The sequence below is a fragment of the Equus caballus genome, chromosome 25 (genome assembly GCF_041296265.1).
Source record: "Equus caballus isolate H_3958 breed thoroughbred chromosome 25, TB-T2T, whole genome shotgun sequence".
Classification (NCBI taxonomy): domain Eukaryota; kingdom Metazoa; phylum Chordata; class Mammalia; order Perissodactyla; family Equidae; genus Equus; species Equus caballus.
This window is the reverse complement of record NC_091708.1, coordinates 18,251,645-18,323,733: the sequence shown is the minus strand read 5'-3', so window position 1 is coordinate 18,323,733 and position 72,089 is coordinate 18,251,645. Positions and strand designations below refer to the sequence as shown.

Genomic DNA, 72,089 nt, shown 5'->3' with positions numbered 1-72,089 from the left:
AGGCTGGCCCCTCCAAGTTACCATTTTAATTCTTTTTCTTTGTCCTTTTTTCTGTAACTGAAAGAGTACTTTACATTTGTTTTCCATATTATTGATTTGATTTTTCAGACTGACCGTAACTGCTTCTAATGTAAATTTTAGTTCTACTTCTTAGCATCATCATAAATTTTCTTATCTTACGCAGTTTCTCTTAATTTTTCTGCCTCTGAGCACTATTTTATTTCAGACTCTTGTTTTATTTAATCATACCATATTTTTCTTATTTCATAAATCTTGTCTTGTTTCACAAATATTGAGAGAAAAGGAAGGATCTAATTTCTTTTTTTGTGTGTATTTGGTTTTTTAAAAGTTTTACATTTTCTCTGCATTTTAAGTACTTTATTCTTTGTATTTTATATTGCAGGATCATGTCATACACAAATTCCTGTCAAGTAATTTTTTCAGGGTTAATTTATTTAACTTAACTACTGGAAGCATCTTGTCAGTGTCACAATCCAATGCACACATCAGGATAGATGCAGAGAGGGCTGATGGCCACTCTGAGTTTATTATACCAGTGTTTCAATATATACATAGCTTACATCTGTTAAACATACACAGGTGTTCTGGATGAAGTAATTAGCAACTGCCAAGAATTCTTAGTGATTTCTCAAGGAGCCCTCGCTCGGCCTCTGTTTTGATATTATCATGTTATTGCTGTGCTCATATATTTTTATCTCGGAGCAGGCAAGGTCTCCTAGGCAACGGCCCCTCCTGCTCCAGATATCGATACCGTGTCTCCATCTGTGCCCCCAGGCGACCAGCCTGGCTTAGGTTGCCTCCCCCTGGAGGTCTTACCCATCATTGGCTGACCTGCCTTCTCACCTCTGGGTCACAGTTTGTTGGTAAGCCTTTTCCAGTGATTATTAACCCTTCCTGGTTCAGGGGTGGCTACACATCTGACAGCCCTGTGCTTACTCATATGAAGGTGATTTATTTCTTGGACACCCTCACTAACCACTTTCATTGCTGTTCAGGTTTCTTTTCTTAGATGGATGGCTAATAAACTGACATAAATGTGTATGGCCCGCTCAGACTAGGCTGATTTGGAAACAAAACAGAGTCAAGGATAGTTCAAGCAGGAAAGCTCCTATTAGTCGCTAGCCTTCTTCTAAGCGGAATCAGTTTTCTTTATGTAACTTCCTTTGTGTCCCAGCCTCCAGTTTAGATACAAACTATGGTTGTTCCTAGACTTCTTAACAATGTTATCCTCAAAACCATTATTTTAAAAACATGAAATATGCTAGTATAACAATAATATGGATGAATTATTTAAATATAAAAACTCACAATACCACTATCCTATAAGAGATTTCACATTTTTGCATCCTATTTTCCAAACCTTTTATGTAGTCTTTCAAAACTTTACATAATAAGAAAAAAAGTAAACATTTGTAGTATTTTCCTAAAAGCAATCATAAATAAAGCAAAGTGCACACTCATATTTTGACCAAGGAAACCTTTACAAGATGGATGAGATCTAGAGTTTGTTTCTCCCTCAGGATATAATGTTCTCTCTTTCTACCCAGAGGGGAGTGAGGTAGGTCAGTGGGCCATGGCAAAATTAATTCAACATTGTCTGAACACAGTTCAAACAATATCAAAATTATGCCATTCACTGTTGGAACTTAAATAACTAGACATGTGAGAAGCAGCAGAAAACTTGACACGAAATGTTGCCTTAAATTCTTTTGTAAAAATAAGTGAACGGCATCCAAGACAAACTAATGGTCTATATCACGATAAGAGAGAGTGACATAAAAGAACATCACCAAGGAGGGAAAAATGAGTGTGAGCCAATGTTATATCCTTCAAATCTGAGTCTTCTTCTAGGCCAAAGTCGACTTGGCATGTCTAGCTTGTGAGAAGTCTGCTTCACAACAAGGAGTAGGCTGATTACAATATTTAATTCAGAATGCACGATGGAATTTCTGCCAAAGCCAATTAAATAGGAAGATCACTTTCATATCTCCTAGATCAAAAAGAAGCGCGCTCAAATAAAATCTTGGAACTGTATGATACTGACACAATGGAAACGAAATGGTTAATATTAACTGGGAAACAAAGACTAAAACAGAAAGTTTTTCTAAAGGAGTTACTCTGGAAATAGGAATGTGGGTAGAGAGGGGGAGGGATAATTTATTTTCTTTTGCTTTCAGCATCATTTAATTTATAGATATAAAATATAAATTCTGAGTATCTTTTGCCAGGCACATGCATTTTTCTTATATCTTAGAATGGTTAAAATAATTTTAATACCGCAGTTTACAGTTTGAAAAGGAAAAGAATATCTTGGTATAATTCTTAAGATCTAGCACTATTAGTACTTTCTAATTTTGTCTCATGTGCATATAGAATGGACAAGGTATATGTTGTTTGGGCATTTTTGCTTTCTTAGGAAATGGCAAATAGAAGTTTTCAACATACAGCTTGCCCCCATATTTTCTAACACAAGTGATCTACAAAATGATGCCACTCCCCCCCGAAATAATTGCTGCCTGCTTATTTTATATTTTGAATCATACCAATCAAAAAGGTGTGGATTTTAATAAGAAAAGCTCATTTTGAAACCCTTTAACATTGAATAATATATACATGCTGTTATACCAAGTGAAATGGTGTTTTCAAGTACAAACAGGAGTTTGGAATAAGAATGATAATTTGGGTGAGAAGGTAAAAACTAGAACTGAAAACCTATGAGCATGTGTTCTCAGGAAAAAATGTAAAAACACCAAGACTGCTAACGGCAGTTTCAGTAGAATCTGTCACAAACAGGTCTTGTACCAACACATTAATCTGCCGGTTTTCACCCTGAAAGATTCAATGCTAAGAAATTCTTCCATTTGTGGCAGTTGCTACATTTAGAAACTTAACGTGCAACACGGCTTTTTATCTGGATTCTTTGATAATGTTCCCTGTGATATGTCGGGCAGCATAAGTGATTGAAGGGACTCTGCAATAATTAAGTTTACTCAGATTAGCTGGCATTACTCTTCCAAACTTCTGATGTTCCTTTAGAGAAAGAAAAAAATTTATGAGTCAAATTGCTTGTTGGAATATTTTTAGCTAAAAATATTATAAGGGTCCAAATTTCCTTCCCAGACAAGCAGGAGATCCAAGACTTAACCTGGGCTATAGTTCTAGAAACCACGGCTGGACCTGGGAGTGGAGTAGGAAGAGGGATTTGGAAAAAAAATTGTGGTTTGAGGGGAAGAAATGTTCTGCAGAAATACTGGCAAAGAACAAGAGCAAGCCAATTATTAAAGATCAAAAACAAGGCCAGGGTGAAAATGTGAGAATCAGGTTTGTGACCAAGACTTGAATCGGGTAGGTGCAGGAGGAACGAAGGGAGGAGGAGAGTGTCTGAGGCTGGTGAAGGATGAGAGGTGCCTTAAAGGTGCCTTGTTGATTCTGAAACTGTTACCCAGACTCTAAGGGTCAAGTACCTAATGTTGGCCCAACTTCATTCCCATCTGGGGTTACTGACTTAGGTCTGTTGTGTCTGTAGTTACACAAAGCAGGAGGCACCAAAAAGTGCAGTAAATTTTCCGAGTGTGCTTGGAATTGAAAAGCTAGCGAAAAGACAAATTTCACACCATGCATTTGACTTTGAATAAATCAAAGTTCCAATTTAGTAAGGATGGTGCCTTTGTAAGCAAATCAGCAGAAAAAAAAAAAAGCGCAAATCAGAAGGCCTAGATAGTTTCAGGTGTGGTTTCTTTTCCACTGGTTTTTGCCTAAAAATGCAGGAACGTTTAACTATTTCTCTCCTCGTTCAGGAACATTTTAATTGTGTCTCTGGTTACTGCTATAGTTAGAGTTGTGCTAAATTTTCAAGTTTGGATCCTGGTCCATGTTCACATTTTAATAATTTTTGTCACATCATTTTTCTCCTGTTTGATCATTTTCCTTTTGTATTTTAGGAGAGAGTTTCAATTTTAGTCTCCTAATTTCTGATTAGACTTTCTAGCATCAATTTTCCATTCAAATCAGATTTGTTAAGAGGACAGTTTAAAGTCTCATAGACTTTTCTCAGTCCAGTCCTCGACTGCCTTTCCAGCTTCACTTTTTTTATTGAGGTATAACTGACATATAACATTAGTTTCAAGTATGTAACATAAAGATTCAATATATGTAAATATTACAAAATGATCATAAGTCTAGTTAACATCTGTCATCATAGATACAAATTTTTTTCTTGTGATGAGAACTTTTAAGATCTCTCTCAGCCACTTTCAAATACGCAATACAGTATTACTAACTATAGTCACTATGCTATACGTTACATCCTTACAACGTATTTAAAATTATTTTAAAACTGTGAGTTTGTACCTTTTGACCCTTCACCCATTATGTCCAACCCACTATCCCCAACCTCTGGCAACCACCAATCTGTTCTCTGTGTCTATGAGCCTGAGGTCTTTTGTTTCTTTTAGATTCTACATATAAGTGAGATCATATGGTATTTGTCATTCTCTGTCTGACTTATTTCATTTAGCATAATACCTGCAAAATCCATCCATGTTGTCACAAATGGTACGATTTCCTTCTTTTTTATGGCTACATAATATTCCACTGTGTATGTGTATGGATGTGTGTGCGTGTGTATATGTATATACACACACACACACACACATGCATATACCACATCTTCTTTATCCATTCATCCATTGATGGACACTTAGGTTGTTTCCATATCTTGTCTATTGTAAATAACGCTGCAATGAACATGGGGTGCATCTGTCTTTTCGAGTTAGTGTTTTTGTTTTCTTCTGATAAATATCCAGAAGTAGAGTTGCTGGTTCATTTAGTATTTTTAATTTTCCAAGGAAACTCTAAACTATGTTTTCCATAGTGAGTGTACCAATTTACATTCCCACCAATAGTGTACAAAGGTTCCCTTTTCTCCACATCCTCCAGCTTCAATTCTTGATTCCATTTACATGATCTATAACCTAGTTATATAGAAATATTTTCAGTTCCCCAACATGCCATGTTCTTTCATGTTTTCATGCCGTATGCATGCTCTTCCCTGGAATGCCATTGCCTTTTGCTTCCAGTAACAGTTCATTCAGTCTCCACTCATATAGAAGTAATCAGAGGCTCCATGCCTATAGCTCTGTCTTACAAACAGATCACTTGTGGTTTGGTTACACGTACCATAATGAACCTACAAAAGCATATGCTCTACCTCTCATCCTAGTACTTGAGATTTCCTCAATTATAAATTCATTAATCTTTCTCTTGAAAAACTCTTTAACAACTGTAATACTTTCCATTTACAGAACACTTGTTGATCTCTGTTGTCAGGTGTGCCAGAGATTAAGGATAAAGAGATGCATCAAACCTTGTCCTTGCCCTCCTGCTCTAAAGAGGGTTAACACAGAAACACTATGGCAAGTGCTCCAAGAGAGGTCTTGAAAGTACTGAGGAAGTTTAGAAGGGGCAATAACTCACTCTACCTGGGCAAAGCTTCGACAGATATGCCATTAAATCTGAGACTTGAACCATGTAGAGAAAATGTCTAGGTGGAGATTGAAATAAAGGGCTTCCAGGCAGAAGAAACAAGAAATAAAGTAGCATGGAAAGTTTGAGTAATCGCAAGAGGAAAAGAAGTAACAGGGACATAGAGTAGGGGTAGTAGTCAGGCAGCTCATGCAATGCAGAAAGTATTGGGCTGGGCAGAAAGACAGCTTGAAGAAGTCCCATAACCTCTGTAGGCCTAAATTGCCTCAATGAGGAAAAAAATGGGGCTGGATTGGGTGAGCTCTTTAGATGCGTACGTACGTAGGTTGGGTGGGGGTGGAATTTGATTTATACAATCTTTCCTACTATGTCCCAGGCACTGTGTTGGGTAGAAGTAAGGGAATTCAAAAAGGGTAGAAAGGAGACATCTAAATAACATTTTGGGTACTACAGTATTAAACAGCAAGGCAATGTACATCACATGTGAAATGGCCTTAGCTAGAATTCAATGATTCAGCACTTCCCCATTGTTTGAACAACTGAGTGCTAGACACTGTGGTAGGCACTTAAAATGCTAGAATAAGCCTAGGCCCTAAGACCAAAGTGTTTGAAGTTCCGTTGGGGTGACAAACTAAGCCGTAGGACAACATGACATATACTACAATTGGAAATGCACCTTTGGAATATTACAGAATAATTTTTATTTATGTTAGTGGGGATAGGGTTGAACATGTTTTTTCAGTACCTCGTATCTGTAAAGAAAGTAAAAACATGTACCATGTTCTAATTTAATTTTTCCAGCAATCTATCAATTTGATATTATCAATATTATCGATTTCACATTATGAGAGGCACAGTAAATAGGTTACATTACAATTTACATTTTCAAGACTTTGAGAAACTAATTAGACCCAAAATGGGAGAGCTATTCCAGATAGATTTCCTTAGTCCCAAAATAAGTCAGGAAGGGTGTTTTGAAGCTGTCACTTTTCAGGGATATGGAAAAGCTTTACTCCAAACAAAGTACAGTGGAACAGAGATGAGAAACACTAGTAAAAATGCTACTGTGTAAGGAACCTTGCCTTGTCAGAAAATAATGCTCCTCTACACAAACTGTATAAGTGTATCTCCAATAAGCTATAGTGTAGTCTTTTTCATTGAAGATTTCTGGGGAAGAATCTTAGGATACATTCTCAGAGTCTGTAGCATCTTCTATTTTATTTTTTAATTTTTTTTTAAGAGTAGTCCTGAGTTATCATCTGTTGCCAATCTTCCTCATTTTTCGCTTGAGGAAGATTAGCCCTGAGCTAACATCTGTGCCAATCTTCCTCTCCTTTATATGTGGGTCACTGGCACAGCATGGCTGACGAGAGGTGTAGGTCTGCACCCAGGATGCGAACCCCCGAAACCAGGCCGCTGAAGTGGAACGTGCCAAACATAACCACTACGCCACAAGGCCAGCCCCCCTTCTCAGTATTTTAAATTCTGTGCTTTTATTCTGGTAAGTTGAAAAATGAACACATACATACTTGGGGCTCATCTCAATGACTTGCATCTTAAGTACTGCATGGTGATTTCAATGCCAGCATTTATACTTGTCTAAAATCTCTTCAGCGTGAAGTAGAGGTATTTTAATGCAATGGGCTATGAAATAAAAGAACAGAGGTGTTTTAAATGTGTGGATGGTATATTCCTAGTCGGTGATGACCAAATGACATTACAGCATGCTGCACAAGGTTTTACAGTGGTGTAGAGTGAGGAACGTGGTGGGGAAAATGACTCAAAGCATGGTTCACATTAACTTGCTAAAATTGGAAGAACCTGCTCTGCGGCAGATCCTATCATGGTCTCACTCTAAACAACAACTGTATTTCACCCTTTATCTGCATAATTAGATACGTTATTGGGCTAAACTCTGTTTCTGTGATTGTACTTATTTTTTGTTATTTTACAGTTTTATGAGAATGAAAGCCGAAAGGAGTTCATTTCAAAGTTTATGCTCATACATATTTAAATAAATCTTGTATGGAAAGTTTTTTTCCTTTAGTTTTTACATTATTAAACAATGTTTTAGAAACAGTTGTGTAGTTGAAAGAGCACGAACCTTGGAATTAAACAGACATATTCTGATGCTGCTGACCTTAACTGAGGAAGTAAATTAGCTTCTCAGAACCTGTGTTTTCTCATCTATGAGAATAACAGCAATTTTGTTGCTAAAATCAAGTACTAGATGAAATTATGTGCCTTCAATGTATGCTTGTTTTCTTCCTTTCTTTTCTCTCTTTATCCTGGGACCACATTTTGCCATTTAAATTTCTCAGTAGCAACCCACAGATGAACAGCACAAACCATGGATTAGCAGCACAGTGCGTTTTTGGTCCATTTAGCCCTGATGGAAATTATGTGAGAGAGGGAGTGGGAGATATAGCTTCAAGAATTGGAATTATTTATAAAAGTAAATTACTCATGCTCTTTCTGGTCCCAAAAAGCAGAGATTATCAGGATGTGTTTAACACCTGTTTCCTTACGCTGAGCTAGAAGCAATTTCAGGATAAAAATCTTTTATAGATTTTGTTTTTTCTTTTTCTTCAAATTAACATCTACCTTAAATTTTTAATCCTAAATAATTAGCAATAAAGCAAACATCTAAATTACTAATGGATTTAAAATTTTGTCTTTGATTAAAGTTGACAGATGTGAAATAAAAACCTTTCAACTTTGGAACACAATAGTTTAAAAAATTTATATACTTTTCACACCTACAAAAATAGAATGAGAAGTAATAGATACAATATATAAAAGGGCTGATACTACCGATTATTTTCATTCTTGGGAGGAAAAGTGTCCAGCATGAAATCTTTGCTTATAAAATCTTACTGTGAGACTTCATTACAAGCATGGTTGTTATGACAAAATCTTAACAGTAACTTTCTAAAGTGAATACGGGTCAAACAACCTCATTCTAGTCTGTTTGCTAATCCACGCAGTGTGGTGCATAAGCTAAATATCATGATCTATTCCATCTTTAACTTTTATGATCTTTATACTTATTTATTAAGTGAATAATTCTTGAGATTAGGCATTAATACGTCTTGGACTCTAAAGAGATGCACTCAGCAGTTTACAACCTACGAGAAAAACTAAGATGTATTCAGCTACTATTATTATGAACTATTTTTTGATGCCTTATGAAAGGGGGATAGGAGAAAAGGATCCATAGAGGTAGACTTTTGAGTAGAACCCTGAAAGATGGGTACACTGTTGGTAGGAATGAAATAGAGTGACTGTTCCACAACGACAAGAGAGCTGAGCAAAAACACAAAGAAGAAAGCTGTGTTCAGGAGAGGCAACTGCTGCACATTGGGTGGAATGTAGCATTTATAAAGGCATTAGTTTAAGACAGTCTGGAACTTCACAAAGCTGGCAACTAGAGGGCTTAGAATGCAAAATCGTTTAAATAGGGTAGTCATGTGCACTAGGATCAATACACAGAATGGAGCAAGAATGAGCCTTGAGCTTTAAGAGAACTTTAGAAGATGCTTAATCACCATCAAGTAACAAAGTTCATCCTATAAACCACATAAGAAAAGCCGTCTTGTAAAGGAAAACATGTAAATCCTCAACCCAATGAAGAAAACTCTGGTCCTTAACCGGTGGTAAGAAAAGGAACAGCTTATGCCTACCATTGTCATACATTTAGGGATTAGTAACCATACTATCTCACTAGATTGTTAGAGATGAGCTCTAGGAGTAACCCTTAATCTTTGTTCTGTACTAGGGATTTAAATTTCTCTCTCCTTGCTCCTACCCATGCATGACAAGCATGGAGAGAATCTTGTCCAAGCAAGGCAGAAAGTGAGTATTATCTCAGCTCCAGGTACAAATCCAGGAGTATACCTAATTCAGTCGGTTACATTACAATGGCTAAGAGTATGGGTTCTTTAGCTAGACAGTCCTGAGTTTAAATCCTGCCCCTCACCCCCACTTTCTAGCCGTATTATTCAAGTTTCCCACCTAGAGTTGAGAATAAATACGTAGTTTGAAAACGGAGTAGCATTAGATAATGTGGATATTCTTTCTTGATACTAACAACAAAATGTGACAAGTGATAGCTTTGTAAAAGTTAGCTGCAATGTGGAATCTGAAACCCTATCAAAGTTCTTGTCCTCTGTAACATTAAAATCCAATGGTCTTGGGGCTGGCCCCGTGGCCGAGTGGTTAAGTTTGCGCGCTCCGCTGCAGGCGGCCCAGTGTTTCATTGGTTCGAATCCTGGGTGCGGACATGGCACTGCTCATCAAACCATGCTGAGGCAGCGTCCCACATGCCACAACTAGAAGAACCCACAACGAGAAATACACAACTATGTACTGGGGGGCTTTGGGGAGAAAAAGGAAAAAATAAAAATCTTTAAAAAAAAAAAAAAATCCAATGGTCTTTTCCGTACTTAGAATGGCTATTTTACCCATGTGTGATCTTGTAACATCACACATTGGTCACTGGAAAATACCACCCACTGAGTTATGGAGATCTTCAAAATGTTAACATATTTCATAATATCAAAAAAAATCCCATTTGTTAATATTACTACCAATGTTATCAGAAAAGTCTTTAAGTACTGAGAGGATGTCAAGTTCACAATGACAAATGTAAGCTTGCAAAAACTCCAGTTTTCATTTGAAAGCTACAATTTTATTATTTGCAACAAATATGTCAGGTTCACATGACAGGCTCACTTTGTTCATTTTTGAGAAATGTCTACCAAATACCATAAACTTAATAACTATAGTTTGTCTTAGTCATCTGTTTAGGTACAAATGGTATTCCATGAAAAAAGCAGTTACTTCAGACTCCAACTGAAATAACTGCATTTCTGCAAAATAAACATCATGTTTTGGTATGTAGCAAAACTGCTTCATACATAATTCCAATTTTAACATTAAGAATATTAAAGACATACTCAGGAGGTTGATATACAAAAAATCTAATTTTTACAGCTTCATCAGACATTCTTAAATGAAACTGCCATTTAAGAAAAATTCAAATGCATGGCAGTGACAAATGCAATCAGCACTCAGTACAATGTTGCACTGCCTTGATTTATGCTAAGGTGACAGCAGTTTTACCGCTCATTGCTTTTGCACCATTCATGCAAATATCAACATGTGAGTTACAAGTTCTTTATATATATTTTGCATGCAATTGTTAGCCCTTGCAAATAATTTCTCCTAATCTGTGGTTTGTCTTTTCACTTTCTTAACAGTGTCTTTTGAAGAGATGTTTTCAATTTAATTTTAATGTTCCATTTATCCTTTTTTTTCATTTATGGTTTGTATTTTTTGCATCCAAGGAAATCTTAGCCTAACCTAAGGTCACAAAGATTTTTCTCCTGTTTTCTTCTATAAGTGTTATAACTATTACTTTTAGGTCTATGACTTATTTTAGTTATTTTTTATGTATATTATGAATATACACAAAATATCTAGCTGTCAGAACCATCTGTTGAAAAAACAACTCAAAAATGGATTATTTTTTATAGATGCTAGATTCAATTTGCTAAGATTTTCAGGACTTTTGTTACTATGTTCATGAGGACTACTGTCCAGTAATTTTCACGTTTTGCAATATCTTTGTCAAGTTAGTATTACAACACTGGCCTCATTAAACAAGTTGGAAGTGTTCCCTCCCCCTTGAGTTCCTGGAAGACTTTGTGTAAGACTTGTGTTATTTCTTCCTTGAATGGTAAAATTTACAAGTGAAGCCATGTGGGATTGGAGTTTTCTTTGTGGGCAGATATTTAATAATAACTTTAATTGCATTAATAGATGTGAGGCTATCTAGTTTTTGTCTATTCCTGTGTCCATTTTGGTGAGTTTTATTTTTCTAATAATTTTTCCACTTTGTCTAAGTTGTCTAACTTATTGGCATAAAAAGTCATAATTTTGTATCCTTTTAATTTAGGTAAAATCCATAGTAGTAACTTTCATTCCTGATATTATTGATCTGTAATTTCTCTGGTCTATTTGATTGGTCTAATTAGAGATAAAATGATTTTGTTGCTGTTTTGAGAACCAGGTGCTGGTTTCATTGATTTTCTCCGTTGTTTTTCTGTCTTATAAATTGGTGATTTCCACTCTTTATTATTTCCATCTTTCTATTTAATTTGGGTTTACTTTGTTCTCATTTATCTAGAATATAGATTAAAGTAGAACCTTACACCATTGAATTACTATCTGTTTATGTTTTCTAATAGAAGTGTTTAAATCTATCATTTTCTTCCTAACAATTGCTAAAAAACTGAAATGATACAAAGTATGACCCCTGACCATAAAAGAATTAAACTAGAACACAGTAAGATAAAGCTACCTGGAAAATCCCCAAGTATTTGGAAATTAAAAAATACACTCCAAAAACATCCATTGGTGAAAGAAGAAATGTCAAGATAAATTAGAACATAGTTTGAACTTAAAGAAGATGAAAACACAACATATCAAAATCTGTGACAGGAAGCTAAAAGATTACTTCAGAGGGACATTTATAGTTAGTTGCTCATTAGAAAAAAACCCAGAGGTCTCAAATCAATAATCTAAACTTCTACCATAAAACTAAAAAAGAGCAAAGTAATCCCAAAGCAAGCAGAAAAAAGGAAATAAACTAAGAGCAGAAATCAATGAATTGAAGCCAGAAAGACAAGAGGGAAAGTCAATGAAACATAAAGCTGGTTCTTTGAAAAGGCAAACCTCCAGCAAGACTGACAAAAATAAAAAGAGAAAAAGACACAAATTGCTAATATCAGGAATAAAACAAGGGATAGCACTTCAGAACCTGAAGACATCAAAAGGATAAGGAGGAAACACCATGACCTCTACACACAAATTTGACAATTTAGATGAAATGGAACAATTCCTCAAAAAAGCACAAACTATCACAAGTCACCCAAAATGAAACAGATAATTTAAACAGCCCTGTAACTATTGAAGTAATTGTATCCATTTTACCACCCCCCAAAATCTCCAGGCCCAGAGTGTTTCATAGGAGAATTCTACCGGCTATTTAAAGGACTAACACCAATTCTATACAATCCTCCAGAAAATAGAAGAGGAAACATTCCCCAATTCATTTTATAAAGCTAGTATTACCCTGAAACCAAAGATAGTATGGTAAAAAAACAAAAGAAAGAAACTAACAGGCCATGAATATACACAGAAATCGTGACCAAACTATTAGCAAACAGACTCTAGCAACATGTAAAAAAAGTTATACACCATGACCAAGTGAAGTTTATTCCAGAGATAACAAGGTTGGTTTAATATTTAAAAATTAAGCAACATAATTATATTAACAGGATAAGGAAAGTTACAGGATCATGATCATATCAATCAATGCAGAAAACAGCATTTGACAAAATTCAACTCCTATCCACGATAAAGTTATGATCAAACCAGGAATAGAAGGGAACTTCTTTAATTTGATAAAGAACATCTACTCAAAGTCTATAGCTAACATTATACTTAGGGGTGAAAGACTAAATGCTTTCCTCCTAATTTTGGGAAAAAAGGCAATATGCCAGCTCTCATCACTCTTATACAACATAGTGCTAGAAGTTCAAGCCAGTGCAATAAGGCAATCAAAGGCATACAGATTAAACAGGAAGAAACAAAACTGCCCTGATTTACAGATGACATAATTGTGGGAGTGCTGGCTTGCTAGATTACTCTACCATATTGGAAGAAGGATTTTCAAGTCTTTGCTTTTGCATTTGCAGTTAGCATACCTGAAATGCTAAAACAAAAAACAAAGGAAAACACAAGGAATCCTCTCTTCAAACATTTGAGGTCCTTCCTAAAGATAATTTTCACATGTTGTGCGTACTGCTCATCCATGTATCTCTTAAATTTATTATATACAATAGATGCAAATGTTCAAGCTGTCAGAGAGGTGGTGTCATCATGGGGTCTGGAGACCAACTGCCAAGATTTGTACCTTGGCTCCACCCCTCACTAACTGCATTATCACTGTGGGCAAGTTTCTTAACTTCTCGCTCAATTCAATTTCCTCAATTACATAATGCTGATAACAGCAGTTCTTACCTCACTGGATTATTATTAGGACTAAATGTGAAAACATGTGCAAATGAAAACAGTGTCTGATGGATAGAAAGAGCTCAATGAATGTTACTCAAATTAGTGCAGATGTGTGAAATAAATGTCCCCATTCCCCTGAATGTGTTCCCTCTAATCAAATAATGATTACTCACAAAAATTTGATATGTTTGAGGATTTTCATCAAATAGAAAGATTACATGTAAGATAAAAATTAGGAAAATAGAAAATTTGTAGTAGAGGAAAAAAATTAGTACATATGGCAAAATATTCAACCTCATAAGTTATTTATAAAAGGCTGTTAAAACAGCAATGAAGTACTGCTATATAACTAGTAAATCAGAAGTATTAAAATTAACAGCCAGTGCTGGCTAGGTTGTGATCAACAGGTATACTATATTGATGACAGTGTAATTTGCAATACACTTGGAAGGAAATAAACTTATGTCTGTTATATGTGATATTGGACTTCCTGTAACTGAGCATTTACAGCTTTGTCTCTCTCTCCTTCCACAGTGGACAAAACTAATTCCAGATTCAATCCTTTCCAATGTATCCCAAAATATCAGTTACTTGAGTGTTCTCTGACATCCTCAGATATGCATGAGAGTGAAGGATGAGTAATGTTAAACCTAGGGCCAGGAAGTATGAACATGTGTCAGGGAAAGGATAACACAAAGACTAAACAAGTAGCAACAAGGGATGTGGGGCCAAAATAACATACCCAAGATCAGATTAGATCATGTCAGAGCTTTCAAGATTCAGTTTGGAGACACTGCTCTGGTGAAGCACTTCGGATACTAAGAACTATATATAGAGTATTCTTAACAGAGTTTGTTAGCATCATCTTTTGAGTTCTTAAAGGAATTTCCTCCTTTTGAACTGGAAAGCAGAAGACACTAAGCAATATAAAAATCATCAAATTTTGAGTCCTTTTGGTAAAACAGATGGCTCTATTTATTTACATATGAATCGGACTGAAGGAAGAAGAAAAATTTGGTTAGTCTGCTGGCTCCTACAGTCTCATTCACCAACAGATTGCTATTGATTGCATTATGAAAAGGCTGACAAAAATCTTTGAAAATATTAGGAGATTTTAGATAAATTTGCAGCAGAGAAGAGCATGCAACACACCTTTTCCCAAGCTTCTATTAAAATATTCATAGACTTTTAAAAAAATTGGGATTGCAGAGACGAATTACTATGCATACAGAAACATGATATTGAAGCATCATTAAAATGAGAGAAATCTTTCAAGATCTGTTTCCCATCTGAGTTTTACTCAGGGATCTGGCACTGTGTCCTCAAGGAGCTAACTACAAATAGCTCCATGCACGCCTAACAGATTTCTTGGTGTTCCCTTTGTTGGTCCAGCGACTTGCTTTATAATTCTTCCTGACCGAATGACTTTATTAGCAATAGAAAATACACTAATATTACGTTAGGAATTAAGCTTAGTATTTAAAACTATCAGCTATATTTATCCTATAATTTAATTTAATTGGTTTCTTTGTATTTTTTCCTTTACAAACAGAATTTACCACCAACCAGGTATCTCAGTCTCCCTAATATATAAAGACTTGTGTAAGAACATCTGATGACATGCATAAAATCACAATCACAGTAATTGGACCATAGTTAATATGAAGAAAAGAGGAATCTATGCTCATTTATAAGTGATTATATAAAGGAAGAGAAAGTATGCGTTAAGTAACAAAATAACATTACCTTTTTATATAAACAAGTTAGATAAACCCCGAGTTCTTAAAAAGTTTGTTTAAAAAACAGGTCAAGGTAAAGGAGCAAATTTGTATTTGTAACTTCCACATCTGATCATTTGGGTCCTTTTGCCTTGGATTTGGTCTCGTTTGGAATCTTTCCATTTTGACACTGAGTAAATCTGGCTACTGTAGAAACGCCATCCACAAACTTGGTTTTGAAAAGGACGTTTGCATTGTTGAACATACCTTCCTTTAGGGACACCACAATGAACTGAAGGGAAAAAGAAAAAAAGCATAAAAAATACTTTTCATAATATTCTTCAAGTTCACTCCTTTTTTTATACTGGGGTTAAGAACTGTTTGGAGATATTTTGATTTTGCTCTTTCTTTAAATGCTTGGCTCTAAGCAAATGCACAACCTCAAATGCAAGTAACAAACAGTCATAATATTAGGCCCTTAAATGGATTCTAGCTTTCCAAATTCAGTTTTAGCAGTCTCTTAAATTTTACCCTGAGTGCTGCATTACTCGGGTTTACTGCCTCCTGCTGGTTGACTGCCTGTTGCTATCTTCTGCAGCTGGCATCACTGTTTTGTGCTAGCTCTAAATGCCCTAGTGAAATATTTTTCTCTGTGATATTTTAATAATATCAAAGAGAGCTTCAAGTTCCTACAACACTACTACTAGCTCAAATGGAACATTTGCATAATTAAGAAAAGGTCCTACTTCACTGTTATCTGCAAAAAAAAACTGCGATAATAAATACATTCTATGATAATTATGAAACGAGAAGCCCCCCAGAGTTGCACAATGCATTATCTATACAACCATGTTCGGCAGCCCCAGTTCCTGCAGCAACAGTTCAATAAATATACAAATTGCTGTTAGCGTCAGAGGCTTTTCTCTACTTTCTAGCCAGGAGAAATGAAGAACACCCCCTCAAGTACCATATGATTTTCTGACACTAGGTATATTCTTGAAATAGTCTTTTGATTGTGCATCCTCTGGTAGCTAGAGAAAATAACTGCATTAACTCTAAATTAATTCCAAATTATGAAAAAATTAGATTCTCGCTCATGCTACAACCAACAATTGTAATGCTAGGTTATTTCTCTAATAGGAGACCAAACCCTCTTTCCTTCTATACCCATTTGAATACAAGTATACATTTAAAGAAACACACAATGCTTAAGTATTCCTCAACGCTCAATATCTTAATATTAACCACAACTAAAGAAGATTTAGAAAAATACTATTACTGAGACATTTTTTCTGGCTCTTACCTGAGAATGTGTGAAATGAGTACGCAGCATCTGTCCGATATTCTGGGTATGAGAAAGGTCCAAGGCTGCATCCACCTCATCCAGGATATAAATTGGAGCAGGTTTGAAGAGGAGCATGGACAGTATTAATGACAAAGCCACTAAAGACCTAAGAAAAGGAGAGCAGAAGAAAAGCTGCAGAACTTGATTTTACCACTTTTTACCAAAAAATTGAAGCAAATCTCTGTTATTACTATTATTATTGATGAATAGTGTATATTTAGTAGCTGAAAGATAGTCATGGCAAACAAGAATTTTAAGTTTTAACACTTTTATTGTATTAAAATGTTGCTTTTATTTTAGCTTTCCATTTTTCCTCTCTTCAATGAGTTTTATTTTGAATAGAATAAGTTCCTAATTTTTATTCCAGTCAGATAATCAGGATGTTATATTCAGTACCCATCCTTAAGAAAAGATCACGTCAGTGTTAAGAGTTTTTCTTTCCTTCTCCAACTGCTTATTAGATACATAGGTAGCAGGTGAGTGAGGGCTACATACTTAAACTTGTTAAGACAACAGCTACTGGTAAAACAGTAACTGGTTTATAACTCTTTCAAACTTTTACTGTGTGTGTACCCACATGCACAGACACACAAACATACACAGGCAATCTATTTTTTTATTGGCACTATTTGAGAATAAGTTGCATAGATTTATGGCCCGTTACTTTAAATACTTCACATTGCCAGAAGTTCAAACAATCCTTATGTGATGGTTAATTTTGTGTGTCAACTAGACTAGATCATGGGGTACTGACATATCCAGCTAAACATTACTTCTGGGTGTGTCTGTGAAGGTATTTCTGGATGAAATTAGCATTTGAATTGGAAGACTCAGTATAGCAGTTCTGCCTTCTCCTGTGTGGGTGGACATCATCCAACCCATTACGGGCTTGAACAGTAAAGAAAGCAGAAGAAAGAATTTCCTAGATTACTTGAGCTGTGACATGGGTATTCTGCCCTCAGTGCTCCTGGTCCCCAGGCCTTCAGACCCAAACTGAAATACAACACTGGCTTTCCCGGGTCTCCAGCTTGCTGGCAGCAAATTGCAGACTTCTCAGCCTCCACAATAAAATGAGCCAATTCCTTATAATTAAATCTCTTCATACACACACACAAACACACACACACACACAAACACACTACTGATTCTGTTTCTCTGGAGAACCCCAATAGCCTTATTTAAAATTTGTAGTTTATGCCTACTTTTAGATTCTGCAGCTCTTTTTAATTTCTCTTCTAGTTAACCAACCCTTTTAACCAAAGCTGTTTTCATTCTAATCTGATATAGAGTTATAATAATTCTTATTTTTTCTTAAACATATTTTATTAAAAAGTCGTTTAGTTTAACACAAAATATTTTTAATTATTTAACATTAGAATAAAAATTACATTTGCAGCACATTTTTCTGTAACTTCAAACATCTCTTGGTATGCAGCACTACAGTAAATAGTCAATCTAATGCTTACCGCATCCCAACAGGTATTTATTAAGAAACATGTAAGTGGGAAAAAAGTATGTGCACAGTGAAGGGAGTCTAGGAAGGTGAAACTAAAATTTCCAGAAAGAAAATTAATGAAACAGTACGATAAAAATCAAACAATAGTGAGACTGACATTTACCTCCATAGAGGGGAGCTGAAGTCATTCAACCTAAAATTTTTTTCACTGCCTTTCTCTATGTCAAATGTTTAAAGCATTGAGTTTTACACTTAGTCATTCAGAAAAAAAAACTCCCACCAAGTACTAAACTACTATGCTGGATAGTGGTATATCTAAAAATAAGTTTATATCATCTTAACGAAGGAAGTAATGTTTAGGTCCCAATAAGAAAATAAGCATACATTTTTTATTTTCCTCAAAACATTTTCTAGAACTTTGGCAAAAACAGTTAAACATACTGTGATCTAAATTGTGGAATTCAGTGTTCCTTAACAGGCAGCAGAAGCTGTCTTTTAGACTTTTAAAATATTCAGGAATTTTATCATGAATGAAAAATATAGAGTGGACTGGTATTCTGCTCATTATTTGATAAAGGATTTCATAAGGAAAATTGAGAGGTCTTAGTATTTTCTATGTATCTAAGAGTTACACAATGGCGTTATAGGGCACATGAGAACAATTCATGGACTATGGTTTGTACATCCACAGAGGAAAATAAAAAACAAATAACCATCTTCAATTATGTGAATATTCAGTGTTCCCTCAGGAGGTTTTAATTATTTGGCTCTCTGCAGGTAAGGAGTTAGGCCACATGACCTTCTAAGTTTCTCTCAGTATGAATCACTGTGTAATGCTGGGAGAAACTTCCCTGAAGCCCAGACCATGCTATTTCCACACCCTTCATTCCTTTAGGTAGATCCAAGTTTCCGTCGGTATCATCTTCCTTTCACCTGAGAATTTCCTTTAACTTGTAAAAGCTCTGATGGGATCAAATTCTTTCAGCTTTTGTTTTTCAGAAAAAATATTTCTATTGCCTTCATTTGAAGAATGTTTCTACTAGGTATAGAATGCTGGGTTGACATGTTTTTTTGTTAGCACTTATAGATGTTGTTCCAGACTTCTGTCTTGCACAGTTTTTGATGAGAAGTCTAAGTCACTCTTATCTTTGTTCCTTGGCATGTCATATGCCTTTTTACCTCTGGCTGCTTTTAAGATTTTTCTCCTAATTACTGGTTTTCAGCAATTTTGTATGACATGCCTTGCTGTGGTATTGTATGTGGGGAGGAGTGTAAGTGTTTATCCTACCTGGGGTTCACAGAAATCAAGTCTGTGGGTTTACAGAACTCATCAAATCTGGAAAATGTGGACACATTATTTCTTCAAGCAATTTTCTTTTTGCCTCCTCCTCTCCTTTTGGAACTCGAATCACATATATGTTAGACTGCTTGATATTGTCCCACAGGTCACTGAAGTTTTGTTTTTATAGCTTGGTGTTTGTTAGTTTAGCCTGAATACATTCTATTGCTATGCCTTGAAATTCACTTCTGTTTCTTTTACATTGTCTAATTGGCTATTAATCTCATGCAATGAACTTTTCATTTCAGGTATATTTTTTTTATCTCCAGAAGTTCTCTGATTCTTTTTCAATAGCTTCCATTTCTCTCATCACTTTCTTTTTTTCCTGTTAATTCTTGGAAATAGTTACTCTAACTTCCTTGTCTGCTAGTGTCATCACCTGTTATTTCTGAGTCTGTTTCCATTTACTGATTTTTCTCTAGGTTATGTAAGAGCCACATTTTCTTGTTTTGTCTAGTAATTTTTCCTAGATGCTGGAAATTGTGATGATGTTGTTCAGTCTCAATTTTGTTGTCTTTCTTTAAAGAGTATTGGGCTTTGTTCTGAGAAATAATTAAGTTACATGCAGATCACCCTGATCTCTTCAAGGCCTTCAGTGAACTGCAGTAAGGCATTCTAGAGGACCCTTCACTTCAGGGATAGTACAGACCTAACGCTAAGGTATAACTCACTGGGGCCTCCCAAAATCCTAATCTCTGTTCCCTTAATCTAGTGAGACAACTGGGCTTTGTGTGGGTTCCCCTCCCTGTATCCGCAGTGCAGAAATTGCTCCCAGGAAGAAAGCTGGGTAAATACTTGGCTCAGTACTTTTCTTTCCTTTCTTTCAGATATTCTCCTGGGCTACTCATTTTCCAATGTCTGAAAACAATTGCTTTTCATGTATTTTGTCTAGTTTTCTAGTTGCTCATCCTTATTTCTCCTTTGTTACCTACTCTTTTAATCAAATATTCTAACCAAAATTTATAGTCTTACACATTAGTCTCCTTAAACACTACATGCAAAGATAGCTAAGCAAAGCAAAACAAATAAAATTGGGAGGCAATGAGATGATGGATTATAATAAAGTAAGAGGAATTAGGAATTATAATATTGCAAAGGGATTACTCACCTCTGACCACCACTAAGTTCAGTTAGGTTTTCTTTCCAAGTATTTCCTAATGCAACCTTGAACTCCAGACCATCCAAAACAGTTTGCCCCTCTGGTGGTGCAAGCATAGCATTTGCACCAGGTAAAAGAGTAGAGAAAATAGATCCAAAGTCCTTGTTCACCTGGATAAAAAAATGATATTAAAAATATCATAGGAGGTTTTCCAAGAAGAATCAAATGTTGATATGTGTATATGCAACCCACCAGGTGTATTCTGTTGTCTGTTACTCTAACTCGGGGGTTGGCAAATTATGGCCCATGTGACAAAGCTGGCCACGCCCATTCATTTAAGTATTGCTTTGGCTGCAAGCATTACAACAATAGAGTCTAGTAGGTGCAACAGAGACTATATGGCTCACAAGGCCAGAAGTATTTATCATCTGTCCCTTTACAGAAATAGATTACTGATTCCTGCTCTCACTTCCAGAGGGAACTAGAAGCTATATCTCTAACTCTACCCTGAAGCTTTGATACTTTTGCAGGTCATATTGCAGGAATCATCAGAGGCATACAATTATATAATATAGGACACTGAACTTTCAGTTGGAGAAGCAAAAGCAAAACAAAAACTTTCTTTTTGGCATAAAATGTTCTCCTATAAAACCTGTTTTCTGTTGACTGGCGGTCATCAGCTAATGTTAAAAAGCCTAAGAAGATCAAGGTGAAGCCTAGGAGAAAAGGAAGCATGAAATCAAACAACCAGATCTGTTCAAGGCACTGAATAGTTCTTTTCTATATGCTTCTTCCCATAGCCAAAGAAGCTAAGGTGTCAAGGGACAAGAATAGGATTGGACCCCAAGAGAATAAGGCTTAAAGAAGCTGTTTGGCCTATCTCCATCAAGCCATAGTAGGAGATTACACAGAGATTTAGGGCCTATATTCTAGCTTGTGACTGGGTAATTTTTGTGCATATGCACCTGATCAATGATTTGAAAATTCAGCCATCTGTCTTTAAAGACATGAGTAATTTTAAAGAGTTCTGCAGCAAATTTGAGACTATATATGAACACACTCATGCACACACCCAAGTCAATTTGACAGCCATGCTCTCTAGGGAAATCTCCAAATTAAAGTACAAAACTCAAGTGCAAGTATACTTTTTATCAATATTTGTAGTAATACGGAAATTTCCTAGACAGAAGCAGTGTTTCTGAATATAGATTTACTAAGGAATTCATATTTAAGAGCAACTACACACAGGCTGAGTAATATCCTACACAGAGGAAGCAGGTTCTAGTTTTATCTGGAATAGATTTCCAGAGCTAGGCAAGGTTCATCGCAGTGCAGGACCACTGTCTTTTTTGGGAAAGATGGAAGATAGCATAATATTTATAAACCCTCTAGGTTCTTTTTCTTTCTTTCTTTTTTTAAAAGTTTTTTGGCCAGGCGGGTAGAGGCAGCACAGGACTAACACAGTGGAGTACTACTAGACCCCAAACATGCCCATGGACCCCACATGGAAACTCTTCCAGAGTGGAAAAGAGAAACTAACCAGTTAATGGGCAGAGAAGAGCACAGCCTTATCTTAAATAGGAAAGGAATTATATTCAAGGAGAGATATCAAGATGAAATGCAATCGAATTTTGAAAATCCAGTGAGGTTAAGAGGAAACAAAAAAAAAGAAAACACAACCAGTGCCCTAAAATACTCTGGCTTTGTGAACCAAGTATGTCTGATACCAGAAGGAAGTATATAATGCTCATAATTATAGTTCCTACCTCATTAAGTTATTGTGATGATTAAATGAGAAAATTAATATGTAAATACAGTCTGAAATATAATAAGCACTGAAATTTACTTGCTTTGGGAGAATCTTTGAAATTGGGGAAAAATCCACTTAAAGGATAAATTTGTACTGGCACTAAATCCAGGAACCATGGAGAAAAGACAAAACTTCCCAGATCCAGTGGTAAATCCAGACGTTGTACAAGAAAAATGGGGCCAACCTTTTGCATGCATTTTTAAAAGACAGATACTACAAGAAGATGGAGCACTGAAAAGAAGTCATAGAGCAGGAAAAACAAGATGACTGATTACTGAAAATAAAGTTCCTACAGAGGCAAGGTACCCAGTTAAATCCAGAAGCTTGTTAAAGCATCAAACAACACAGTAACTATGTTTGGAATCTTTTGAATAAGAGTCTTTTGCTATGATGGATACAGGAAAATTTCTACACTGAGAGGCTAAGGAATTATCCTAAAGGAGACAAATAGATGCAGCCAGCGAAACAGAAACAACAGTGAAGAACCTCCAAATCTACCAAAGTTGTCATAAAACAAAACAAAAATGGTAATTGGGATTCTGCCGAATAAGAGACCAGTAAAAGAGAACACTAGACTTCCTTGTTTATTGCCTAATTCTTAAAGGGCAACAAGGGTGACAACAGTTAGCAACAACAGGCAATTTTCACTTTGGTTCTAATTTAGGAAAAGAGACTACCAGTTTTTCCACCTTTTGGCTTTATGATCTTAGGCTATTTCATCTCTCTAAGCTTTGGTTTCTTCATCTATGAAATAGAGATAATAACTATCAAAATTATGGAATTGTCTTAAGATAATTCATGTTAAGATAACTAACAGTAACTGCTTAATATGTGTTAATTAATATAATTATTAAGCTAACATGTACAAAATGCTTTGCTAAAAACCTACAGAATGCATAATACTTATGAATTCTGAAGTGCAATGAATAATTTGTAAGTGGTAAAGAATACACCAGTCTTGCTACCTGGAAATGTTCTTAGAACTAATATTTGACCTGAGTTGGGAAAGAGAAACCAAGGAGGTTAGAACTGAAGGGGTGCTTGGGAGAGGTTTTCCAACAATCAGAGCTTCTCCAGTGTGAAAATGAGATTGCTTCCAGTTTCCAGCAGAGGGTGAGTGAGGTATAGCAGATATCGGACAGTACTAGGGTTTCTTCCAAAAGTAAGAGCCTATGATGTCATGGGAAGGAAAGAGGACAAATGGTATCCTCTTTAAAGGTCACACAGACCTGGCAAACAAGAATGAAAAATGGCGAAATCTAGAAAGGTGGAATTTAATATAACTTAGGAACCAGAGATGTAGAGTACAAGAATATGATGGAGTGACTCAAACTTAGCTTTGCGAATGGGAAGTAGCCAAGTCCAAAAGGACAAAACACATTTAAAAGTCTATGAGGTTTTAATTAAGGCGTGAGTATGTGCCTCAGTCAAACACAAATCAGCCATTTCAAATTCACCTTCAGAGTACAAATCTATTGACAATGTTTCTCCTCCTTGCCTCATACAGACCAAATGATTATAGTTTCAGCTCAAATACCTTTTGCCAAGCAATATTGAGGGCTTGGTTCTTCTTCCTGTCAAGGTCCTCTATAGTTGCAAGGATTTTAGATTTGTCATTTTCTACAATTCTCTTCTTCTTTGTCAAGTCATTATACTAATAAGATAAAAAGCATACTTAATTGGGAAAACATAAAATTTTCTTGATATTCTACAATTAGGAATAAAGAGGTTTCATTATTTTTATATATAATATATATTCTCTTACTTACCAAAAAGATATACTGCATTAAGAGTTATAATGTAAATCAAATTACAAGGCAAGTAAATATATCACTTCTATGTAAAATTCAATTACTGTAGTTGAAAACTTAACGGAGATAAGCTCCTGAAATATTCTGCCTCCTCTAACATTCCCTTGTCCTCCTAGCAGACAAGGCAAAAAGGAAAATGTGTCATACGTAAACTCAAAAGTAGCCCCACATGCTTTCTTCTTAAGGTCAATCTTAGCAGTGACACAAATAAAATTTCAATTCTTCACCATGATGTACAAGTCCTACATACTTATCCTTATGTATCTGTGACATTCTGGCATCAGCCTCCTCCCGAGGCTGCAGCCACATGGTCTTTTTTCAGTTCCCCCCAAATTTTTTCTTCCCAAAATGCTCCTTCTCCCTATCTGACATAACCGGTGCCTCATAAGTTTCAGCTCAAACATCACATCTTCAGAGTGACCTTCCCTGGTTAACGTAGAAATTTACTGAAAAAAAATTTGAAGGAGGCTGAAGAGGAATAATTATACAATGAGAGGCAGGAGGACTTTCTAAAAATCCTCTTAACTCATTTCTCCTCAAAGCCTGACATTTCAAGGAGGCTTCAAATTCTCTCTTAAAAACTCGAGCCAGTCTTCCAGCTTCCTTGCTGTCCCTTCTCCTTTATGGCCAAGCTCATAAAACCTCCTTTCACATTTTTATATTATTCTTTGCATAATTCCATGTAGTTTCTTATGCGGGGACACACAAAATACAACAAAAAGTAAAACGAAAGGCCATCTGCAGATCAACAATAGAGCTTTCGTCTCTGGTAAGCAGATGAGAGTTGGTGAATTCCTTTTAAAAAATAACAGAACCAGTTATCATTATCTAATAAAAGCAAACAAGTAAAAGTGAACAAGTCTCACGATGTTATGCATTTCCTTACACAAATATGCCACATACTGCAAAGCTTTAATGGAGAACATTTTATAGAGATCACAACACATGCATTATTAGCCTGTTTGGTATCTAATATAATACAGATCCTGTGTAGATACTAACATCAATAACAGTTTAAAAAACTCATTACAGCAAAATTTCTTAAAAGTAATTGAGCTCATAAGTACTATCACTTTTACAGAGCTCTCATTAACTCTATTATGCAAATTCAAATAGAATTTTGCAGAATTAAAGACGGTATAGGGCATAATATAAAATGACTCAGACTGCTATTTCCTCTGGGGAGGAAGAGGGACTGCTTTCCCCTTTGGATTTTTCTAGTGACACAGCAGACTCAAAGTTCCGTCAGGGTAGGGGAGATAGATAACATTATCAAGTAACTGAGAGCATTAAAACAGAGAAGATGCTGCTGGATTGACAGATTAGTAAAACAGCGGTTATGTATAGAACAGTCTTAGTCATTACTTATATAATGATTCCAGTACACAGTAGAGTCAAAAGGAAGACAGTAGTCACGGAGTGACCAGTGAGGAGGCAGACAGCAGGATACCCTATTTTTCAAAGCATTTCAAGGCAAGTGAAAGAAATGATAGAAATGTGAGGAGTTAACATGATTAAAAAGTGTTTCTTTTATTTACACCAAGAATAAGAAGAGCAGAACACGGGTATGGCAAAGGACAAAGACAGTGGAAAGGTTATCCAACGTACTACAGAATACATAAACAAGCTGTGACGCAAAAAGAATGAAGTAAGAAAAGAAAGAACTGAAAAGAGAGAAAAAGAAAACAATTATCAAGGGCATCAAGCAAAAGGATGACTAACAACTATCGCAGTGGTCATATAGCCATCAACGCTACTCATGTTCTAAGGTGGACAGTCACAGGAACAAGACTCACTCGCTCTTCAGCTTCTGTCAGTACGTTCATAGCTCTCATGTTGACATTTCTTCCTAGTTTCTCCTTCATTTCTTGCAGCTTCTGAAGTCTCTGACCAGCTTCTTTTGGGTTGTTAGTTTTGAAATCATATGCACTATTGGGTTGCCCAAAGAGGTGTTTCTCTGCATTAATCCAGTCATTATCTTTCAACATTTTGGACACCTAGCCACATATAATAGAAGGATCTATCACTGCTTACAAACTTACATTTAAAATCCAGTTTCTTAAAATATTTATTAATTTTAAATCAAATATTTTGGAGAAAAACCCCACAATGATTCATTTGAAAAAGTTTAAGTATGAATTTGAATAAGTATGAATATTTTTATCTGGAGGATAGGCTCAAGAAATAAGGGATAGTATAGAAAAAGATCTTCCTATTACTTCAGCATTAGAATAAGAGCCAACTCAGAGAAATTTTTACAAAGTATATGTAAAACATCTCCAGTAGAATGACATATAAGTCACCTGAGGCTCCAGATTTGACCAAATTCAATCTACTGCTTCAAAAAAGAACTTGTGAAAATTAAAATTCTTATAGGATTACTTACATCTTAGATTTGGTAAAATTTGTGGAAGCCTAATCCTGACTGATATCTAATAATTCTACTCAGAATTATAATCTAAGTAAAAAATTGCCCCAAAGTTTGAGTCCATCCCCTCGCCTCTCTCTTTTGACAAGGCAAAGTAAAATACTTCTTCATATAATACAACTGATTAAAAAATTTAAATCACTTCAGGAAGACTTTCCTCTACTCGAATTGTTTAAGGTTGGTTGTAACTGGTAGAATGTAACCCTTGTCAATTTGTTTATTAATTCCATGGCTATTGTCTCACCTCTAGGCTCCAACGTAAAATGATCCTTCCTAGTCTATCCTTCCTGCTGACCTATAAGTTCTATGAAGTCACTCTGTGTACACGTTGCTCATTCTTCTATCTATAGTGCTTGCCATAGTATCTGACAGTAGTCCATACATAATAAATATTTGATAAACTACGTATTTCAAAGAATCTTTGACTTTTTAGCAGTTCCATTTACAAATCCCTCTTTTTACTTCCTTAACTGTAAACAAAATCCCTTAGCAATCACCAACACTAGCATTTTCAATTGGCAAAAAACTATTAACAGTAATATTATCATTGGTAATATGTCAATAAGTCCACTAACACTAGTGGGAAATCAATACTAATAAAATATTAGGATTGTATGATGTGGCCATAAAAATGTTTTTTAAACCAAGTAATGAACACCTGAAAAAGCACTCATGGCTTTTTCAGAGGGTGAGGATACTGTTTTGTATGTTCTGATCTTTATAAAGTTAAATCTCCTATACTCTTATGATGCTAAAAAAGATTTAAAAGGTACCAAACTGTTATGCACCTGTAAGAAAACATGACGGCTGAAGTATTAAGACCACATGGATGCAGTCTCTTAACCAAGCAATGAATTTCTGCAAAAGCAGAAAGTACTTAAGGCATTGTGATACATGAAAGGAAGAAACTTTCAAGAGACCAAAAAACTGTAGGATAACCTCAAAAAGATCATTGCTGCAGCCTCATTTGAAATCTAATGTTTTGCCAAGCAGTTGACTGTACTAATCCTCTAAGAACATCCAGAAGCCAATTACGTCCTTATTTTACAAGTTGCCTGTATATATTTCTGTGAGTTCTTCAAATTCAATTTGAAATAAGGTAAAGAATATGTATATTATTACTAATACATTAGTAATTATTTCTATGAACATTTAGGGACAAAAAACAGTCATTTCCATGGGAGACCACTAAATATTTGGTAAAAACATCTTATAGATAGGAATACCTGAAAGTAAATTTAAAAGATATTTGTGCCATTTGGTGAAAATGAGCATTGCCGAGAAGCAGTCAACATAACTGTAAGCCTCAAAATTATGTTACACAGTAGTTCTGCCATTTATACTAAGTTCTTCATCAAGCAGTTTACTGGAATATTTCAATGACCCAGCAGCAAAAATCTGATTAAGGGTAAAAATGAATGGAAACGTGCCTTTGCAGCAGCATCTTCAGCTTCTCGTTTATGTTTGCTGATGTTGTGGTCTAGTTCCTTAATTTTAAGCTGAGAATCATTGTTTTGCTCTTTATATTTTGCCACTTCTGCATATTTAGCTTTAACTACATTGTCTCGGGCTGTTATCACTTCCTTTTGCTTGGTCACCTCTTCTTGAGCTTTCTTTACTGATTCCTGAAACAAATTAGAAGACAATATACAGCAAGGTAATATGGAAATATTTTTAGTTTACTAAAAGATCATCTAACAGACTTCTGGGCAAGGTGGCAACGTGATTGCAGGCAGATGATGACCTAACTCTACATTTTATATCTCCTTTAAAATGACCAGTGAATTTTCACATGGGAGAAAACCTGTATTACCACTAGAAAAAAGGGATGGGATGCAGTTTTCATGCTTGAAGCAACCAAGTTTCTACTGGCTACAGTTTGGCTGGCATCAATCAAGGGGAGGAGGGACTGCTGGAACCTGACCTGTGATGTCTCTCACAAAGTGTTATTTCTGGGGAGTCAACAAGAAGATAATCTGACATACCTCCTCCAAATGACAATATTAAGAGGAGCAAAGAACAGGGGTAGAAGTAAGGTAGGCTGGGATTTGCTTTTTCCCTTTTATAAACGTTAAGCCATAGGACTTTACCAGTGGCAATGGAAGGTCAGTGTTTGGTTCTAGCACTGGGGTCAAAATAGAGAATCAAAAAAGAACAGAAACGTCTTTGAAGAGATACATCTGTGACAAATAAAAACTTCTTGCTCTGACTTTGACTATCTCCCTACCTCTCAAGGTAGAAGCTACGCAACCTCCAAAGTGGTAATTACAGCTAGTATTTCTATCTCCCTCCCCCTACCCCAACAGCCTCTGCTTCATCCTAGATCTTAAAAGTTCTTCTGGTAAAGATATGGTCACAAACTCACACAAACATCTAAAGACAAAAAGACCAAGCTCAACTTAGATTTGGGGGGGGGAACAAAGTAGGAGAACAACCTGCTAAAAAAGACTGAGGAAGAATAGATCTCTATTATGTGATTAAAAGCACCAGTAAAAAGTTGGGAATTTTTTAGGCATGCTCATTAGAAAACAAGATAATTGTGAGTAATAAAGAATACTTGACATTATGATTAGGTTATTGAATGTGTTCTAAGAGTACATTCTTTCTCTTTAATAATTCTCTTTAATTTCCTTATAATGTTTAACTTGTGTCTTTAGAGGTCTTTTGCAGAAGAATGATAAATCATGACATTCATCTAAAAAACTCAAAGATATTTCAAGCTTTTTAAAACTTTTTTTTTTTTAAAGATTGGCACCTGAGCTAACAACTATTGCCAATCTTCTTTTTTTTCCTGCTTTTTTCTCCCCAAATCCCCCCAGTACATAGTTGTATATTTTACTGGTGCATCCTTCTAGATCTGGCATGTGGGACACCGCCTCAACATGGCCTAATGAGCGGTGCCATGTCTGCGCCCAGGATCCGAACCCCGGGCCACTGAAGCAGAGAGCGTGAACTTAACCACTCAGCCACAGGGCCGGTCCCTTTTTAAAACTTTTCAAGAAGAAGAAAAGAAAGTGTTAAATACTCTGGTGACATTAACCAAAGGAAATAATAACAGACACAGGTTTATTACTAACACTGTATCTGACGAAGATTCTCTCATGCTAGAATTTAAAGATTGCATTGCCATTGTGGGTGTTTTAATGTTTTTTACAATGGTAAGAAGAACCACGAGAAATTTGTTACTTAAGATTGAGTAGAAATGAAATTTTAGTTTTGCTTATCTGAGCCTAATTAGTTAGTAGGCAGCTTCCTTTCTTAATTCCCTGGGAGTGTCCTCAGGCACTCATATCAGCCAAGGGAAACAATTTAGGATGTAGAGCCCAAAACAATAATCTTTAAAAACTAAGTGATCCATTTTACAGTTTCCATAAAGAAAAATGGATATCCTCTTGATAGAAATATATATGTCTTGATTTTATCTTTATTTAGATTAAGGAAGGAGTAGCTTATTTTATTTTCACATTTCTCTTTAGAAACACAGTACCTAATTTTTAAAAATTCTACACTATGATGTCCATGAAAGACAGAGAAAATATGGAGGAATGAGACGAAATAAATATGAGATTAAAAGACAACCAATCAGAAGGAAACGAAAAATATTTTTAAAAACCAAAATTTACTTTAGAGGAAAACTAGAAACTGAACAGAAACTGGAGAAAATTCAATCAGCAACTCAAAGCTAAGAAGCTTTTTGATCCCTTATCTTCAAAAAGGAGTAGTTAAAAAATTGTATTTGATAAACAATGTTAAAAAACTTGAATTTCACCATGAACAGAATCAAGAGGAAAGACTTATTTTCCAAACCACTGCACGCCACATGGATTAAAACAATCATTTTAAGGGAAAAATATGACAGAAAATGTAGATGACAAAAGCAAGGCAAAAACACTCTTTACCACAATGTAGATAAATGGGTAGAACTCTCCTGTTAAAAGCTACATACATTTAGTTAACACACAAATCAATGATACTTAGTTATAAAAACAGAATCTGTAGTAACATAACAGAAAACTGAAAAAATGAAAGTTACATCACAAACAAAAGTAGGGACATTTTGTACAGCATGGTAACTATAGTTATTAATACTGTATTGCATATTTGAAAGTTGCTAAGAGTAGATCTCAAAAGTTCTCATGACAAGAAAAACGATGTTGAACTATGCATGGTGACAGATGTTAACGAGACTGTTGTGGTTATCATTTCACAATATACACAAACATCAAGTCATTATATTGTACACCTGGAACTAACATAACATTTTATGTCAATTATATCTCAATTAAACAAAAAGGAGGGGGCCAGCCCAGTGACACAGTGGTTAAGTCTGCATGTTCTGCTTCGGTGGCCCAGGGTTCAGTAGTTCGGATTGTAGCTGCGGACCTAGCATCGCTTGTCAAGCCATGCTGTGGTAGGCGTCCCACATATAAAGTAGAGGAAGATGGGCACAGATATTAGCTCAGGGCCAATCTTCCTCAGCAAAAAGAGGAGGATTGGTGGCAGATGTTAGCTCGGGGCTAATCTTCCTCAGGAAAATTTTTAAAAATTTAAAAAAAAGAAAGGAGTAGAAATAACATGAAATAAAACAGGATTCAAGGTCAAAATCACAGAAAGGGACAAGAGGACACCCGAGATATCCAATATTCATGAGGGACAATCTCTGACAAAGACATACCACAACATTAATTTGCAGCTAACAGAATGTCTTCATAACGTTTGAGACCCCCTGACCCCTAAATCTACCCTTCATAGCCCTGCTTCTGATATCAGAACATTTCTCACTCACCAGCTGCAACAATATTAAGCCTCAGCAATAAAGGATGCTGCAGGGACACTGCAGAACAAAGGGACTTAACCTCCTGGTCTTGATGTGTTTTTCTCAAAAGTAAGCTTGTCATGTGCAACGGCTAGCAGCTTGTATGGCTTCCCCTGGCATTCCAGAAAGCTATTTCTCAACAAGTGCTGCCCATGTGGCACTTCCCTATGGACAATTTCCCCTGGCATTCCAGGAAACTTCACCACCCACAGGCCACAGTTATGTCTTCAACTATATATATCAGGTTCTCAGCCCTGCAGGTAGAATGGGGCTGTTTTCCAGATTTGTCCCTTCCATGGGTGCCCTGCTTCAGCCCTACAGGTAATAAGGGCTGTTCCCTGTATCCATTGCTCCTATATTCTTTAGAGTTCTATTTACCCCTTGGCGATCAATCCCGCATCATTCTAAACGCCTGTTACAGTTAATACTTTTTTATTTAAATTTTGCCTGTTCAAACTACGGTGCAGTTTTTGTCTTCTGAGTAGACCTGGACTAGAAAAATTAGTAATATTATTTCAAGATTCTTTGTGGATTGGCAATCATTATCATAATAAAAGTTAACAGACCGAGACCTCTAAAGTCAAACATGTTCAAGTCAACATTTCATAAGTAGATTAACATTTCTAATTTCTCCAAAACCATAAGTAAATCTTACCTTATTTTTAGCCACCTCAGCTGCCATTACTTCAATCTGACCTTCATAGGATTTGATAGCTTCATTTACAGCTTCGAGCTGTTGTTTATAGGATGCATGCTCTCTCTTGAGCTCTTCCAGCTCCAGAGTGATAGCTTCAACTTCCTATAAGAAACACAGTATCTGGGCATTCAAAAGGTTATTAACTACTGAAAAATAAATAAGGACATGTCAACACAGTCAATAAAATCCTCATGCAAGACTCAGAGCTTAGTTACTCAACTATCAAAAACACATGTAAGCTGCTTCCCCATAAGAAAGGAGAGGAAAGGAAATTTATTTTCCTATACTTAAAAAAAAATGATGACAAATGCATGTACAATTTTTATGGTTTCAAAGAACTTTGCATAAACTATTCCCTTTATTCTTTTATTCCTATAGGAGAAATAATGTACAATTCTATATAACAGATAAATGAGCAGAGGTAAAGCCTTTTTTTAAACACAATTATTCAATGTCAAAAAAATTAATTTCTCAATTTTCTTCTTTACCATTATAGCCTTTAGTTCATTAGAAAATACTTTGTGCAGCTATTTAATGACAGAATCATAAGGTCAGTTAAAAGAAAAACTATGAGGAAAAGTAGAACAGTGATTCAGAGCATAGTCTTTGGAGACAGAAAAAAACTGCATTCAAATTCTAGTTAGCACTATCCAAAAGATATAATCCAAAACCCCCAGTCTACAATTGAATGGCACTTTATAAATACAACATGCTTCATCTCACATCATTCTTTCAGAGTTAATCTTCACACATACGATCACCAAATAGAAGTGTCAACACTGAATCTCTGATATTACATGTAGCCCCACTATGTGCTATGAGCTTTGGTCCACACTCGAATGAAGCATTTAGGAAAAGGCAACTTTGCTCTTTCTTTAAAATAAAATTAGCAAGCCAAGGCAAGTCATATTCACAATCACATGACACTCAATTATAGGGTTTTCAGAGAAGAGGATATTTTAATCTGACTTATAAGATGCATAATTTATTTCCTAAAGAAGTATACCTTGCTTTTAGATTTTGTGATGAACAAGGCCAACCAATGATGCTCTACCACGTTTAGATTGGTTCCATTTCAAGAAAGGTCATTACCTGTTGTTTTTCTTTCATTTTCTTGCTAGAAGCATCTGCTTTCGTTTTGGCACAATCCAGTTTTTTCTGAGCATCCTTCAGTTCTTTCTCTCTTTCAGCTTCTGCATTTTTCATTTTATTCTCCAATACTTCATATTTTTCTTCTGCTTTTTTTTTAATTTCTTCAGTGTTTTTTAAGGTCTCCTGACTTTCCTCTGCATCATAAAGCAGGCACATGTGGCTAAATGAGGTCCTTCAACTATTAACAGTTACAGATAATGGCTAATAAATTCAACATTTAATAGAAGAAATGTTAGAAGCTGGAGTTTTAAAAAAACTTAACTGTTCCAAACTTATTCTACAAATGGTATGATGAAACACAAATCCTGCCTGAGAACCATATTTAAATTATCTAAACATCTGTAAAGGAATTATTTCCTGATAATCACATAAAATTGAGTAACATAACCTTTACCTATAACTTACCTACTTTTAAACAAGGTTTTGAAAAAACTTTAATAAAAAAGGATCACAGACCATCTTTTTAATACAACTGTATGCTTCTTATAATCAGAACTAGGAGTATGTTATTTTTCCTTTATTTTAGTTGCCAGAAAGCTTACAATTAATTTTCAAAACAAGCTTACTTTGTGTTCTTTGCTAATTTATATTTAGTTAAGGAATCTCTTATTAAAGTAGAGAAATATTCTGAGAACATGCCTAGGATGAAGTATAGGAGAAATATCTGTAAATTTATGAAGAAAAAAATTAAAAAACAAGATAGAATAAACATGTTTCTGTCACAACTGACATGCTCTGTTAGTGTTAAGACCTAGGTACAAATAAAACCCTGGAAGCCATGACTGCACAATTTCCTATACTATTTTTCATTGCATAATATTATTGTGAGAAATCAAAAAAGAAATAAAAAATACCTTGGAAAAAAAATTAAAAATGGAAATAAACTAAAACTTATGGAAAGTAGCAAAAGCAGTCATAAGAGGGAAGTTCACAGCAATAAATGCCTCCAAAAAAAACAAGAAAAAAAATCTCAAATAACCTAACTTTACATCTCAAGGAACTAGAAAAAGAAGAAACAAAGCCCAAAGTTAGAAGATGGAAGAAAATAAAGATCAGAGTGGAAATAAATGAAATAAAGACTAAAGAGACAATAAAAAAGATCAATGAAACTAAGAGCTGGTCCTTTGAAAGGTAAAACTGACAAACCTTTAGCTAGACCCACCTAGAAAAAAAGAGAGAGGACTCAAACGAATAAAATCAGAAAGGAAGAAGATGTTATAACTGATACCACAGAAATACAAAGGATCCCAGGAGAATACTATGAACAATTACAGGCCACCAAATTGAACAACACAGAAGAAATGGATAAACTACTAGAAACATACAACCCACAAGACTGAAACAAGAAGAAAGAGAAAATCTGAACAGACTGGTAACTAGTAAGGAGGCTGAATCAGTAATCAAAAACCTCCCAGCAGCAGAAGGCCAGGACCAGAAGGCTTCACCGGTGAATTCTACGAAACATTCAAAGAGTTAAAATGATTGGTAAATCATTCTCAAACTCTTCCAAGAAATACAAGAGGAGGGAACACTTCCTAACTCATTTTACAAGGCAAGAATTTGCCAATACCAAAACCAGAGAAGGATGCCACAAAAAAATAAAATTACAGGCCAAGGAGCCAGCCCTGTGGCATAGTGGTTAAAGTTCCACGTACCCCACTTTGGGAGCCTGGGTTCATGGGTTCAGATCCCAGGTGCAGACCTACACCACTTGTCAGCCATGTTGAGGTGGCAACCCACACAAATAGTAGAGGAAGACTGGAACAGAAGTTAGCTCAGGGCTAATCTTCCTCAAGCCAAAAAAAGAGGATATTAGCTCAGGGTGAATCTTCCTCAGGAAAAAAAAAAATTACAGTCCTGATGAACACAGATGCAAAAATCCTTGACAAAATATGAGCAAACCAAATTCAACAATACATTGAAAGGAACATACACCATGATCAAGTGGGATTCATTTTAGTGACACAAGGATGGTTTGACATCCACAAATCAATGACACATCACATTAACAAAACATACGATAAAGATCACATGATCTCAACAGATGCAGAAAAAGCATTAGACAAAATTCAAAATCTATCATGATACAAATTCTCAACAAAGTGGGCAGAGAGGGAATGTACCTGGACATAACAAAGGTCATATATGACAAGCCCACAGCTAACATTATACTCAACAGTTGAAAGCTGAAAGCTTTTCCTCTAAGATCAGGAACATGACAAGGCTGCTCACTCACCACTTTTATTCAACATAGTACTGGAAGTCCTAGCCAGAGCAATTAGGCAAGAAAAAGAAACAAAAGGCACCCAAATGAGAGAGGAGGAAGTAAAACTGTCACTATTTGCAGATGACATGGTCTTATACATAAAAAAAACTCTAAAGACTCCATCAACAAACTGTTAGAATAAACAAATTCAGTAAAGTTGTGGGCTGCAAGATCAATATACAAAAATGTATTGTGTTTCTATACACTAATAAACTATCAGAAAGAGAAACTTTCAAAAAACCCACTTAAAAAATTGCATCAAAAACAATATAATACCTAGGAATAAACTGAACCAAGCAGGTGAAAGACCTGTATACTGAAAACTATGACATTCTTGAAAGAAACTGAAGAAGATACAAATAAATGGAAAGACATCCTGTGATCATGGATTGAAGACTCAATACTGTTAAAATGTCCACACTACCCAAAGCAACCTACAGATTCAGTGCAATCCCTATCAAAACTGCAATGGTATTTTTCAAAGAAACAGAACAAACAATCCTAAAATTTGTATGGAACCACAAGACCCTGAATAGCTAAAGCAATCTTGAGAAAGAACAAAGCTGGAGGAACCACGCTCCCTGATTTCACACTATATTACAAAGCTATAGTAATCAAAACAGTACGGTTTTGGTATAAAAACAGACACACAGATCAATGGAACAGAATAAGGAGCCCAGAAATAAACCCATGCAAATATGGTTAATTAATTTATGACAAAGGAGACAAGAACATACAATGGGGAAAAGACGGCCTTTTCAACAAATGGGGCTGGGAAAACTGGGGAGCCACAGGCAAAATAATGACACTGGACCATCATCTTAAGCCATACACAAAAATTAACTCAAAATGATTTAAAGACAAAAACGTAAGACCTGAAACCATAAAACTCCTGAAGGAAACACAGGCAGTAAGCTCTCTGACATCAGTCTTGGTGATAATTTTTTAGATTTGACACCAAAAGCAAAGACAACAAAAGCAAAAATAAACAAATGGGACTACTTCTGCACCACAAGTAAAACCATCAAAAAAATGAAAAGGCAACCTACTGAATGGGAGAAAATATTTGCAAATCATTATCTGATAAGGGGTTAATATCCAAAATGTATAAAAACCTCACACAACTCAATAAAAAGAAACCAAACAATTAAAAAATAGGCAGAGGATCTGAATAGACATTTTTCCACAGAAGACATGTAGATGGCCCACAGTTACATGAAATGATATTCAACATCCCTAATCATCAGGGAAATACAAATCAAAATCACAGTGAGATATTATCTCACACTTGTTAGAATGGCTATTATCAAAAAGACAAGAAATAACAAGTGTTTGCTAGGATGTGGAGGAAAGGGATCCCTTGGGCACTACTGGTGAGAATGTAAACTGGAGCAGCCACGGTGGAAAACAGTGTGGAGACTGCTCAAAAGATTAAAAACAGAACTACCATATGATCCACAATTCCACTTCTGGGTATTCATCTGAAGGAAACACACTAACTTGAAAGATATATGCACCCTCATGTTCATCGCAACATTATTTACAACAGCAAAGACATGAGACAACCCAAGTATCCATTGATGGATAAATGAATAAAAAAAATTTGGTGAATATATATATACACAATGGAATATTATTCAGCCACAAAAAAGAAGGAAACCTTGCCATTTGCAACAACATGAATGGACCTTGAGGGCACTATGCTAAATGAAACGTCAGACAGAGAAAGACAAATACCATATGATCTCACTTACACCTGGAATCTCAACAACAATCACCACCAAAAAATCCAAGCTCATAGATACAGAGAAAAGACTGGGGGTCGCCAGAGGCAGGGGGTGAGAGGTGAGTGAAGTGGGTGAATTTTAATTCTATAAAAGGAAAAAAAAGAATAAAAATATTAGGAGGGAAATAGATGTGTGTGGATATTGTCCTAAGGACCAAGAAAAATTAAAACTACCATATACAATTAAATTCTGATTTAAAGTGTAAGGTAAGTTACTTTTCTTTTTAAAGACTGGCACCTGAGCTAACATTCTGTTGCCAATCTTTTTGTTTTTCCTCCTCCTTCTCCCCAAAGCCCCCCAGTACATAGTTGTATATTCTAGTTGTAGGTCCTTCTGCTTGTGCTATGTGGGATGCTGCCTCAGCATGGCCTGATGAGCGGTGCCATGTCCACACCCAGGACCCAAACCAGTGAAACCCTGGGCAGCCAAAGCAGAGTGTGCGAACTTAACCACTCAGCCACAGGGCTGGCCACATAAGATAAGTTCTTAAAATTGGAGACAGAGATAGCCATAAATTGAGTTACATTAAACATTTAAAAATTTAGTATAACAGAAATATTATAAACATAGACAAAGTTAAAAGACACGGACATAAATCAAAAGATATTTGTAATGCAGGTAACCTACAAGACATAAGAACTCTCAAGTATGAGAACAATGGAAACAAACTATGAGCAACCCAATAGAAAAATGGGCAAAAGAAATAGAGAATTCACAGAAGTAGAAACCGAGAAGTGTGAGGAACATAGAAAAGAAATCCCAAACTTCACCAGTAATCAGAGAAATGCAAATTAAAATGCTAATGTACTATCTCTTCATAATAATCAGATTGGAGAATTTTAAAAGTCTGAAAAGGAAAGGATTTGGAGAAATGAGAACTTTCATATGCCACTGGTGGAAATGTATACTGCTACAAGAGGGCAGAACTTTGGGAATACAATACTAATATGTAATAATTAAAGTAAATATTTAAAATAATTAATTCAAATAAATATATAATAAAGAGATCTTTTAAATATCTAAAGTAAGGTTATCAGTAGAAAAAGATTAAGCACAGAATGTTTTTATCTTACCAATAATTTTTTTAAGAGCATCTAATTCTTCTTGTTGCTTGTGATATGAGCTTTGCTGCAGCTTCGTTTGTAATAAATCTGCCTCCTCAGTCTTCATCTCCCACTGCTGTTTTAGTTGGCGATACCTTGGAAAAAGGCAAGTTTACAACAAATGACGACAATTTTTTTGATGTTTGAGACATGCATTCAACAGCTCCTCAAGACCAAATTAGATTAATAATATATAACAATATACAAAGTTCCAAAAATTTGGGTATTAATTGTCGCGTTCAAACATTAAATAATGTTCCCTACATTTTGTAATGAGACTGATGGTGTAATAAGGCACAGTACTGTACATAAACATTTGCAATGTACTTTTCTTGCAAACTCTAATTCTACCCCAGTTCTGGCTGCTTTCTTTCTTTGGAAGCTATTTGGCTAATTCAGCTGCAGTGAAATTTCAAGTTATAATAAATTCACAAGGCAGCTTGTCATTAGAAGTTCATGAGGTTTTTAAGAAAAAGGAAGCAACTTACAAAACATAAATACTCCCTTGAGTATTTTTGCCTGAGACTTGCTAGACAGCAATTAAAACCATAATTTTAACTTTTTAAGCCATTTTTTCAATTCATTTAAAAATGTGGAGAGCAGAAATCTGAAAAAAGATATAAGCTATTTTCCTGATGTGGTCTTTGAAAGAATAGCTTAGTTGACCCTTCCACTCTCACACTTTTCAAAATCGAATCTATTTCCTTTCCTTAACCTCAGTGCCCCAATTAGTCCACTAGACAATTCTACAAAATAAATGATCCAACACTGCTGAATGAAGTTAACAGTTATAAGCCAAATGTGACTACAAGCTCATTGCCTTGCCAGAGCTTCCACATATCGTGCAGAAATTTTGTTGCATCTTTCTCACATAAAAAGTTCATTCACTTTATGGTTACTTTATGTTAATGAAGGAAAAATGCAGGATTTACACGTATATGATGTTTGAAAGTGGACATTTTGATACAATTTATATCTTGGAATGGCCACTTCCACTGATTATGACAATCTTTCATATATATCATGTCCCAAAAAAGTCTTGGTACTATTCTAAGCTTTGATAATTTCAAAATATGAATGCTAAAAGTTTACCCCCCAAAAATTTTTCAAAGTTTTAGATTTTATCTTTATTCAGTGTTGTGAATTCTGAATAAAATAGTTTAGTTTTATCTCAGTTCCCATTTGCCAACCTCAGAGGGACTAGGAAAAATTACAATTAAAGTTTCAAATAATGTACTTTGTAAGTTTGTGGCATTTATACTCCTGAAGCTTTTGAAGCAAGTAAGGACTCTCTGGACAACCACATGGCAGGTTCACCCACACCCTTCAGGTGTCCTTTCAACAGGCATCTCCTCAGTGACACATCCCCGGCGCTCAATCTATAATTTCAACACCTCTGTGCCCTGGAGAACTTGTATCTCCTTTCCTGTTTTACTTTTTTCTTCTTAGAACTTAGTATTATCTGACATATGTTTTACCAATTTAACTTTCTTTATTATCTGTTTCCCCAACTATACATATGAGAACAAGATGAAAGAAGAGATTTGTCTGATTCACTGCTGTATTCCCAGCTCCTGGAAGAGTACCTGGTACCTAGGAGGCACTCAATAGTGAACAATGTTTAGTGACAAAAAGAGCTTGCATTAAATAGCATGGTCCAAAATTTGAAAAAATAAAAATATGTATATAGATGTATCACAAAGAAACAGAAGTAATGTTGAAAGGCACACTAACATACCTATATCTACACCCACTCTGTAAGGAAACACTATAATTTTAGCAATGACTTTCTGAATGAACTTGTTTAGCTCCTCCATAAGCAACCCAGTGATTTTCAATATCTATAGGACAGCCATAATGCTGCTAAATTTAGTGTAGACACCTGATCAGTGCTATACTGTATCTTACCATTTCAAATCAAGGACTCAAGCATCCTCTGGTATCAACCTCCAGAGTATCTAGAGTATCTATGGGTTTCCCCATCAATCCCAACAGAATCTTAACAGAGTATATCTCAGAAAAGAAAGGGGAATATTTTGCTGTTTTTCTTCTCGTTGTTTAATTAGCTTTTCCTAATTTCTTATAACAAAGACATTTTTATCAGAAAAAATGGATAACTGATAAACAAGTTATCAACTCATAATTTATTCAAATAAAACCAAAGACATTATGAAAAAAGTCAGAAGTTGCATTTCTTTAAATAAAAGTAGATTCTCTTTCATTTTTACTATGCAAATCTTCAACCAAAAAAATTTTAAAAATATAGCTTAATCCACAGAAGTCTTACTTTTCAGCAGTGTTTTTAAGACCTGCTAATTCCTCTTCTAGAGCCTGTAGCTCATTCTCCTTGGTTCTCAGCTCATCTTGAACATCTTTGAGTTCTTGAAACTTGTTTAAAATAGAAGCTGCCTGGGATCGAGCACCTGATAGAGGAAAATTGAAACAGGCCTTGGATATTAAGTGACCACATATTTAGTAAACAATAAAAAGTTTTCTAAGAGAATTATACTTGAAATGATTCAATAGCACATATTTTACAGTGAGATTATGAAGCTACAGATTTTATCATTTGACTCTTAGGACATACATACTTGGTAAGAAATACTTTTAAGTAGATGTGGTGGATAATTTATGCAAAATAATCACTGCCCCTGCCTAATGGGCCCATCCCTCCCAGGCCCTCTTTCCTCCCAACATTAGGCTTAGCCAGGTGATTTGCTCTGGCCAATGAAATGAGAAATGTGCCTCTTCGGGAAGTAAGCTTTAAGAGGCAGCACATGATTCCCCTTTTATTTTCCCTTTCCCATAAGAAAAGTTGTGTTCAAAATAGGGACTGTTTCTCCTTCAGCCTGGGTCCCAGAATGAGAATAACATGGAACAGAGACAAATGACCTATATAGTTCATGTAGCATAATTACAGAATAAATTTGTTGTAAGCCCCTGAGATTTCGGGGCTGTTTGTTACCACATCATAACCTGCTTAAGCTCTGATATAGCAGAGTCAGCAGAGTAAACTAGTTTCACTTTACAAGCACCTATAATTGTCTGGAAGTAACAGGGTGAGGTGTTACGTTGGAAGAAAACTTTATAGGTTTGATGGGAGAATACAAAGGTCAATTAGCAATGTTATTATGAACACTTTGTTAATATGATATGGGATTACATATTTGGCCATCCCTTAAGTAAGAACTTCAAGAACATTCAAATCAATGAAATCCAAACAGTTTCTTTTGTTTCACATATTTAAAAATACGTGGTCTCTCTTTAACTTCCAACTGTACATACTCGTATTCTTATTGTGTACTGAGGAACTTGGTACTTGATCATGGAGTTCATTTCATTGGTTAGTTTGCTTGGCTTAAAAGAAATTAAGTCATTTGCCATCTCAAAAGGCATTACACAGCTTCTTGGTTTGGTTGAAAGCACAAACTCTGAAATCAGACTATCTGAATTCAAATTCTGGGCTTGGCCACTTACCACCAAGTTATTTTAACCACTTTGTACCTTTGTTTCTACAACTACATATTGGATATGATAGAAATATGCCTACTTCCTAGCTGCTATAAGGATTAAATGAGTTAAATATTTCAAGCCCTTAGAATAGGGCTTTACAGAATTATAGAAATGTTCTATATCTGCATTATCTAGTTACCCACTAACCATTTGTGGTTACTGAGCCCTTGAATGTGACTAGTGCAACTGAGGAAATTATTTTTACTTAATTTTAATTATCTTAATTAAATGTAAAGAGCCACATGCAGCGAGTGGCTACTGTATCGGGCAACACTGTCTTACAACATTGTCTGGTACACAAAGTGCTGTTCAGTGTTTGTTCTCACATGATCACTTGACACAGATGTGGAAACTCAATGTGGCAAATATGAGAATTTATGACTAACATTATAACGGTTATCTAGGAATTCCTTTCTTAAGGCATTAAAGCACCATCTCAAGGGCAGATTTAATTTTTTGTTTTACTTTTGACAGGAGCAGTGGCATATACACAAATTAGAAGTTAACATGTTTCCTGAAGGAGAAGTGAGTAGTTAAGCTAAAAGTGTACTGAATAAAAAGACTTTATTTTCCAGTGACTAGTATATCTTGATAGGGCAAAAAGCAAGAAGAAATAGACAAGAATAGACTTATCTGAGATGAATAAAAAAAGCTATAGGATTGATTACTAAGACTATGAGTTCCTTGAGAGCTATGACGTTGTATGATTTCTCAGTATTACTAAGTACCTGTCACATAGTAGGTATTCAAAAGAAAATTCAATCCTTAGATTAGGAATAAAATTCTGGATTAAGTTATTCCAACCCCACCATTTACTGTTTTAAAAAAAAAACAACCCCATCCTATTTACCATACAGAATTGTGAGGACAAAATGATATAAAACCTACCTCCACTCAATGTCCCATGAGGATCAAATACTTCACCTCCTAGAGTTACAGTTCTAGTCATTATCCTTTTATCAAAGGCCACTTTTTTTGCATTATCCATATTGTCACAAACAAAAGTTGTTCCAAAGACAAATTCCATTGCTTTCTGAAGTTCTGGTTTGTATTCAACCAGGGAAAGAGCCACATGAACATTGTCGGGGCCGACCTGTGGGAAAACAACAGATATGTCATAATACAGAACTCCCTTCCTTTCAAACATTCTTTTATAAAATAGTAAGAACTGCTATAATAGAAATTTAAATAATACTTACTTAGCACTCTAATTCTTTTTGACTTTCTAAAATGCTATGGAAAACAACAGTTTTAGAAAGAAATAACTTCAAGTTTAAACACTAAAAGATCTACTGATAAGTAAAATATTAAAATGTTTAGCTAAGTATTTGGCTAAAGTACTAGGCACTATGAGAGTTTCTATCAAGCAGGAGCCACTACCAAGTTTCTAAATCCAAAATGGACTATCTGGACACACTTTCTTCATTAAAGTACAGCAATTACTGGATCAACACAATTACATAAAATATTTTGTTTCAATTATTAGTAATTTGGTTGTTCCACAGTGAATACTTTTTCATTCAAATTAAACTTGCTAAGGCAGCCACTTGCCAGTTACAGAAACAAAAACACAACTAATAATTGAGTTAAAAAAAAAAAATCCCTCAGTCCTTTATTTTGATCCAACTGTCTCTTCTCAACCTCTGTTTATAATGTCTACCTCTGTCCATCTTTTCAGAACAACTAAGCATTCTTTATGGAGTTTAGTAGCAGCAGCAGCAATCACAATGAAGGCAGCTGTATGTAACATATGTTCAGTATCGTCCTCCAACAGCAGCTACCATTAACGGGTCTGGCTAAGGGATCTGAGTGGAAGTACTTTTGCTGTTACTTAAAATCCCAATTTACTTTTAACACTGGGACTTGATCTAAGGCTGAAGTAACTTCCAAAGCATTCTAAGACCCAAAGGTGATTTTTCAAAGTAAAGGAAGTACCAACCAAAAATACCACCTTTCAATTACTCTGTACTCACCTTCCTTCTGATAGTATACGTATCAATACAACTGTACTTTGAAATAATTTTCATGGAAGGCTTCTCCATTTCAGCACGTACAGTGAATAGCCATATAGTATATTAATTAGAAATGCATTTCTAGGTTCCACAGAGCTGTCTTTTCAACTTATGCACTTGGAATGCCTGCTCAGTAACAAATTGACATCACTGCTGAACATTACGACTGGCTCCATGTTTTTACCCAGTATTACACAACCAAAATGGCCAGTGAAATGTATTTCCTTGTACTCATCTGTTTTTTAACTAGGAGCCATACCACTTTAGATCCACTTCAGCAGCTGACTGGGTATCCAGGTCACTTGCTTTGTACCTGTCCACAGGTTGGAAGGCAATCTAGAAGAACTCCAACAGACAAGCATCTCTACAAGATTGATGGTTGCCTTCCACAACAGTTGTTGCTGTGGACAGCTTAAGTGCGCCCGGCATGAAAAAAAACTGAAGAATTCTGGTATTTATCTATAAGCTATAGAATTCTAACTATCCAGAAACAGAAATTTAATATTTACTATCACCTTATAGTCATGTGATTTAAGATTTAAAGACAATCTAATATTCAACTTTGAAACATCAGAGGGAGTTTTAGTCTTCCAACATTTCTATTTTCTTTCCACCTCATTTCACAAAAGCCAACTCTATTTTTTGTATCTTAATTTTTTTTAAGCATGGTAACATAATAAAACTTTGTGGCTCTGCATATGATTATGTCCCCCAACATTAATGTCTTCTAATTTAAGAAAAGATGAAGGGGTTGGCCTGGTTGCACAGTGCTTAAGTTCACAGGCTCCGCTCGGTGGCCTGAGGTTTGAGGGTTCAGATCCCGGGTGCTACCTACACCACTCATCAAGCCATGCTGTCATGGCATCCCACACACAAAACAGACGAAGACTAGGACAGATGTTAGCTCAGATACAATCTTCCTCATCAAAAAAAAAAAGATGCAGACAAAACATACAAATAAGACTTACAAGATTCTGAGCGACCCTCAGAGTTTCTGGAGCAATACATCTGGCTGAAATTTTATTGAGTGGAATTATGGTGTACCGACGCTTCAATTCCCCCTTTTCTAGTAGCTTTTTTCCAGTAACCTAAAACACGTATTTGAAATAAAAAAACATTATTAACGATGACGGAAAACATTCAAATGGAAAGAGTGCAAGTTTAGGAATCTATAATCAAATAAATGTCTAATGCCTACTAGCCCAAGCAATCACAAGTCTAAGATTGATAATACGCATTCTGGGCTCCTGAGTAATAAGCACGGCACTTCCTTCAGAATATAGTTACTCAAATATAATACAATCAATAATATAATAAAAAAGTCATTAACTGAATATTTTTACCCTGTAAAGACAAGCAAAGTGAACCTTAAAACATCAAGAAAATACCCAATTCTTCTAGCAGCAGATGAGTTTTCGAGCTAACCAGCAATTATAGATTTTCTCTAAAATCAATTTACCTCTGTGTCTACTACAACATTGTAGAGTCGTTCCCCAGCCACCAATTCCAAAGCTGTGGTTGCAGAAGCATCTTTCACACTAATCAGAGAAGCTACAAGTCCTTTCACACAATTTCTATTCCAGTTCTTCTCTGGATCCCTAAAATAGAAATGTTGACAAAAACTAATCTTAGATAAGAAAATAGAAAAAGTTGTACTTCACTAGTCAAGAGCTCTTTCTGATAACACATTAAATTGAGAGCAAAAGGATCATACAGTTTTAACAAAAATTTTTAAATGTCCCAAATGACTAGCCAGCTACTGTTTTTTAAATCAATCAAAAGATCTTTCAGCATATATTATGTTTTTAATGCAACAAAAACAACTTTGATGTTCTAATCTTTGTAATACATATATTATTGAAAGTATTTAATGAAAAACCTATGTAGTAAACAAATTATAAAAATGTTAATGTAGATATTTCACACTAATGATAGAATATAAAGAAACTTGGGACTGAGATAAAATTCCCCTTATTTTGGTCTTAAGATTAGTGGCATTACTAGCCATTAAACTTCACAAGAATGTCCCCTGGCAACATCTGAAACATTCAATAAATGTTTAAGGAAAAAAATACCAATTAAGGAAAAGCAGCTTATAATAATTTTCATACAAAAATCTTAATGTCAATGAAATTTTCAAATTGCTTTCCAGCTTAAATAAAATATACCTTGGTTATTACTGTGTTAAAATTCAAGGTTTAAATCTCTGACCTGTAGGCAAATCGAAGATTGGGAAATCTGGCCAGGAGAGCTTCATAGGTTTCTTTCAATCTACTGATATCACGAGACAGCTGCCTGCGCTTTTCCAGAAGGTTTTCCTCTTTGTTTTCTGAACAGTAAATTGTAAGTAAACTGAAACAAAGTTCTAAAAACTCGTATGTTCTACTGTGGTAAGGAAAATATTAGTAACCTCTATTTCCAAAGCATTTCTAGAAGCAAAACTCAAATTTCTGATAAGGATTAAATAAAAGCACGCTTAACATTCAAATTTTAAGTGTTAAGTAGACATTATTTCCAAAAATAATACAATTTTCATCACAAGAAACAACCTATGAATTAAATGTCTACTAACGTAAAAATACACAAATAACATTTTTGAGTTTTTAAGTGGCACTTCAGAGTAACTGAAGCAGGAAATTCTCAGTACTGAGTTTTCAAACCTACAAACGGCTATTTTATATTTAGGTATTTTTGTGACTATATTTACAAACATTTCTCATACTAATTCCCATTAATAGGGAAAACATTTTTTTGACTTGCTATTCCTTTAAGCTAGTTTCTATCAACAATCACTACCTCCTAATGATTTAATATCATGTCTTTAAAGGCAAACCTTCATAATTTAGCTTTTTCATTTCGGCTTCAAGTTTTTCTTTAAGTTTCTTCACAGCCTCTAAAGCTTCTTGATCCTTTCTGTAGCCACTATCCATCTTCTTAACTTCAGCTTGTTTAGTTTTCAGTTCCTGTTGGGCATGTTTCAACTTCATCTGAGCCTGTAATAGAAAAATGTAACAGACTGTACGAGGCAGATAGTGCTAGTGATTAAATGGCCACATAGTCAGATTGGTTTAAGAAACATCAGCCTTGAAAATTTAACTGTTTGGTGATTTGAATTAATATCTCAACAGATCAATCATTTTCCAATATTTTCTCCTCAAAAAACTACTGAGTATAAATGTATGTTTAACATAAATCATTAAATAATTTGCAATTTAAGTTGATATTTTTAATACTTATAAAAATCACAACTCTAGTTTCCCTCCCTTCCACCTAGGTATCCATATTTGTATTTGTGTATATTTGTGAGTGTTGTCTAATTAACAGTGGAGAAGCTGTACTGAACAAGGGAAAATATATAAGAAACGGAAGCAAACTGACAGAGAAATTTAAATGTAAGGAGTCTGATTGAGGACTGGTCTTTAAAACCATGAACTACTATTCTAAGATCTAAACGGGTGTATCCTCCCTCTAAAACTGAGTAACAGTAGACCTTTCCCAATATAAAATAAGTTAACAGAAAAACTGAGAGGACTTTAACTTTTCCTACTATTGATTTCTTATAATTTTTTTGTGACCATCATCTTTGAATAAAAAAATTGCAAATATATAATAGAAAACCTTGATAGGATCAATAGGCAGACACACACACGTCAGTATATAAAGATGAGTCCTCCATTAAAAAAATAAAGGAATGTGTGTGTACATGTCTTTTTTTTTCTTTCTGCTATCAAAACTCTTCGTTCATAAGACTTTAAGATGCACAACTATCTAAACAAATTTGAAAACCGTTCTAACAGATTGACAAATCCTTGAAGATTATGAAATCACACTAGGGAAACCAAAAACTGGAATGGGGATAAATGGGAAGTAGAAAGAAGTCTAAGAAGGATGTTATAAAGTTTCACACACAGGTTGTAAGAACTAGGTGTGGTGGGCACAGACATGGACAAGTCATTTCTGGTTTCTTGTTCAAACTTAAGATTTCAACTTTATGATGTCAATAAAAACAGCAAAAAGATGAAAATAAATCGACTAACTTCAAATATTCCACACAAAGGAGTGAACAAAATAAAGCATTTATTGTCCTTACAATTTCAATTAACCTATAAACCTATTTTATGTTTTACAACATCTTATCATTAATATTTAGTAATCAACACATTTGAATTTTGTTGTACCAGGTGCTACAGAGTGGCAAAATAAATATTTTCAACACTTTATAACAAGTGCCAAAGCATAATGTGAAGCAGATTCTCAAAAAAACCCCACAAAAACAAACTGCAATCCTGTAGTGCTTAATGTCTATATTTACCTGTTTGGCCTCTGTCTGAGCTTTACTGATGTCATTTTTACAGGCCATCATTTGACCAGCAAGAGTTGCTTCTGCTCCATCTTCATTACTGGACAGGCCGGCAGAAACGGCATTGAAGTGCTGCTGTGCAGCAGCCAAAGCTTCAGCATCTTTATTACTGGCTTCTTGAAGGGCATTCAGTCCATCTGTTATACTTTTAACCTCTTTTTCCTTTGCTGCTAACGTTTTAGAATCCTTTAGAAAGAGTTTCAGATTGAAAAGTATTATATTTTAGGAAAATCATCCATTTTCTTATACATATGTACCCTGATGTCATCAAATTTCACAGCAATTTGAAGTGGGCATGCGAATAAGGAAAGTAATTTTAACCATCATAACAGTAATTTTAACCATCATAATTTAAATACTTTATTCCCATTTTGAAATTCACTTTCCCTCAGTTTTTAGGATAAATGTGCCTCTTATCCTACTAGAAATACTTTCCTTTCATATGCTCTAGTCAAATCTGGGAGATAATGAGGTAAAAACATTACTGCAAATTTAAACAAACCACTTGAAGAAACTAAAAATCAGTTTCCAAATCTATAAAATTGAAATAATAGCTATCCTACATCAAGCTTAAAAGTAGAGATTTTATTAGGAGCAAGTATATGAAAATATTTTTATAAACTATTAAGGGCCATACAATTTGAGTATTAAATAACTGTGCAAACAGCATTACTAATATTTAACATCGGTTAAGTTATATTAACCAGATATCTAATACTATGCAAGACACCAGCATTGAAAAAAAATCTAGTTATACAGTTTGCATGAAAGTGATTAGAAATTTTGGCCCATTTGTTTAAATCATGATTCATTAAATACTTATTAGACTTTTACCATGTATCAGGCAAGTTCTAGACATTAAAAACAAAGGCTCCTCAGGGAGTCTATAGGCTAGGGTGGAAGACACAGTAAACAAAGTAAGGTAAAGGGACAGAAAGTGATATTTTAAGAACAACGATAAGGGAAGGCCCTTGTATGATGAGAGTTTAAGCAGAAATCTAAATGAAATAAAAGGAGTGACCACGCTAATACCAGGGGGACAGTATACTCAGCAAGCTCTGAGGAATGTGCTTGGGGGTTTAGAGAACTGTGGTTGGAGTACAGTGAGCAAGTGATAAAAGGAGCCAGGAGTCATGTTACGAACGGTCTTGTAGGCCATGGTAAAGACTTTGGATTTCATTATACACAAAACCCCACAACTTCTCTCAAAACCCCCACTTCTACTTGATTTGTCCAAGCGCTATCACCTAGACCAGCATCTACTGCCTGGATTCCCTGCTTCTTTCCTTTATCTTCATGGTTTATCCTCAAAACAGCAGGAACACTCTTATTAATACATAAAAAATGTCACTCTTCTGCTCAACCAACTCCAGTGGCTTCTCATATCACTCAGAAAAAAGGTCAAAGTCCTTCATACGTCTTACAAAACCACACGTGATCCTACATCCCATGATCTTTCTGCATTCCCATGACTTAGTGCTAACCAGCCACAGCGATCTCGTTGCTTTTCTGATATCTTAGGCACTTGGGCAATTGCTGTTCTTCTGCCTGAAACATCTTCCCTCACAGCCTCCCAAGTTATCTACATTGTTCTCTGACTGCCTTCGGGTCTTCAATGAAACATCACCCTCTAGATCAGATCTTCAATGGCTACCCAACTTAAAAATCCCAGCTGCACCCCTCTCCCCTATACTCCTAATCCTCTCCCCTGCTTTATTTTTTCTCCACATCAGTTATCAGTAGATAACATGCCATATAATTCACTTATTTATTTTCTTTATCATCGATTTCCTCACTGGAATGAAGAACAAGCCACTTTGTCCCTTTTTGTCATTTTCTCCAGTGCTACACCCTCAGCCTAAAAAACTACACTTGGTCCATAACAGAGACTCAATAAATATAAACAGAATGAACAAATGTACACTAGTGGAATTAAAAGCTTTTTTGCTTACCTCGACCATATTTTTTTCCAGCTCTTTGCGTTTGTTCTCTTCACTTGCCAGATTTTTCTTCTTGAGATCAAAGGCACTTTGAGATTTAGTATTAACTCGCTGAGCTTCTGCAAGAGCATCTTCTAAAGATCGGAGTATACCTCCAATTTCCTACAGTCAAAGGCACCCAATTCAATCAATATACTTAAAATATGTTCATGTTGCCATTTTCTTAGATGATTTCCAAATGATTTACTTTTTATAAGCTATTTTATTATCATACTTTAACAAATCAATAAGGAAGAAAATGCCCAGTGAATCCTAAAGTTACTTATGTATTTTTTTCAGAGTATATTATCTATTCTTAAATATATGTCTGACCTTATCTTTTCTTTCCTCCAACTCTTCTATTTCATGACTAAGTGCTTTTATTTTTTTATCATTTTCAGACAATTCCTCTTGAAGCTTTACAATTTTATCCTGCATTTCTTTTAACTCCTCAGCTGAGCGTTCTTTGGTATCTTCAGCCAGCAAAAACTGATAAGCAATATATAAACGACTCAAATGTTCTATTTCCCTCATTACTTTTTGGTACTCCAAGTAGGAAGATCTTTCCTGAAAGAGAAATCACCAATAAAGTATAACTCAAAACTCATATTTTTTAACAAATTTGGAAAGAATCAAACTGTAATATGCATAAAATTTCCCATTACATGATATAATTGATTTTGTCTTGGATTATGTGATCACAGATTATAAATTTTGGAAAACTTAAAATAACATTAGCACTCTGACTTTTTAAATATTATACCATCTCTAGGGAATCCTATTCCGCCTAATATATAATCAGGCACTTCGTATGAACAAAGAAATGCAGACATAAGGTTCACAGACTCACGATAGTAAGAAGTCTACAAATACCACCTACACAACCACCAAGGATATACTATTAAATGTATTAAATGTATCTTGTAGTAGTATTACCAAGACGCCCAACCAACATTCATTTATATAACTATTTACACAAGCATTAAAGTTTACACGTTATTAAAGTTGATTTCCGTAAGGACCTGCTGGGGCAGATAATGTGACAATTAAAGTTCCTAAGCTGCAGATGAAGAAATAATTCAGAGTGATTAAATGACCTCTCCATGTTGTCAGATTTACAAAGAATTTGGCAAAATCTGGAATGAAACCTAGGTTTAAACTCATAAGCTAGCGTTTTCTACTAAAACATGCATACAAAGGGGATACCTTCAAGATAACAATTTTTTAGTTTTTTTCAATAACTTCTACACTATATGGATTCAGAAGACAGCTTTGAGAAGTATAAATTTTAATGAGCATTTAATATTTTCCTAAATGTATAACCTTAAAAACAATATGCTATAAATGCAATCTTTCAGTGAAATATTGATTATGACGTCAGAAGCCACAAAGATCAGTCTTCTGTTTTAATACCTTTCACTCACTAATTGTCTTGACAGCAGTAATTGTAGTGACAGCCCCTATTATCCTAGAAGTTAATCACTCTACAACAGTTATCAAGAGTGCCCTATCTTTAGGAAATGGTGTTCCACTCAATTCTAATTACCTAGGAAAATCTAGATTTCTCCTCAAGGAAGTATTAAAGTCTGGCATATCACCCTCTGAGATTAAGAGCAATGTCCACAGTCATTATGACTTAAGAGACAGGAAGCACAAGTCCTCTACAAGCAGAGCGGAGTATGGAGTACCAATTCTAACTCCTTGTCTCAGCCCAGAGAAAAATCCCTGAGAAGTGGTACACATTTCACCCCTATGTATGACCTTGAATACATCACCAATTTTGAGAGACACTGTAGCTGGCTGTCCTCACATATATAGCATATACCTCTTTTAATTTTTGAATGGTTGGTGTAATCTCTTCTTCAAGTATCTGTAAAAGAAAGGAAAATCAAATTTTTCAGTATGTGAAGTACCATTAAGAAAAATTCTTAAAGAAGCAGCATGGAAGACTAAGGAAAACTGAACCGGGGTTGGAGGGGGGGGACGATTTCCCTCTTTACTGCAGAGGAACTCTAAATGCAAAATTACTCTCTTCTCTAAAAATGTTTTATATAAATTCAATTACCGTCTTAATTTCTTTGAGCTTAGCCTCCTTTTTTTCTATAGTTTTCTGGGCAGCTATTTTTTTGTATTCATACATCCTGGTTCCAGCTGCTTCTTCTATCATGGACAAAATCTGCAAAGACATTATGTTAATGTTTTAAGAATCCAATTCGATGAATCTCACTGGAATTTACATTAAGTATATCATTTAAGGCCTTGACCTCACTAAGCATCTTACCAAAATAATGGTCCAAATGGAACACAAAAGTACAGTACATAAAAATGCACATATTATTCATAACTCTAACATTCAAAAAACATTTCTGGCCTTCACTTCAATTCTAAAATCAAACTTTATGCTACACTGAGGTTCTAGAGTACATCTCTTTTTAAAGCTAAAACCAGTAATTCCTCCCTTCTCTTTTCCTTCAAATACAAGTCTAAAAAATGTAAAGGCTAACACCATTTCAGAAGTTTCTACTTAACATTGTTCCAAGTGAAACTTCAGCCATTTTGTGCCTACAAGGATGAAGCATGGCATAACATTTTGCATCCCAACTGTGGCACATGCTTTAAGAAATTGGGCAAGTAACTTAATTTTCTCTGTGCCTGTTTCTTCATCTAGAGTACTGATAAGACGCTGAGAATTAAACAAAATAATCCATGTGAAAAGCACTCTGCAAAATGCAAACATTAATCAATTATAATTTTATAAGAACAATTTTGCCAGCACTCCTTTTCCAGAAGCTTCTACTCACCATCAGTCACTATCCCAAGAGGATTATTTCTCCGGAAATCACTTTGATTTCTATGTATTTGGCAGGTTTCCAATTACAAATTTCCTCTTTAGATGTGATTTAAAGAAAATAAGCATGACCTATGTTCAAATTAGATTGGTACTGTCAATTATCAGCCTTCTTATTAGCTATTCTCAGTAGAAAGGAATAACTAAAGAGTTTTCTTCTTGTACAAAACATTCATTCCTTCATACTAACTCTTCTCAAGGGGGCTCCAAGAGAAAATTAAGTCTTAATACACCCTAAGTAATCCTTTGTATGTAATGAACTAAAATCCTTTTCTGTAGAGTTTTTCTGTAGGGTTTAACTCTGACATGGAGCACCAGTTGAGAAAGGCTGTTTTATACAGTCAAAATTTCTTTTAATATTGGGCACATAAAACTCCAAAAAAAAAAAAAACCAAAGTGGTAAGTTCCTTGACAACCGTCTTGGCAACAATTTTTTGGATTTGACACCAAAAGCAAAGACAAACAAGTGGGACTATGTCAAACTAAAAAGCTTGTGCACAGCAAAGAAACAATTAAAAAAAATGAAAAGGCAACCAACAGAATGAGAGAAAATATTTGTAAATCATGTGATAAGGGGTTAATATCCAAATTCATAAAGAACTCATATTACTCAATAGAAAAATAGCCCATTTCCAAAATGGGAAGAGGATGTGAATACACATTTCTCCACAGAAGACATACAGATGGCCAAGAGGTACACGAAAAGGTGCTCAACATCACTAATCATCAGGGAAATGCAAATCAGAAGCACAATGAGATATTACCTCTGTTAGAATAGCTATTATCAAAAAGACAAGTAAGGGTTGGTGAGATATGGAGAAAAGGGAATTTTCATGAACTCTTCATGGGATCATAAATGGAAAATAGTATGGAGGTTCCTCAAAAAATTAAAAATACAACTACCATATGATCCAGCAATTCCACTTCTGAACATGTATCTAAAGAAAACAGACACTAACTTGAAAAGATAGCTGCACCCCCACGTTCACTGCAGCATTATTTACAACAGTCAAGTCATGGAAATAGCCTAAGTGTCCACTGATGGATGAATGGATAAAGAAATTGTGGTATTGTATATAATGGAATATTATTCAGGCATAATAAAGGAGGAAATCCTGCCATTTGCAACAACATGGACGGACCCCGAAAGCATCATGCTAAGTGAAATAAGTCAGACAGAGAAAGACAAATATAATTTCACATATGATCTCACTTATATACGAAATCTAAAAAAACACACAAAACAAAATTGAACTCATAGATACAGAGAACTGATTGGTGGTTGCCAGAAGTAGGGGATGGGTGGTGGGCAAAATGGGTGCAGGTGGTCCAAAGATACAAACTTCCAGTTATAAAAATAAAAAATTCTGGGGATGTAATGTACAGCATGGTGACTATTGTTAATAATATTGTATGGTATAATTTGAAAGTTGCTAAGAGTAAATCTTAAAAGTTCTCATCACAAGGAAAAAAGTTTCTAACTGTGTGGTGATAGATGTTAACTAGATTTATTGTGGTGACCATTTTGCAATATATACACATATTAAATCATTATGTTGTACATCTGAAACTAAAGTCAATTATATCTCAATTTAAAAAAATTATTAGAAAGAACTGCTTAGCAACATCCCATGCCCTTTCTTATACATATTTAATCCTCAGAACAGACCTAAGATTATTGACTCCAATTTATGGATGAAGAAACTAAGGCTCAGAAGGGTCATGTTACATAACTAAAAATATATACAACATATGTATTGGGCACAGTGCCAATATTTAAAAGAAAACTTTCTTTACTAATCATTCTTAAATACATGTTTCCAAGAATTTTAATAATAGAAGAAATTACGTTAAAAAATTGATCACCTAGAAGATTAAAACAAAATCTATAATAACTATTTTTACCGTCCATAAATAGTACTCTTACCTCTGGAGGTTTCATATTCAATACTTTTGTAATTCGGCCCTGAAAATAAAATGGCAAACTTACTAAAATGATAACAAACTACAAAAAGGGTAACCTAAAGGCATGTATATTTATCTGCACTGAAGCTGTTACATGAAAAGATGTTTCTTTTATTAGATTTGAGACCAAAAGTACCTTATAATTCTAGAACTTCGCTATTCACTTTCTCACTTACCAGTGATACAATTTACACTGGTATTAACTAGTAATAACTACTAAATGGTACAAAGTTAACTCAGATCATACATATTTCTGAGACAGTTAATACTAATGATGTAGAAGTCTCCAATTCTAACACAGAAAAGTATAGAAATAAATTTTAGCATAAATTTATTGAACATTTCTTGATTTTTTTGAAGGAATAGCCCTCCAAGATAATTTCTAGAAATAGACTACAGACTTCTAGGCCTCAAACAGAATAGTAAAATGTTTTATTTCAATGCCAGAAAATCATCAGATTCATTTAGTACCAAAAAAACAGACAAAACCAAAAACAGAAACCACCTGCTACCCAACTCTGAGAGAATCATATTAACTTAAAATTTACATCCATTTGAAGCAAATTTTCACTTGAGGCTGTGATGTAGTGAAAATAACTGTATTTTGGTCCCATCAGGGTTCTGCCATTGACCTGGCTATGACTTTCTCAAAGGATAGACGGATGGGTCAAACGAGATAATGTAAGGGAAAGATAACCTTAGCCTTATTTTCCATTTGAGTAAGTCTCTAAAGAAGGAAACTATTTTAAAATTTAATATATATTTGAAACAATAAAATGCTTTATTCCAACACATTAAACAGATATATTACACAATATTTTAAAAATTTTTTTACAGTGAGCATGTACTGTTCTTGTAGTAACAACATGAAAGTCAAGGAAAATTACTTCTGGATAGTCTTCAAAATTCAAAGGTATACAGTGTTAGAACACATCAGTACAAATAACTAACCCGCATTTCTTAACAGGTGCCCAAACAACAACATAATAGTAGATTAAAAAAATGGGAAATCCAAAAAGAAACATTTCTCCTACTTAGTTATAAAAGATTAACTTAAAAAATAAAAGATGTCAAAACCATCATGAAAGAGATTAAAGACCACAAACAAAATACCTGCATGATGAGAAAGTGAGGGTTGTTGACATTAAGGCCAACGGAACAGAAGAGATCCTGTACTCTGGTATTGTTTGCATTCACTCCATTGATTAAATATTTATTTCTGCCACCAATAACCACCTAAAAAGGGAAGTATTTTAAAAGATGTAAGTGAACACACATCTTGAGCTAAGATGATAAATTCCCAAATATATTATCTTTCCTTTGTTTTTTCTGTAACTAACGGTAAACAAAACTAATTCTGAATAAATAGTGGAGGAAGTGTGACATGGTCAAAAAGAATACAAGATTGAGTGAGGACAACTGGCTTCTAATCCAGGGAGTTTGCTAACGTACAAGCCTCCTAACTGCCCCTGCCTTAGATGAGGTCTCTACGGTCACTTCTAGCTTTATGTTTCCAAGTATGTGTAAAACATATCTTCTAGCCCTGATCACCCTCTTTCTGATTTTTCCACACCCAGAGTGTAACCCTTCTTCCTCCACTTTTTAATTTCCAAAGGAACAAAAGTCAGATACTTAAAACTAAACACAAGTAGTTTCATATCAATCCTAGACAAGAACTGATAAAGACATGACTTGTGAATACATGAAAGACAAGAGGACTCATGGAGCTTCAGCACAGGGTTCATTAAGTACAACTTAGACCAGACGTCAGCTAGCTCATCCTCTACGACAGCACTTACATTGTCATTGATCAGGAATGACTGTCTCACTTATCATATTATGAGGTCCTTAAAGACAAGATCTGTTCCTCATTTTTTTCCTATCTGTACTTCCCAGTGCACTCAAGACTGCCCAGTACACATCAAGCACTTAATAAATACTGAGGAAATGTTAATTCATTTCTTTTCCTGACAGGATTATTAGGCTGGTGGATCATATATTAACATATTTGAATAGACCTATTATACCCATAAGTAACTTGACAAAGCCTTTATAAGAAAATTCCGTTGGGGGCCAGCCCCATGGCTGAGTGGTTAAGTTTGTGCCCTGTGCTTTGGGGTTTCGCTGGTTCGGATCCTGGGCGGGGACATGGCACTGCTCATCAGGCCACATTGAGGCAGCGTCCCACGTGCCACAACTAGAATATACAACTATGTACTGGGGGGATTAGGGGAGAAAAAAGCAGAAAGAAAGAAAAAAAAAAGATTGACAACAGTTGTTAGCTCAGATGCCGATCTCTTAAAAAAAAAAAAAGAAAGAAAATTCCGCTGAAGCTACAGGCTTGTGGACTGCACGCGGACAGGAATTTCAGGTGAATCAGTAGCAGACTCACCGAAAATCCCTAAAGGGGAATTATTTGATGGATGCTTAACGAGAAAGAATAGGATTCTGTCCCAAGCTGGTGAACACTTTTCTTTTTACCAGAGGCTTTCATTAAAAAAGAGAGAAAAATATGAGTTACATAATGCTAAGAAGGAGAGTAAATGGGAGCTAAAAGAATGTTTAAAAATAAAACTGACAAACTAAAAACATTGACTATAATTCAAAACAAAGATTTTAAGGGACAAATACAAGGTCCTGCAATGGTTTCAAAAATCTGTTTACATACAGAAATGGCAGTAACATAACACATGAAAAAAATTAGAGTGATTTTAAGTAAATCAGATATGATATATCATAATGTATTATGAACTCTCCAATGTCATATTGGGAAAAACTGAAGTAGAGTACTTAAATGAAAGAAGTGACAATTCTGCTTAATTTGACCAATTCTGGTATATGTATTTTGAGGTGCCATGCATTAAAACAAAAAGATATAAAGACCTGAAAGCAAATTCGTGTTCAGCGTGATTAGACAAGCGAAGGAACTAGAAACAACTAAGTATCAACTGAAACGCCGAGAGAGATTTAGCACTGAAACAGTTTGACTTACAGAACACTTCACTATTGAATTATGGTGTAAATTACACTTGCTCTTGGTGCTCTCAAGAGAACCACGATTAATGCGGAAAACTAGAAGACAGCACTTCGGCTCCATTTATAGGAATAACTTTCTAATTAGACTTGTCCAAAACCAGAAGGGGTTACCTCAGAAGACAGCAAAATTAAAAGTACTATAGGTGTTCCAGCACAGAAAGAGAAGATTCAGGTAGGGTTCAAGAGTTAAGCACTGTTGAGTACTTATACAGATGGATGACTTTTCAGATCCCTTTCAATCTTTTTGGTAAATGATGGAATCGCTCAATCAAAATTTTAACATAAAGGGGATATTCTTAAGGAATCTAGTCAGTATTTGATGCATCAATTTTACTACAAAGTTTCTCTCTCCAGCAAAGTTATAGCGCCAAAACACACAACAGACATGCAAGTTGTCAGGTATGCAAATACTGAGCAGCCACTCACCTGCCTTGTTACTGTAATTTCATCATGAACCTCAAATCCTAAAGGACTCTGCTTTTTGTCCGAATTATCAAAGGTGATCGACACTGAGGCTTTGGTAATACCAGCCTGACCATTTTTGTAAACTAAATCTTGTAAATTAGAAGCCCGAACCTAAAATAAAATAAAAGTTTATCAATTACAAAACCCCATATTGCACAAAATGGCACTAAAAGTAGGTTTCTTGCTATTGGAAAACTACCCATGCAGTATCCATTAAGTAGCCAAGGAGAGGCAGTCACATTCACAGGCAATGAAAGCAAGGAAAACGGGCAACAACCTGAAATGGGTGCCTTTCTCCACAGGACTTTTTCAACCCTGAATTGAATTGTTTTCCACTCACTTCTCAACAAAAGTTCATTTGAAAGATTTAAAGGAAAACAGTGTCTAAGAATTTCACTATTCATCCAACCCCATTAGTAGATCCTGAAAAGGCACCATAATGCAGCAGGGGGAATCCAGACTCTGGAATGGACTGGCTTAAAGCAACAATGCCTAAGTTTCAATGTTGTTCCAAACATCTTAAGAGGATGAACTTTGGGCAACCCCTCTAAGTTTCTATTTTCTCACCTAAAAAGTGAGGTAATAATATCTACCTTTAAAGGAGTGTGGTGAGATATAAAATAATTGATATAAAGTAAAAAATGCACATGAAGAGAATATTGGCAACAGTTTCCAAGTTCAATGACGATTCCCTTGAGGTTCCCCAAACTTAAATTCACATAAATCAGAAAGTTTACACTTTACCTGGGACAGGTTGGAGATACCCAGCAAAAAGCAGATGGAGTCCAATATGTTGGACTTCCCGCTACCATTCAAACCAGTGATAGCATTGAAGAGGGGGTCAAAACCATTGACTTCAGTCCTCTGAGCATAGGACTTGAATCCTTCCAGAACGATTGACTTAATATGCATTTTCACTACCGACTTGGACAGGAAAACCTCTGCTAGAAACCAAACAGTCCACAAAGTAGTTCTGTACAAAACAGAAATAACACCACATAAGTGGAATGTAACGTTGGAATTACAGTGAATGTGAAAAACTAAAACATTTAAGAATAACAGCTCAATAGAAATAAAACAGCCACTTGCCAAGTTATTCCTTCTCATGTAGATGTCTTTCTCTAACTTAAAAACGTACCAAGAGTTAGTCACCATCTGGAAGTTAACTAAACCGTTAGTTCTACCTGGAAGCCAATTACTTACTTTCCAGGATTTCCTTCCATCATTATCACACTCTAGCTCACAAAGACTACTGATTATTTCACATCCCATTCCCTTTGCCTACAATGTCCTTCTCCCTGACACTGTCGTGGCTTATTCCTCTTTACTACACTCACGTCTCTGCTCAAATGTCACCCTACTGAGGTCCTTCCTGACTTCCTATATGATAAAGCACCGTTACCCATCCTTTCACTCCGCTTCTTTTTTCTCTCATTGCACTTAAAGCTGACACTAAACAGTACTTATTCGTCTATCCAACCCTACGTCCACCGCTGTATGCCCGAACAGTGCCTGACTCAAAAGCACACGGGGCGAGAGGGTCAGCAAATACTTATCAAATACACGACTTTCATATACTCTCCAGCCTCTTGCTTTCACTCAGGCTGTTCCCTCGCCTCACCAGGCCTTTCTGTCAACACCTCCTCGCCCTACTCCAAGGCTGGATAGGAAGTAGCGATTCTGCTAGAAACTCTTTAGAACGAATTTCGGTCTGAAGTTCTTTCTTGCTACTCGTTCCCCCACCCGCATGCCCCCATCTCCCGCCAGGAATGCCCGGCTAGGCCCAACCGGGGCGCGCACGCACCCGCCTCACCGCTGCGTCGGGCTGTCTAGGCTCGGGGCGCCCGCAAACCCCTTGCTGGTCACAAACGCGCAGAGCGGGCCAACTTTGCCCGGTTTCGAGGGCTAGGACGCAAGCTCCTCCATAGCGGCTGCAACACTGATCCCGCGCTCGGAACCGGGACCGGAACTATTTATATCTTTGAATTTCGGCGCGAGCAAAGGACCCCACTTCCACTGCCTATTTCATTGGCTGGTGCCTAGGAAATGCCTGACTTAGGGGTTCCATTTTTCTTTCCCATCTGACAATCAAAGTGATAGGGAGATAGGAAGGAGGGTCGCGACAATGACAGCTCCAGCGATGCGACGGTTCGGGCCCGAGGACTACAGGAGCAGGCGGCATACGTTGAGATCGGCGTCCGGCACGCTTCGGGCAGCCCCGCACCTCAGCTTCGGGGCCTTGCGCTTCGGCGGCCCCGCCCCTCCCTGGGCCCCGTCCGGCGGCGGGCGGTGTCCTGGAGACCCCGCCTTCTCGCGGGCGGGCGGGATTCGCCGGTACACAGTGCTGTGGTCTCAGAGCGGCGGCGGTGGGGCGGGAGGATGGAGCGACTCCTGGTGCCCTCCTCTTGATTCAGGAGCCCCGGAGTCTCCCCGGTTGGCTCAGATTCCTCAAAAGTGGAAGCTGCACTTTGTTGGGTCTGGGGAGGCGCCGGCCTTCGAAGGACTCCGCTCGCGTTCTGGCTCCGCCCGTCCGGCTTCGGAGCGTGGCGGGCTTTTCTCTTGCTGTCGGAGGGGACGGCTGTATCCGCTGCCCAGGGCCGTGCTGAGCCCCGGGGAGAAAGTGTGCGGGGAGGGGACCACGGCTGGACCAACAGGTGTTCCTCTCCTTATCCTGAAAAGCTGTGTAAGGATAACAATGGCAGAACGAACATTCCAGAGAACTTTTTTGGAAACACCTTACGACAACTACTGTTGAGGCCAGTGTGCCTCAATTCCAAGGGCTTTTTTAAAATTCTCGTAGCAGCCCGATGAAATCCGTGATACCGTTTTCATTTTCACAGATGAGCAAACTGAGTCACAGAAAAGTTAGCAACTTCTAAGTAGTAAGTGGAGAAGGTTGGATTTGTTCCCAAGCGGTCTAGCTGCAGAGTGCGTACTGGTAAATATTTTATAATACTCCTCTTCGTGTACAGAATCCAGTACTAGTAACAGATCCTGTTATTAGAGTGTATTGTTCTCTCCTGAAAAAAAAAGCTGGTCAGTTTACTCACAGTTGAGCACATTGGTACTAATGAGTTAGGAAGAGCTTGGCGTCAGAGTGCACTGTGGAGCTGTCAGAGGTTACATATGAAAAGATAGTGCGGCCAGCGTCCTAAATGACCATGTATTTAAAGTTGCTTTCCTGGCATCGGAATGGCTTTGCAGTTATTCGGCACACCAGTATTAAACTACCAAGGATGGGCCTATGTTTTAAAATTCTTTCTCTGCTTAAGAGAGTAAAATGAGTTTTGTGGGGGTTTTTTGTTTAAGAAAGAATTCATTTATTTAGTCTCATATCCCACCCCTTCTGTAATGTCAGTCATTACAGGCCTAACATCAATTTAGTTAAGCAGTTAAATTTGTCTACCTTGATTCCTGCATTCCCTACACTCCACAGCTCTTCACTTATATTGATTCTATTCAATCTTAATACATTTATTTTCAGCTATGTCCCTTTGATTTCATTCCTGAATAAAAAATTTTTATTTGCCAACAACCTCTAATGTGGATTTTATCGACTTGTGAGATAAACAGTTCTTTGGGGTGAAAATATAAGTGTTAAGACAGACATTATTAGCCTTTGTGCTTATTTAATGGATTAATAATTAGTAGATATATTTAACAAAAATGGATGAAAACATACGCAAATGCACTTTTGCTAGATAAGAACTTCAGGGAAGTTATAAGAATATACACATCTAACCGGTCCACTAAAAGTATTTATTAAAATGAAGTTTGCTTTTAAAAGAGAGATCTGTATCAGTTTTCACCTTTGTGCAGGCCAGAGACACTAAGGAATTTCTGTTAGCATGGGTGGTCTTGAGGAAATCACTAATGGCTGACTTACAGCTCTGCCTCCTGAGATCACCACAGGGAAGTGGAGAAGACTGAGGCACAAAGACCCCCCATAATTTGGAGAGATGAGGACTGAAGTAAAGTTAGAGTATAGGGTAGATGTGTTATAAAGTACTGTTCTTGTTTTATCACCATAGATCAAAGGCTTTAGAAAGCTTCAACTGTGGCAGGCTAGTGGAGTCAGTCCATGTGTGAAAGGCAGCAGTACCAGCAAGGATGCCGTTAAAGCCAGAAAGATTTGGTCTTATAACTCTTCCAGGCCATTGGGAGGGAACCTCTTTCCCTGGTGCACTTCCCTAATTTTGGAGTCCTAAAGGAGCTCTTCTAGGGAGCTGGGTGAATCCTCTCTCCCTGGAACCTAGAACGGAAGAAAAAATGAAAGACTTTACCTTCACTGCAGAAATAAGGAAAGGTTGATTCATTTTGTTGAGAGATTAATTTTGGCTATTTGCAGGGGATGAATTGATAATGACAGGAAGTTCATATTGTAAAATTGTAGTGAGTAGCAGCACATTTTGAATACACCAAGTGTAACCTGTCTGGCAAACTTGGAAAGAAAGACAGCTGAGCATAATTGAAAATGAGGAATAGAAAAGGTCATGATTATATTCATTCACCTATGAGATCTGGTTAGCCCCATTCATTTTCATTCCAATGACAATGCTGTTTTCAGTATTACGTGTTCTGTTTGGTTTGTGAAATCTGCCTATTCTTTCACTATGATTTCTATTATTTTGTCTCTTTAATCAAGTTAAATAAATTTATGTTATCTTCTCTTTCAGGTACTTCTGTGATTTCCAGCTTTTGAGTTCCTAATTCTACATGTGCTAATTACAACATGTGCTGGCTCTTACCCATAGTGATTTCTTTCTGCCTGTGGTGCTGTTGTGGGATGAGGTTCATTTGTTTATGGGCGTCTCTTATGCCCTGAATTGTGAAAGAGTCCCTTCAGAGTAGTTATGTATTTCCTTCTGCCAGAGTTCTTTGGCTCTTAAATATCCTGGAGCATTTGTAAATGATTATTTCTCAGTTTGTGGTTCCTGGATTATGCAGATGTTATAAATTTATATCAGTTGCAGGCCTGAGGTTTTGATTTCTCACAGGTACCTTTTGTTTTTCCCCTTATCCAAAGCTCCAGGCAAAAAAATAAACTTATTTGCCTCTTCCCCAGACTAGGAGGTAGTTTTTCCTGTCCTAGTGACTGGCAGTTCTTTAAGGCTCCAGATTTGACCTAAGGGCCTTGTTCCAACACCTCTGCATCACTGAAGCTCAAGGCCTTGTGCTGGTGCATTAAAACCCAGATACCGCCTCCTGAGTCCTACAGCCAAGTATAAAGTGTTGGAGGGCTGCCTTGGCATCAGTTCCTGTCCTTCAAATTTTCCATTTGTTTCTGGCACTGAGAATTTCCTGTTTGTTGTTTTTTGTTATTGAGTTTGGTATGTGGTTTCTATAACAATAGTGACATTTTACCCAGTACTTCTGTGAGTCTATGAAAGGAAGTTGAGTCAACCACGTTGGAGGGGGTCTTCTCATTTACTTTTCACGAAGAACATCAGTGATATTTGTTTTGCTCCTGCCAAGCCTTGCTTTCAGATTCTCACATTCCACATTCAAAGTAGCTTTTCCTAAAAAAAAATAAATAAATAAACAAAAAAAGAAGTCTAGTACCAGCTCTTAAGAAAAGATTTTCACTCACTACTCATAAAATCCAGTCTCTTCTTACTTATTTCATGTTTGCTCCTCCAGTTTCTCCAGCTCTCCTTGGTTTTTTATCACTTCCATGGAGGTTTATAGCCAAAGCTGCTCGTCTCATCTCTCTTCTGCGTTGCCACATCCCTTCCTTTACAGGATGATTGTTGGCTCCTCTTTCTCAATGTTATTCTCATTTTATTGTTCTCACTCTGTCATAGTGGTCCCTTATTATTTTTTATTTCGGATCCACACTCATGTGCTTGATCTTCCTCCAATTTATTCCCTTTTGTTACCAACTCAGTTCTTTCTAGATCCACATAGAGTCTGCGCTCAGATTTTCTTTTCCACAAAATCTGCCTCTTCCGTAATTAACGTTTCCTCTACCTGTTATATCATTCTGGAGTCCTCCAGTCACAAGTATTTCCTCTTTAAGTTCTGACTTAAATTCCTACTTCAACAATACTTACTCCAGTCTCTGTCCTGTCTAAAGTTCTACAAAATACGTGTTTCTATATCAGAAATACGATATCCCTCCACTCTGCATAAACCCTTGTGAAAATTGCCTACAGAATTAATCCTGACCTCTTTAAAGTGGCATGCCTGGCATTTCGTAATTTATTCTCAATCTGCTTTCCTAGACTCATCTCCTACTGTTTCTTCCTAGATTACCAGGTCTTTTTTTATTCACTACTGTGAACCTAGCACCAACCAATAACAAAAATAAAGTTAGATAACTTTGTTAATGAATAGATGAATGAATGAATGAATTTAATAGGTACTTATAAAATGTATATCTTATGCTAAGAATTGTATTAGATGAATAAGATGTGGATTTGTCCCCAAGGAGTCCGTAGTTGAGTGGAGGTATCATGTATAAAGACAGAACCAGAGGGAGAGAAGAGTGAAAGACGTTATAAATAGAGTAGATTGCACAGGCAAGGGCATAGACAATAAACTTAGTGTATGAGGCGAGAAATAGCAAGATTTAGTGTAGGAGATGCACAGAAGCCAGATTATGGAGCATTTTATGTGCCATCTTAAACAACTTTGTGTCATTCCTGAAATATTGATGTTCTCTTCCCCATCTCTGTGTCTTTGCACATGCTGAACTTGAAATGCTCTTCTCCTCTCCATGTCTACCTGCATGTGAATTTCTATTTATATTTCAAACTCAAAATCTGATCCATTTTTGGATTAATTGTTTGCAAGTTCTTCTGTAGTCCCTTAACCCTTTAACCAAACTTTTCTTCTGACGTCTGTTCCTACTGTGACGTACCTCATTACCTAGCACATGGTAGACAATAAATATTGCTTGAATGTAAATAAGTTTAGGGGGTTCATTTGCTGCTTTCTGATTAAGGTAAAGGGCAAGAATAGAATTTTAAAAAGACTTGAAAAATGCTGAGGATTGAAATATACAATATATTTCACAAACCGATCAATATTTTCAGGTTCAGCAAGTTAATGGTAGCGATTTTTTCTTATTGACATAACATTGAAAATTTGTTTTACCAGCTAGCAAAGGATTCTATTTGTGTAATACCATCAATGACCACTGTGACATTCACAAGGCTGAGTAATCTGCTGTGGAATATACATTCTAGCTTTTTGCTTCAGAGGGCTCTTGGAACCATTTATTTTCCCCTGTCCTGCTTTTTTGACTTATAAAGTAATAAAGAGCTTCTCCTATGCTATGGAACAGCTCCAGTTTCAGGTTGAAAGAACATAATTTAAGTATCGCCACTTCCTTAGTTGCTACCGCGCTTCCTTTGTGCTCCTTTATTACACACACAGACTACTGTTACATGTTATTGTATTTACTCATTTATATGTTTGTCTCTCCCCATTGTGAACACCTTGATGTCAGTGGTCCTGCCTTATTAATGTCTGTAAACCTAGCATGCAGCCCAGTTCTTGTCACAGACTTGTGCTCCATAAATGTTTACTGAACAGACGAACAACTACATGAACACGTAAAGATTATAAAGGTGTTCACTCTTTCTAAACCAGAGAACACTCATTCTCTGTTTTCTAGATTTTTCAAATGGACCTTGGTGGTGGTTTTGTTGTTGTTATTTTTATCCTTATTTAAATTCCTAGGTAATTACCTGCATATTCCATCAAACATTAACATGCATAGAAACTCAGGAATTACCTTGATCACTCTCTCTCCTCCCTTTTGCATTCTGGCCTTATCTTCAAACACTGACTTCCACTCCACCTCTACCCGATTTTGAGCGGATGGCAGATAGGGCATCCCCCTGTTTATTCCCTTCAGTCTCCACTCTCCCTATACTGCCTTCTCCCAAAATTCCATTCCCACCCATAAGGGTGGGGTCTGCCCTTTGGTTCCCAAGAGATTTCAGATCAGGGATAGTGTAACATCAATACATTTCTAATAGTTTGAGGGGTTTTTCCTTCAAAATATAGCATTGGTGGGGCATTCACAGTAGAGTTCAGGGGGTGCTTCAGCAATCCATATCTTGTTCTCTTTATGTCCTTTGTCAATGGGCAAAGAAAATCATGTCTCCAAGTCTTTTCTGTCATTTCCAGGTCTCGTCTCCCAATCTCCTATTGGTAACTGCTTGAAAAAAAAAAAAACCGCTCATATACTTCTACAAGGACAAGCAATAACATACAGGTATAGAATGATCTAGATCCATACACAGTAAAGAAACAAGTTTTTAACAGAAACAAACTCTGCCTACATTAATATCAACGTGTTAAAATAATAAGCAAAGCTGTTTATTTCCTTGGTGCTGCATGTCTAAACGCTTTCTGTTCCAGCAGAGAACCATCGCTCTAGATTTGTATAAACCTAAGTATTCATTCTGATAATTTCACAAAAACAAAAGCTTTTTGTGTCTAAAAGCTTAACTCAATCCTTCACAGTTTAGGGGAAGAAACAACACGTGCAACTTTCAAACAACAGTTTTCTCCATCTTTGCTCTTCAAGGATTTAAAATAATCTTTTATTTCAGACTTAGCTTGAGTCATCTTATTTATGATTAAGTTTATTGCTTAAAATATTAATGTATACTTGTTCTATGCCAAGTTCAAAACACTTTTCCTAAGTTACGTCTTGTACTTCAACAATTCTTTTATTATTATCTCCATTTTACGGATGAAGAAGCTGGATCATGGAACTAGACTTTGATCATAGAGCAGAGCCAGGACTAAAGTCCATCCATCCATTCAACAGATGCTTGAGTGCCTACAGTGTTAGTGAACAGTACAACAAAAATTTCTGCCTTATGGAGCTTATATTGTTGTGGATATCAGTTCTTATTTTATTGATTATAAAGCATAACTTTTTACAACAATCTTATACTGCCCTAGGAGTAGCTATGAGTCTTAATGCTTCAAGTAATTGTCCTTTCCATGTGACTACTGAAGCTCTCAAGTCATTGAAACTCCAGCTGGCCTATTTCAGCAGATGCTTGGACATTCTCAGTCAAGCTTGGATTTATAGTGGGGACCCAGATTTAGGTCAAAAACATATAATCTGAACCACTTTGACACTGCTCATGGGGAGTGAATTCCTAGGGAAGAAGCAATGTCTCACAAGAAAAAAATGCTATAACAGACTAAAAGGTAGATTTGTAAATATTTATAAAAAGCAGATTGGATTTAGCATAGGTAGAAGTGCTGAGCAGGGGCAACAGGAAGAAAATGTTCTTAATAGTGCTGGTTGGTGGCATCTTCTTTGTATACAAGGAAATGTTGCCAGCAATTCTGCTTGGAAGACTAATTTGGAGTACTTTTTATTTTGTATATTTTTTATTAGTTAATGGGATCTAGGAGTGTAACAACCTGGTGAGAATTTCCCTGCAAATGGCAATCAAATTAGTCTTATTCATGAAACTCATAAACAAGCTATAATTCAGCATTTTATGTCTAGGGAAAATAAAACTGGGGTCATGCTGTTTAAGAGGATAAGGGAATTTAACGGAACACCAGGGGATTTATTGCAGATTTATGACAAAGATACATTCTAACTGGAAGCTTAATTGTGATTTAAATTATAGGTCAAGCTGTGCAATGTGTTTCCTTTTTAGGGGAAAATCTTTGGGGAGGTACAGTGTGCTTGTTTAAAGGAGAAACAGGAAGCAACTGAGAAAACAGATTGCATTTTCTGTTGGTTTTTTTTTTTTTTAGATTTCAAGCTGCTTTAAGTCAAATTGCCCCTGAGTTCCTGGTGATGGCTGTTGTGGAATTTCGTTGTTTTACTCTCTTTGTGTTATTCTCTCACTCTGTTCCAGAGCAATTATTTTACTTGACAGTAATAGAAAGATGTAGGCAGCATATCTGCCAGCAAACTAATATGGAAATCAGAGATAAGGTATTCTCAACCTTTCTAGAGTTGTGACATCCTATCATTTTGGGCTGACTTGCATAAAATCAGCAAGTTCTGCAGATGGAAGGGCCCTTGAAAAATTAGAGCCACTCATTTTGCAAATGGGGAAATTTAGTCTTCTAGTGATTTTTCTAAATATACTCTTTATCTCAAGTAAATTAAGGTCTAATGAGGAAATAAAATATGTTGTATGAATAATTTTAATTCAAAGTATAAAGAAATTGCTTCTCTGCAAAATTAAAATTAAAACAGATAATCAGAGGTTGACTCTGTAGGAAGGATTTCTACTTGGAAAAGAACAGTTACACCTGACAGCCCAGACTCATAGTCTCTGACATTTCCCTCTCCCTCTGGGCAACATCCCTCGATAAGTAACACCACAACCACCATGCTGGATTCAGCCTCGGTTGGGGGCGGAATTGGGGCTGGGGAATAGGGACAGAAGGCCTGAGAAGGAATTGAAATGATCTGCTCTCCCTTTAAGACTCTGAAACAAGGCCAAGTCAGGAATGGAACATTTAAACAATCATCTACCAAAGCTTTAGGAATAATAATGGAGAAACAGTCCATATAATATGGTAAAAAAAGAGAAGACTCTAGCTTATATGACAGGACATGGGACAAGATATGCTGGACTCACAGGTTTAGTGTCATCTGTGTTGCACCCCAGAGAAACAAACTGCACTATAGTGTTCTATCGGAATCCATCATGATATCCCCCTACCCCTACCATCTTTCATCTTAGTTTCTCTATGCCTTGGGTTTGAGGAGCAGCCCCATAGTCATCCACTTAAAGGAACTTTTCCTCATTCAAAGGAAACTTATAACACAGGATTTGTGCAGAGTGCCAAGAAAGTGCAAAAGAATTTTAAAAATCATGACTGGGAACACCATTAGGAGATATTTCCTGGGAGGGTTTTCCTGGATGCTGTTTGAGCTAAATCATTAAGGATAAATATGTTTTGGCAGTTGGAGATAGGGAAATAACAGTTCAAGTGGACAGATCATTGTAGACAAAAACTAAGACATGATGGTTTCCATAGGAGATAACCTGGTGCAGGCTTCCAGTGGTTTTATTAGAAATTCATACTACGCTTGGAGTGGATATTCTGCTGCACCACACAGAATCCACCTTCAGAACAGAGGCATAAGCTCCTTCAGTTGCCAGAGTGTCAGCTGCTGATGGCTCATGGCTGAGCCCCTTCCCAGGCATTGCCCTGCACTGAGGGAAGCTGCCTAGCTGAAAGTTATACCTCATCTTCTGTGATCGGCCTTATCTGATGAGTGGTTGATGCAGGGACACACAGCCCTTTTTCTTCAACCAGGACAAATATAAAGGGCCATCTAAACAGCTCCCCATACCATCAGCTGAGGCCTTGTGACTGCATCACAGTTCAGCTTCTCCCTCTGGCCAATTCTGTTTTCTGCACTCAGTCACAGGTGTTCTGGACAGCACTCCCGACTAAACCTTCTGCGTAAAAATCTCTGTCTCAGCCTTTTCTCCGGGGGAACCCACCTAAGACAACTCCAAATATAATTTGAGACACTATAGGCTATTTTAACAGCAAGTTTGGAAAGCCTGAAGAGTGCATATGATTCAGTCATTAGAAGTGCTGGCTTGTGGTCTCTATGGTAACAAGCTGGCATCTCAGGTTAAGTGCTGAATTACTAAAGCAATTTATATTCCACTGACAAAGAACTGGAAAGGAGAGAAATTGTACCTGAGCTGTGCTGCTTCTGTCCTCCAACTTTGCCAAACCCATCAATCAGTTCTGGTCGCTAGGTGTTAGGGGCTCTGTTAGTAAGGCCATACAGGAAGTTATGCTGTGGGGAAAAAGTTTTTAAAAAAATAAACAAAAAATATCAAAGGCTTAAAAAGTAACAGCATTTATTTCTTGTTCATGCTACATATCCATTACAGGTCATCAGGGGGATGAGGTATTTCTGCTTATCATAGTCACTAAGGAAGCCAGTCTAACGGAGGAGCCACCACCTAGAACCTTGTAGATCTCTGTCAGAGGGAACAAGAGCTCTGGAAGGGTCTAGAACCAGAATTTAAATTGCTCCATCTAGAGTGAAACACATCACTTATACTCACAATTCACCACAACTGTTTACCACAAGGGGCTCAGGAAGTGCAATCCCACAATGTGCCTGGAAAGGCAAAGGAGGAGGGGGGCCTGCAGTATTCGGCAGGCTGCACTAATGCAGGCTAGGGGGAAATCTTGGAATCTAGAAAAGAAAAAAAAGAAAAGAAAAATCAGTTTAAACTGGTAGTTGAATTCTTAATTTTCAGTTAAATAAAAAGCTTAGTAGTAAGTTATCATTGATCCTCCATTGTCTTTCAAATCATATTTGTACTGTTTGGATTTTATGTTTATCTATTTTATACCTATGTATTAAGTACCTTCTATTCACGAAGTGCTCTGATGGTTACTCTTGGGGAACAACTATGAAAAATCTCTGGATTTGTTTCTTTAAAGACACACATCTAGTTGGAGATACAGACATTCAAAGTATATAGGGGAGAGAACAAAAAGGATGGGGCAATGAGTGTAAAGGAAATTGCTAAGTGCCAACTTTCCATGTTCAAAGCTGGAGTGGACAAAATTGTGCCTTCTGTAAGCATACCTGAAAATATCCTTTTGATCTGAGCCATACAGAAGGCTTGATAAGCAAAAGCAAATTTACTTTGTTACTTTTAAATCCACTTCTTGAGTTCCATTTTCCCCCTCCCATTCCAGACCCTGCTGTTTACATTTAAAAATTTTTTCTGTAGATGGTGCCACAAATCTCTATATGGTTAGGATAAATAATTGTGAACTGAAAGCTGATATCATTGCTCCTTGAATCAGGGGCTAGGCTTTTTCTGTATTTTGTACACTCTCTTCCAAGTTAATGATGATTTATGGTGATAATTATAATAAATTGCACCTCTAATGCCTCTTATAGCTCATAAAGCAAGTTAACATATACTGTTAAGGTTATTTCCACAATACACTCATGAGATAGGTTTGAGAAGTTTTAATAAAATTATTCCTGTATCATGGATAGAGAAATTGAGGCTGGAAGCAGTAATTTAATTATCGTTGCAGTTATTTATAGCTGTGAACAAACCACCCTAAAACAGTGGCTTAAAACACTAGCCCTCATTTGTTTTGCTCACCAGAGGTTTGACTGGGCTCAGCTGGTGAATCCTCGCTTGGGGTCTCTCATGCAGTTGCAGCAGGTGACAGCTGAGCCTGAGGCCACCTCAAAGGCTTCACTGACATGTTTGATGCCTGGGCTAGAAAGACTCACACATCAGGTGTGAGAACTGTTGGGGTTTTTCAGGCATAGCTCTCTCTGTGGTCTCCCCACACATCTCTCCACATTGGATGCTGGCCACCCCGGGAAGGGATGTGAACTTGAGAAACATGGTTCCCTGCAGCTGAAACAATCTCTGAAGGTGGTGACAGCTGAAGATTGTCTGCCAATAGGACCTCCAGCAACTGAGACAACAAGTTCTTCATTAAAGGAGAATTACCTCACTTTGGCTCCAAATCCAGTACCCT

At 36.2% G+C, this 72,089-nt stretch overlaps 1 protein-coding gene across 2 annotated transcripts; it reads right to left on the bottom strand.

Moving 5' to 3' along the window:
- Positions 1-12,763: 12,763 nt before the first annotated feature.
- SMC2 (structural maintenance of chromosomes 2) lies at positions 12,764-60,588 on the bottom strand. Of its 2 annotated transcripts, none has more exon segments than NM_001434484.1 (25): positions 12,764-15,597; positions 16,609-16,756; positions 20,554-20,714; positions 23,892-24,008; positions 25,962-26,162; positions 28,024-28,218; positions 32,065-32,208; positions 33,199-33,392; positions 38,385-38,509; positions 40,702-40,837; positions 42,816-43,020; positions 44,908-45,027; positions 45,399-45,537; positions 46,151-46,268; positions 46,773-46,932; positions 48,252-48,485; positions 50,252-50,401; positions 50,612-50,845; positions 52,104-52,148; positions 52,344-52,454; positions 55,054-55,092; positions 56,205-56,327; positions 58,554-58,703; positions 59,337-59,565; positions 60,397-60,580. In NM_001434484.1, coding segments are annotated over 24 exon segments (3,576 nt in total). In that variant the 5' UTR covers positions 59,505-59,565; positions 60,397-60,580; the 3' UTR covers positions 12,764-15,438.
- Between the last annotated feature and the right edge of the window lie 11,501 nt (positions 60,589-72,089).

Bases quoted from the DNA above. Each gene is read 5' to 3' on its own strand.
- SMC2 (XM_070250387.1), bottom strand. From the start codon at position 59,504: ATGCATATTAAGTCAATCGTTCTGGAAGGATTCAAGTCCTATGCTCAG. The intron at 46,269-46,772 runs GTTTGCCTTTAA...TTTACTGTTCAG, and splicing joins GAAAAAGCTAAATTATGAAG to AAAACAAAGAGGAAAACCTT. The intron at 26,163-28,023 runs GCACGTTTCCAT...ATATGTGGCTAG, and splicing joins CTGAAGATGCTGCTGCAAAG to GTGTCCAAAATGTTGAAAGA.